Source organism: Cornus florida, unplaced genomic scaffold (assembly GCF_030987335.1).
Source record: "Cornus florida cultivar Cherokee Brave unplaced genomic scaffold, ASM3098733v1 CherokeeBrave_3.0.0_Hap2_Chr03, whole genome shotgun sequence".
NCBI classification, from domain to species: domain Eukaryota; kingdom Viridiplantae; phylum Streptophyta; class Magnoliopsida; order Cornales; family Cornaceae; genus Cornus; species Cornus florida.
The window spans coordinates 38,889,379-38,961,467 of NW_026775573.1; the positions used below are offsets into that span (position 1 = coordinate 38,889,379).

The 72,089-nt window shown below is 36.1% G+C and overlaps 3 pseudogenes; 2 read left to right on the plus strand and 1 right to left on the minus strand.

Moving 5' to 3' along the window:
- Positions 1–2,065: 2,065 nt before the first annotated feature.
- On the plus strand, positions 2,066–9,844 carry LOC132300315 (serine/arginine-rich splicing factor SC35-like; annotated as a pseudogene).
- A 1,384-nt stretch (positions 9,845–11,228) lies between these two features.
- Positions 11,229–16,272, plus strand: LOC132298748 (putative disease resistance protein At1g50180; annotated as a pseudogene).
- A 7,202-nt stretch (positions 16,273–23,474) lies between these two features.
- On the minus strand, positions 23,475–23,573 carry LOC132301991 (small nucleolar RNA R71; annotated as a pseudogene).
- Between the last annotated feature and the right edge of the window lie 48,516 nt (positions 23,574–72,089).

A 72,089-nucleotide genomic window follows, 5' to 3' on the forward strand; every position in this document is an offset into this window, starting at 1 on the left:
GAATGATGGGTTAGGCTCGGTTTGAGTAGTTAGGATTGGGCTTGAGTTTAGAATTTTATATGGTGGGTTGGGCGTAAGTTAGACCTCAAACCTGCCCTACCTTTCACCACTGCCATAGCTACCACCTTCCACCACCACCATTGTTGCCTTTCACCGCCACCGCCACCACTTTTCACCACCTTTCACCAGCACCACTGCCATCGCCTTTCGCCACAAACACTGTTTTCAACCACCGTTGCTACCACAGTCACCGTCACCGTCTTACACCGCCGCCACCATCGCAGTCGCCTTTCATCACCATCGCCACCACCTTCCACCACCACCACCACCGTCATCACCTTCCACCGCCATCTACCACCACAGTCATTGCCTTCCACCACCTTCTACCACTATCACTGCCATCGCCTTTCACTACCACCACCGCCCTCCACCACCTTCTACCACCATCACTGCCATCGCCTTTCACTACCACCACCGCCTTTCACCACCACCACCGTCTTTCACCACCTTCCATCACCGCCTTCTACCACCACCACCGCTTCCACCACCATCACCGCCATCACCTTTCACCACCTTCCATCGCCACCCCAACTATCGCCTTCCACCACCGCCACCCCACTTCCTTCTACCACCACCACAATCACATCCATTGGCACCACCTACACCATTAACACTTTTGCCACCGCCTTTCACCACTGCTGCCTTTCACCAACACCGCCACCTTTCACCATTGCCATCGCCGCCGCCTTCCACCACCACCACCTACGCCACTATCGTTTTCCACCTCCACCACTACCATCTTTATTTTTAAAAAATTATAGAAGAATGTCATTTTGTTAATTTAATTTATTTTTTACTAACAGGGATATTTTGGAGAACTCAACTTGAAATTTATTCCATTCTAAATTTAAAATTGGTCCAACCAAACACTAGAATGGTTATTATCATTCTATTTCTACACATTTCATATTTATAACTAAACAATAGAATGAGAATGATCATTCTATTCCATTCTCATTCACATTCTCTTTCTCATTCCATTCCTACTTGCATTCTATTCTATTACTGCATACCTAACGTAGCATTAATTTTTCATTTTTAACTTCGTTGTTGCATAACTTGAAATGAATACATAATTTTTATAAGTTTATATAATGATGGTATATTACTTAAAAAAATATATAAAACCCTAATTCCTTTCTTTTTAACCAAACAAAAAAGAAGTGTTAGCACATCAATCATTTCTACTATCCAATATGTTCAATAAAACAAAAAAGTGATATTTTCCTTTTCCTAGAGATGCCTCGTCCGTCCATTCCTCACTCTCTTCCATCCCTCTAACCAAACTAAACATAAGTACATCAACAAATAATTAATTATACGTTGTTGTTGTTTTATTTATTTATTTAATTTTTTGGGCTAGGATTTATAACATCAACACCACCGTTTTGATTAAATTAAGTTCTATACCTCTGTATAATATAAAAACAAATAATATCTCATTACACAATTTATTTATTTATTAAATTGAAATTGTTTAGAGAGATAACAAAATCTAATTATTAGAATTTTTTTTTAATCCTAATAATTAGATTTTTTTTTTAATCCTTGTAACAACTAACGTGCTGATGGCGTTGACGAAAACGACGGCAGTGATGGTGTCGGGTGGAAGTGACGACGGTGCCAAGAAGAGGTGACGACAGCCGTGTGAGGAAAGAGGGGAAGATAACTTGATTTTACATTTGGCTGTTAGGTTAATAAATTATTTAGAGAAAAATGTGGGACAACATACTTTTTTGATTTGATATATATTTTTAATTAAAAATGTATTAAATCAGATAAGGGTACAAAAAATATTTTACAAAATTAGGGGAGGTGAAAGTAATAAACCTCAAATACTGCATCCGAGTGATATTTGCCAAAACCTCAAGAAAATAAGTGTAATTTACCATAAAGTTTAACAGCTAAAAAAAATAAAGAAACATGGACACTTCCAAGAAAGTTCCATGGCAGAGTCACAAAGCCTAACCCTTAAATCTGATCTAGGGAGAGAAGAGATACAAGGATGCCTCATTTTGGGAGGTCCGGTCCACCAGATATTAAAGACACCCATTGTCTGCTCGTCCTCAACATCACATTCCGTAAACCCTCTTATTCCATTCTAATCATTTATCGCTCTCATAATGTTTTCTCTCATTTGATGTCACTGTTTTTTTTTTTTTTTTGTTTAAATAGGCACGAGTGCAGACGATCTTTTCCCGCTTTTCGACAAGTACGGCAAGGTCGTGGACATTTTCATTCCCAGAGATCGAAGATATGGCAATGTTTATTGTTTGGTGCAGTTGTGGGGGCCTTGAAGAAAATAAAATAATTTTTTTTTTTGAAACAAATAATTAATATAAGAACTTCATATCGACTGAAAATGTTTCTGTTTATTACATTTATAGTAAAAATATATCTGTATATATTTCAGTAACACAGTTATACAAAACAAATTCAAATTTCTGCGTGTGAATTGGTGAACTAGTTCGGTCACCCCTACCTCTTAAAGGTCGCTGGATCCTCTTAGAAATAGTTCTTCCCTTGGGTACTCATTTCTAAAGCTTGTGTGCCTCTAAGAACGAAAGGAAACCACTAAAAGCTATTCTAAGGTCATTAGCTTTATTGCCTTTAGCTCGTTCCCTAGGATCCGAATGGCCTTAGAATCGCTTCTAGTGCTTTCCTTTCGTTCTGAGATCTCTCTTACCATGAATCAAATAAATAAGAGAATTTGCGCGTTTTACAATATGGTCTTTACTTTAGAAATCCAACAGGTTTATATTCATAATTTTCATGTATCATTTATAATAAAAGAAAGTTGACAAAGGATACTTTATTTAGAGTTTTTCTTCACACCTTCTTAGAGATTGTGATCATGCATTAAAGAGGGAATAGTTGGTGCAACATAGGAAAAGAGGACTAAAAGTGATCAAAGAGAGGTAAATTTGGGGGCAAAAGATTAGAGTTTTAAATTCTATATCATACAAAAAAATTAAAAGATCGAGGGGGACAGAGTGTGGGGACACTTACAAAATTTAAAATTTTTATATATACGAAATGAAAATATAAAAAAATTGGAGGGTAAGAATGAAAATATGAAAAATTTGAGGGGAATATACACTTAGCGCTGTCTCTGGTTTGGTGGTTGAGAAAATCAAATGGAAAGGAAAGAATTGGAATTGGATCTTTATTTGTTTATTTACGTTTCTTGGTTCCATAAGAAAGATCGACTTGCCAAGCTGAATATCTATTGGTTTTAATTAAGCAGAGTTTTGTTTTTGTTATTTAGAGTCTCCATCCATTAAATCATCAATTTATTTGTAGTCTTATTGTTTTATTTGCTTTCTACTTCATTATTCATATTTAATTTCTTTTTTCTTGTTTCAGGACGGGTGAGTCACGTGGGTTTGCCTTTGTTCGTTACAAGTATGCAGATGAAGCACATAAGGCTGTGGAAAGGCTTGATGGTATGCCTCTCTTCGTCTACAAATACACATATTTATTAGGCAATACTACTGTGTATGTATTATGCTGAACACACTTGCTTCTGTTTTTGCTTAGAAAATTTTCATGTAAAGGATACCATTTTGATTCTAGTAAAATTTTTGTTAAGAAAATGAATTTTTCGTCACGAGTATGAATTTTTTTTTCATGCGAGGCTAACCAAAAAGAACCATTCAGGTTAAGTAGGTTATTCTCTAGGTCACCTGACCTGCTGAACATGCTTATTGCTCCCTCTCTTAATTTGCGGTTTTGTGAATTGAAAGTGAATTCGCTATGAAACCATGAATTTATATTTCCTAATTTGCGGATCCATACTCTTGGGAGTGCGGATCCAAACTCGTCCCAAGTTGAAGCCTTTAAATATTGTTCTTGAAGCCCCGAATCAACTCCACTATGCCTATTGTTTGATCCGTCCATAAGCATAAACACGTGGTGGTAGGGGTTCCATTGCAAATCTTGAGAGTCAGATCAATTCCCATAAGCGCGCTGTTTAGAACTATAAAACATTTTGAATGATTGGTTGTATTGAAGACGACTTGAACATGTTGACAGGAGAATACTATGGTATTGTTAACCATTGACTCACCGAACCACCCGTGGTTGTTTAATAGACATCTCCTGTTTTTTATTTTTTCCTACTCAACCTTTACTTTATACCTCAACAAAACACCACTTGCTTGTTTTACACATTTTCCTATTAACTAAATACTCCCTCCGTTCCAAAAAAAAAATGTCACTTTTTGGAAATCTAACTTTTTAAGAAGATGGTATTGGTAGTGAATGAATTACCAAATCTATCCATAGTGGGTCCTGATGTGATGGTTTACTTTTTATAAGTTCAATGCAAGAAGGTTAAATTGGTAATGTTACAAAAATAGTACTTTGACTTTTCAATCAGGACATTTATTTTGGGATAGCAAAAAATGGAAAGGTGGAAATTTTTTTTTTTGGGACGGAGGGAGTAATAATCATTTTTTGATAAGTTATAACTGATAATAATCATATTATGTCTATACACATTTAAACTCATTTATAGGTAAATATATCTAAACTTGTGCGCTTAAAATTCTCCAGCGCTGAATAGATATAAATTTATTTATATGCAAATATTTTGTAAACTTGCACCTCGAAAATGCTACTGGCCTGAATAAATTTTAAGTTTTTCACTCTTGCTCTAGCTCCATATGACTTAAGCTATTCATGTAGATTTTGAAATCTTATTTATGGATATGTGCAACATCATTTTTCAGGGAGAGTTGTTGATGGCAGAGAAATCATGGTTCAGTTTGCTAAGTATGGGCCAAATGCAGAGCGGATGTAAGTTTAAAATCCTCTTCTATCAGGATGGCATTTTATCAATTGATTTTGGAGTACTGACTGCTGACCACAACCTCCTCCCACCTCTGCACTGCTGGTTATTTATATAATTATTTTTGTAGTAATATACCTACGTTGAAAATATTAGATCTTTTTTGAATTCTATTATTTTGTTATTATTGCTATCGCTACTGTTCTGTTGTACGTCAAATGTTAGCGGTTCTCTATGATTATATTTTGTTAATTTTCTGTTACTTTCTAATACACACATTTCAGTCACAAAGGAAGGATAATTGAATCCATTCAAAAGATTAGAAGCTGGTCAAGAAGCTGCAGCCCTCGGCGAAGGTAAGGGTAATTTTCCCCCTTTCAGTTGCTATTCAAACTTTTAGCATGCTCTGATGTGCAGTTGTAGGACTTTTCTCCAGTATCATGTGACATTTTGAAGACCTTTATTTGCCTTTGATATCACTAAATAGAAGTATGCATGTTATTCAAACTTTTAGCATGCTCTGATATGCAGTTGTTGGACTTTTCCCCAGTATCATGTGACATTTTGATGACCTTTATTTGCCTTTGTAACACTAAATAGAAGTATTCTTTATTAATGATGTCTTGAATGCCAATATACTTGGTAAGAAGTCAAGGAGAGAAGCATCGAATGGAAGTAAGAAATGAGTATAACTGAAACAAGTTATTATTATTGTTATTTTTCCTCTACCACTTTTTCTTTTAGCTCATTGTTTTACTTTGTCATCATGGTGGATGTGTAAATTAAGGCCTAGTTTGGGGGAGCTTTCTCATATCAAAAGTCCTTCGTTGTAAAGGCCTTAATAAAAGGAATTTTGTTGGAAGGAATTCATGCGAGAGAGACTTTTGGTGAGCACATTTCTTAATTTACTTTTAACTTTTAGATAATTTTTTTCTTGACAATAATATTCCTTATCCTTAACAATTATTGCAAGCCTCCAACAAAAAGTGCGAAGGCAGTAGTGGTGGAAGGTGGCAGTGGTGGAAGGCGATGGCAGTGGTGGAAGGTCGTAGAAAGTGATTGCGATGGTGGTGGAATGTGGTAGTTGAGGGTGGTGGTGGCAGTGGTGGAATGTGGCGGTTGAGGGTGGCAGTGGCGGTGGCGGCAGTGATGGAAGGTGGTGGTGTTGGAAGTTGGCGGTGGTGGAAGGTGGTAGTGGAGTGCGGTGGTGGCATTGGTGGAAAGTGGTGGTGGCGGAGGTGGTGGAAGGTGGCAGTTGTGGTGGATGGTGGTGGTGGCAGTGGAAGGTGGCGATAACAATGGTGGTGGTGGTGGTGATGGAAGGTCGCTGTGGCGGTGGAGGGCAGTGGTGGAAAGTGGCAGTGGCGGCAAGGGTGGTGATGGAAGTGGTAGTGGTAGCGGAGGGTGGTGGTGATGGGGATGAATATGGTGGCGGTGGCAAAAAAGTGGAGGCGGAGACGGCGACGGTGGTGGTGGAAGGTGATGGTGACGGCGGTGGAAGGTGGTGGTGGTGAAAGGCGGCGGTGGCAGCAATGGAAAGTGGCGGCGGCGTTGGTGGAACAAAGGACCAAGAGAGAATATAATACTATCTTGTCAAAAAGTACATGGGCAAAATAGTAAAATAATAAATTTATCTTCAAAAAATTAGCTTCTTAAAAGGAGGTTTCAAAAGCAACATTTTCTTACTTCTCTAACATGGGCGTTCTGACCCTTGGCTTTTCGAGAAAGTCCTTTACACATGCGTAACCAAACGTCACATTTTTTTTTCAAATAGACTTTTCAACCTTGGAAGGACTTTTTGAGGCTTCAGGAAGCTCCCCTAAACGGAGCCTAAACTTTTGTGTTATTTCCCTATCTTTTTACTTCTTTTATCTATATAAGTGAATTTATAGTAAATCTGAATATATCACTTGGATTGTTGTAGAATTGTCTGAATCATTACTTAGTAAACAAAAAATAATTACAAATATTTTCTGTTTGAGCTTTGCCATTTTAAGAATTACGAATTGTAATTTTCTGATTTATTACTTACTAAGCAAAAAATAATTACAAATATTTTTTCTTTGAGCTTTGCCATTTTAAGAATTCCAAAAACTCTTGAAACATGCTGATCTCCTTCAGTGTTTAGGTATATATAAAAGGGAACTCACTCGTATATGTGCTGAATCATCGGATATATATATTAAAAGGAAGACCTCAATTCCCAATCTTTCCTTGGTAAGGATGTCATTTTCTATAGGATGAGATCAAACTGTTGACCATGATTTTTTTGGCAGCCTAAAAAGCCTTGTAGGAAGTTTTAAAGGTGAAAAATCAATTAAGGATGTCTGCATTCAAATGGAAACTGTATTTCTTAGTTGCAATGATTCTGTTTTCGGTGATCAAGTCTCTTTGCTGGCATGGCGAATCAGCGGAAGTTGATTTAGAGTAAGTTGAATGGTTGTGTTGAAAATGATTTTAAATAACATGTTTTCTTGGGTAGCCGGTCTTTAGTCTTTTTCTGGTGGTTCTTTAAGAGGCGCGATCATTCTAGTAAGCCCCTCCGTGGAGGCATATTGAGATCAATTTTAATAATACCAGCCTGGTCTTATGGGTGTAAATATATGTCTGTGAAGCCATACCCAAGGATTCACTTGGTGCTCAACAACCAATTCCTCAACTCTGTCAATGGTTATTAGAGTTGTTGTTGTTCTTGGTATCCTGATATTCATCTTCAAAATATTTGTTGTGCCATTTCCGTATAATCTGATTAACTAGTTAAATGGTGACGGATGTTCATAATTTTTTTGTTCACACACATTTCTTTTTTCAACGTGTGACTTTATTACTTAATGTTCTTTGTTTGCATTCACTGTTTAGAAGTATGGTATTGCTGGTATGTCTTTTTTGGATGCAGTTATGCATGACAAGGTTTTTTAAACAATTATCAGGTACCGTGATGATTATTGTAGAGACAGGGATTATAGGAGGAGAAGTCGCAGAAGGAGTTGGGATCGGTATGATTGTGACAAGTACCACAGGAGGGACAGAGGGGGATCGCCGTCGCATCAGGAGCCGCAGTGGAAGTCGTGACTGTGATAGAGGCCATGGTAGGGGACGTTATGATGATGAACGGCTGAGTAGGAGTCGATCAATTGAAAGGTTTTAAGCTTAAGCTATGCTAATTTTGGATTTTTAAGTTTAGTATTTTCTTCCACTGTGCCTATTCTCTCATATGACATCATCTAGGAACAGTGCTTCCCCTCCTCTGCGTAGTCTCAGCCTGCGAAGGAGTTTGTCTCCCCGAAGGACGCCTTCTCCCAGGGATGAAAGTCCAGATAGGCGGAGCCGTGACAAGCGATCTCCAACTCGAAGTGTTTCACCGTGAAGTCGGCATTCTGATTCTCAAAGCCCTGCACCGCATTATTCAGACGTTGATGTGAGTACTTGATCTGGATATTTTCATTTTTTTTCTTTTTCTTGTGGGAATTGTTTTTGTACCTTGTATCTTTGTAATTTTGACTTTTGTAGAAGGGACTGCGGCAGTATGTTTAACATGCGGTGGAGACAACTATGAAGTGTATCTCTTGTGGCCTTCTTGGTAGTGTCAAGCAGCCTTGATTGTCATGCATGTCCTAATTGGAGTTCTAAATACTAGTTGGGTAGGATTGAACTTCTAGATGTTTAATTCAGTAAAAAACTTAATGCGCAGTTGATTTAGATGGGTCAGTCGGTATAGTGTGATGAACTTTCTTTTGTTGAAAACTATACATCTTGTAGACAGTGTAGTTTCTAGGTTGGTATGCGCACTTGATTTATCGTTCATAGACATGTTGACCTAAGTTCCATACTATGGATTGGTTTTTATTTTCTTATTCTTTTATTTTCATTTTTGTTTTTGTTTTTTTCTATTTTCTTCCTATCCCCTTCATTTCTTTTTAGCGTGCATTCTCATTTTTTCTTACTGTATTCACTCTGCAGTAGTACTAACTTATATAAAACAAATACTGGGTTTTTATAGTTATGTTCGGGAAAAGATTGTTTGAGGTTGATGGCCAGAGTGATGATGTTGTGGCTGTTGACGCTGTTTACGATTTGTAGATTAGTGATCCTCATTTCGATGCTGACTGTGAATAGCAGTATGCTGGTTGCAGGGAACAATACTTAAAAGAAATTTCTCCCTGAAAGAAATTTTGATTGGTAAGGTCTACGTAGTTAAGCTCTTTCTTTTGAAAAACATTAATGTAGTTTCTGATGTTGATCTGGTTATCCTTAATGGTATTTGATATTTGGTACTTTAAATATTGGCCTTGAAATAGCATTGAGTTGCTAATATGGTGTAGATGGTGGACAGACATGAACGAGTTTCCACCTGTAGCTGATTGAGGCAATGAGATTGACATAGTCGTCTTGAAATTGCAGCGAGTTGATAATATGGTCTAGATGGTTGGCAGACATGAACGAGTTTACACCCGTAGCTGATTTGAGGCAATGAGATTGACTTGTCTTTAGCTACATAGATGGTGATGCTAATTATGAAATCTGATATGCTTGGCTTGACTTTGCAACCACGAGTACGGGACAGGATAACAACTTTCTAGTTGCTTTTTTTGCATGGGTACTTTATTAGGCTTCACAATATCTGACATCAACCTGCTACCTTGTTGACGCCCATAGCATCTTTTACTGAGATGATATAGCAAATGGGTTTTTGTGACCGTAGCTGTGAAGTGATAGTTGATGTCCTTTCGGTTGTTTAGAATGTGGCACCATTCATGTAGCTCTGAAGTGGTACTGAAGCCGCATTTGGACTTTGCGGTGCTGTTGCTGCCTATCTTGCTGGGTCTGGATGAGTAATATGATAACCAAAATTCCATAAGTGGGTGCCTAGTCGGGTTGCTGGTTATCTGGGTCTTGTATATCTTTCAAACTTCCTGATTTGTTCATGTTAACCCTTAGACTGCTATTTGATTCGGTGTGCAACTTTCACCTTTCCTTGAATAATGTAATATTTAATAATGTAATATTTAAATAGAGATCCCGTTTATTTGCAAAAAGGAAATAAAGCTAACAATAAATGACTATGATGTCAAGCCCAAAAATGTTTTAGTTTCATATTGTCTGTTACACTGTTTGCGTGCTGGTATTGGTATTTGACTTGTTCATAATACTGGAATTGAATAATAGTATGATTTCATTGTTTTAACTTGCAATAGTTTAGTAGAAGCAAAAAAATTGTATGATTTTCAGTTTGGTGAGCTGATTTTAGATTTATGCTTTTCTCTTTGTAATTTGAGAGTTTGATCTCTGAGGTGCTCTTTTTGGGTTGACTCGGTCTGTATGACAGCCAGTATTTGCCATGGCTTCTAGAATGATGTAGGTTGTTTGTGTTATATTTTTATTTTTATTTTTTTGGGTCGAGTTGATTCATATGTGAAGATAGCCTTGGAAGCTCTATACTCTTAGTGATTACAAACACACATTTATTTGTGAATAAATGGAATTATATATACATACATATATATATACATACATACACATATATATATGTATATTTCCTTACATTGTTGTTTATTCCTGCAGTTCGTTGCCCATGTGGGTTTAGTTTTACTACAAGTGTTTAATTATTTCAAGTCTACTGTTAATATGGAAAATTTTGCCAAGTGCTGACTATGTAGACATGCTCTTTTATCTATTTTTGTTTTTATACGTGGTCGTTATTCTTGAATTTGATTATTATTTCTTGAGTAGGGTTATTCTTGAATTTGATTATTATTTCTTGAGTTGGATTCTTGTTCTTGAATTTGATTATTATTTCTTGAGCTGCTCTTGAATTAATAAGTTCAATTTCATTTTAAATAAAACTGTAAGTAGTTTGAAGTTACATGGCTGGTGGTGCTATTTGTTGGTTTTTACAAATGTTTAAATCTTTATATGGTCTCACTCAATGTCAAATAATAGATCTCTACTTGGTACCTTTTTTGTACCTATACAGATTGTTGTGCAGTGTCATTGCTTTTAGTTTCCACTTGTTTATGTTAAGAGGGTGGGTGAGCCTTCTCAATTTTACATGAATATATAATTTTTGTGGGAACTTTGTTAGGGAACAGATTTTTCTTTGCTTTTAGCATGATTGATGATGAAACAGATTGGATACTTAGGTGTCCGATTGCAACAGGTGATCGTTACAAACAGACACTGAAAGTGACTTTTGAAAGCATGCTTGCAAGAACTACCAGATTCTGCCCGGTGACTTTTGAAACATTGACCTAGGGTTTTGCGAGTTAAGATCCAAATTTACCCAGACAAAGGTGGACTGGTTACTTGTTATTCTATTTGACAACTTTTTCTTGTTGGGTTCTCCATGCTTCATTAATTTGGAACTTCATTAATCAGTTTAAGTTATGATGATCTGGGGTCCAAGACAAAGGTGGTGGCAGGGTTAGCTGTCTAAAGTGGTCATAGGTTATGTGGTGGCAGAGAACTTATTACATGATCTTGGGACTTTTGGTCTTGACCAATTGCTAATTGACAAGTTAAGAAAAAAAAGAAAAATTTGAAAAATAAAGCTGACGCATGGGCTTGCATGTACTGGTCCTAGATCATGTAATGATTACTTTACTCGGGGTGTGCAATTTGTTGGGTAAGTAGTACTTTGTGGAGACTCTTTTATTTTTTATTTTACCTTAGAGCAGTTATCTCGGTCCCACATTAAACGTACCATTCAAGTCAGACATTCAAGTCAGGAGTGGGGTTCGAAAACGAGATTTCAAGAACTTACTGACATGTAGTGCATCAATACCATAAATTTTTTTCTTTCTTTTTATTTTTTATTAAAGCTAGGAATAATTGTAATTACAGAGACGAAAGAACCAGCTCTTGTAACTGAATTGTAAGACTAAGGGGACATTGATTCGGTCCTCTGTTTGATCTTAGATTGTAAATTGTAATTATCACACAGGAGAAAAAGTAAACCTTTTAATAGTTACGCGTGGTCTGATTATGGAAAGACTTGGTAAAATTCAAAGCAAAAAAGGACCAGTAACATATTAAACGAACTTGTTTGGTCAATTGACTAATATAAGTTGAAAAAGTCAGTAGGTTCTTACTGGAGTTATAAACTTTGGATATTATAAAATATTTAAACTTTGGAAATTATAAAATATTTACAAGTTAGCTTGCTTGCAGGAGTAGTGCTATGACTTTGTATATGATCAGGTCGCATTTTGCAACTTGGGGAGCTGATATAAATATATGGGGGGTGATAAGTTCAACTTTATTGCTCATCCTTGAAGAAAAATTATGGCTGAGTTTATTGTTTCCTTTGTTTTGGAGAGGCTTTCGAACTTGGCAATTGAAGAAGTAAAATTGTTGCATGGAGTGAGCTTCCAAGTTGGGCAGATCAACGTCGAGCTAAGGAGGATGCAGTGCTTTCTAAAAGATGCAGATGCAAGGCGAGCCGAGGGTGAAAGTGTCCGGAACTGGGTTATAGAAGTCAGAGAAATTGCTTATGAAGTGGAAGATGTCATAGAATTCTTTGTTATAAGAGTGGCATCGAGGAGGAGAAGAGAAGGCCTGTACAACATCCTTTATTAAGGTTGGGTTGGTGATACAGGCTATTAAAACTCGGATTTCTGAGCTCACCACAAGTTTACAAACTTATGGTGTAAGAGATCATCCAAATGAAGGGGAAGGCTCATCACCAAATACTTTCCCATATCGAAGGCAAGGTCGTCCATTAAGGTGGTCATATTCCCATGCTGTTGAAGGGGATTTTGTAGGTTTGGAGGAAGATGTGGAGAAATTGGTGGCTCTTTTGGTGAATGAAGAGGACTGCCAAACTGTTTCAATCTGTGGTATGGGTGGTTTGGGAAAGACTACCCTTGCTCAAAAGGTTTACAACCACCGGAATGTCAAGCATCGTTTCGATGGTTTTGCTTGGGCTTGCATATCTCAACAATGGCTAGCGAAAGATGTTCTGCAAAAGATACTAGTTAAGCTGATCCCGGAGAAGAGGGAGCAGATTGTGCAAGTGATGGGGGAGGAAGAACTGGTGAGGATGCTTCTTCAAGTTCAGCAGTACAAGAAATGCTTTGTAGTTCTTGATGACATTTGGTCAGAGACTGTTTGGGACTTCCTGAAGCATGCCATTCCAAGTAGAAAAACGGGCAGCAAAATATTGATCACAACACGTAATAAAGAAGTGGCTTTGCACGTTGACCCACATGGTTTCATCCATGAACCACGACATTTGAATGAAGATGAAGGATGGGAATTGCTTCAGAAGAAGGCACTCACAAGTGGAGTTGGTGCAGGTAATTTATTAACCTCCAGTCCACATTAATTTGCAGTTATTAACTTATTACAATATCTGTAATTTTAGTTTTTCATTCTTATCTTTTATATGAGGTTTGAATCCATATGAGGTATGAATCCCCATCCTCAGTCAGTTGAGGTCTCTCTTTGCTTACCAGCTCATATATTAGATAAAATTAAGTTTGACACTCCCTCAGATTGGGCCTAATTACAAATCGATGTTAAATTCGTAAACGCCTGTAGAAACCCCTTTTGTTATCTGATGGTTAGGATTGTCAACTGAAACCCCCCTGTGAAGTGCATACTAAATCAAAGTCCATTTTACGAGATAAATGCTACCATTTAGAGCTATATCTGTGTAGAAATTGTACAAAGCGCACACTAACATACATTCCAACACATTGTATGCAAATGGTCAGTGTCATATTCTTACTAGTAACATAAATTACAGAGTGAAAGCATAAATTCCACAGTGAAAGCATAAATTACACATTTATTAGGCTTCCAGTTTAACATTTCTTCCCATTTTTGTTTTTCAATTCTGTAATTTCTTGGACATTATACATTTATAAATTTGATTAGTTTCAAGTTTTTTTCTGATTAGTTTCAAGTGTTTTTCTCATAAGAGGAGGTTAGGATCTGACGAAAAAATGTTGAGGGATTGGGTAGTTGTTTTTGTTGGTCTTGTATATGGAAAATCTTGTTCTCTATTTGAGATGGATGTCTTATCAATTTAGTTTACACCTCTTGAACGAAAATCTTTAAAAGATATGTGAACTTGGTTTGAGTAAATGAAACACCTCCATTTTTATAGGCTTCTCATCTCCTGAAGATTTTTTTTGAAACCAACAACAAATATCTCAAATATTTACAAGACTATACCTTATTCTGCTTAACCTCATACTGCTCCACTAATTACATGACATTTTTCACACTTCTTCACCCGCGGTCACAGTTCTAGCATATTCCAAGCACACTTGAAACCTAAATCTTGCCATGCATTCGTACGACTCTCTAGTAGGGACTTCTATAGTGTCTGTGTGGCATAACCTTCTTTGAAATGTGGCGGGGCGTGATTGTGTGAAAACGGGTAGATGATAAATATTCAAACCCAACAGACTTAGATGATCAATGACTCAGTTTTATTTTTCTCTTTTTGTTCTTCTGCAGGTCATAAAGCTGAAAAAAATATGGAAAAACTAGAAAGGGAAATGGTTAGACATTGTAGGGGTCTACCATTAGCCGTGGTTGTGCTTGGAGGAATTTTGGTAACAAAACACACATTTAGGGAGTGGGATATGGTGCATCGGAATATTGATTCATATATAAGGAGAGGCAAAGGCATCCAACAACATGGGGGAGTATCACATGTGTTAGCATCGAGTTATAATGACTTGCCATATCAATTGAAACCATGTTTTCTTTATTTAGGCGGCTTCCCTAAGGATTCGAAAATAGAAGCAGATAAATTGTACCAGTTGTGGATGGCTGAGGGCATGGTATCATTGGATGATCAACGAGCACATCATGAAGAAACAATGATGGAGGTTGCAGAGCGTTATTTAGGTGAACTGGCCCAGAGGTACATGGTTCAGGTGCAAGTTGATGTGTTAACTGGAAGGTTTAAGTCTTGCTGGCTTCATGACTTGATGCGTGACTTAAGCTTGTCAAAGGTAAAAGAAGAAAATTTCCTCAAAGTCATTGATTTTCGGCATGAAAATGAGAAGCTTGTGGATTCTTCTTATCCTTTGTCAAGTTGTAAATTACGCAGACTTGCTGTCCACTTTGACAAAGGTCTTGATAAGTGTGTTTTCCCTAAAAGCAAAACAGATCATCCCCTTCGTTCCATGCTATTCTTTGCTCCAAACCAGCATCTTGGCGTACCTATGCCAGGATTGATGAAATCCCATTTGAAAGACTTCAAAGTGTTGAGAGTTCTACATCTTGACCGGTTTGTGTGTTCTAAAAACTTAGCCAAAGCAATAGGAAAGCTAATCCACCTCAGGTATTTGAGCTTAAAAAATTCTGGGTTGAGGGAGTTGCCCTCATCTATAGTCAACTTGGGTTGCTTACAAACACTAGATGTACGGCCTCATGCTCTATTTAGTGCAAGTCCAACAATACCAAATGTCCTATGGAAGATGAAAAGCTTGAGACATCTGTATCTTCGTGATACCATTGATGGAAGAAAGCAACTGAGATTGGATGGCCTGAGCAACCTGGAGATACTGGAAACTTTCCATACAAGTCTGTTTGATGTTAAAGACCTCCTCAACTTAATCAATCTTTTCAAACTAAGAGCATATATCAAGGTGGAATTTGAGGACCTCGTGGCCATCATCAACTACCTAAGCATCACCGCGAACAAACTCCGGTACTCATCAATTGACATTGATTACTGTTTTTCTTCTGAAGAAGAGCTAACTCTCTTGGAACAACTTTTAGAGTGTCATCATCTTAATACATTGCATATAAAAGGGGTTATAGGTAAGTTACCAGAACCCCACCATTTCTCTCCCAGCCTCACAGCATTAAATTTGAGCAGATCTGAACTCAGGGAGGACCCGATGGCAACACTCGAGAAGCTACCAAACTTAAGAAGCCTCAGCTTGGGGTTGGCCTTTGTGGGAGTGGAAATGGTTTGCTCCAACATGAGTTTCCCTCAACTCAAATTTTTGCAACTCAGAATGTTACCCAACTTGGAGGAGTGGAGGGTGGATGAAGGAGCTATGTACAATCTTACTTCTTTAGAAGTAGTTCATTGCAGGAAATTGAAGATGATTCCGGGTGGACTGAGATTCATCAGCACCCTTCAGGAATTTAAGATTAGAAACATGCCAGAAGCATTTCAAACAAGATTATAAGTGGTAGATGGGAAAGAAGGAGCAGATATATACAAAATTCGACACGTGCCTTCGGTTATATTTTCTCGTGGATGAATTGAAGCAGCAACAATTAGGTATTCTGTTATGAAGGAAACTATTTTTATTGATCTGTTGTGAGAATACTAGAAATCTCGTGTGTTTTTCAAACTATTTTAGATCTGCAATGGAGAAACCAAGGGTTTGCTTGGTTTTTCATTAAGAAAACTATACAAAAACTGTACTTGATTCTATTTTCTGAAATCTCTGTTGTAAATCTGTAAGTTTTCTGAAGTTATATGGTTTCTACAATGTGTTTGTTTTTACTTTTTACAAAAGTTTAAAGCTTTATATAGTCGCTTATTCTCAAATAATATATCTGCAACGAGCGGCAGATCTATTACAACTACAATTACACAAGCTTTATTATAAGCTATATTTCTTCAAATAAATAATTGCAATTACACAGAAGAAAGAAGAAAGTATCAGCTCTTGTAAAACTGAATTGTAAAACCCATTTTTCCAAAAGGGCAATGGATGTTCAGAACAGTGACTGACTCAATCCGGCCTCCGTTTTGGAGGATATATTATTATTCTTTTAAAAAATAATAATGAAAATAGTCACACCAAAATATTTCTTAAAAAAAAGAAAAAAAGAAAAAGAAAAGAAAACTAAAGCCAAACTAAATGGAGAAGTCAATTAGTAAGCAAAATAACATGCATTCAGAATAATTTACATTTTGACACTGGTCTTGCATGCATTTGGTGAGATTCGAGTTAAAAGCTAGAAGCTTGGGTTGTTTTCCTGAGGCAGGGATGTCTAAAATATTATGTTTTGACTTCTATTTGAGTTTTCCCTACTTGATTCCTTGCTATGTTTGCTTAAAATGATGATTATTAAACATTGAAGCAAAGTATAAATTTTTAGTGAAATTATAATGACTTGAACTCGTGAATCCGAATCGCTAACAGGGTCCATATTCGAATCAGAGGTCAACTAAGGACAGTACCGTCTTTTCCTATGTTAATACATATTATACCTATCATTCTAGGGTTTATAAAAAATTAAATAATAATAATAATTAAATAAGATCATAATTACAAAGTATGTCAAAGCAGTCCACTAACCCATTAAGATTTGTGGAGGGGCGTCGTCTGCCACTTCCTTCTCGTGACCTGAAAAATATTAAATATAAGAGGTGAACAAATTGCTTAGTAGGTGGTGCCTAAGACACTCCTCTTGTGACCCCGTGAATCCAAACAAGGAATAGGAAAAAAGAACTAGGATCATGCCATTTTTGGGGGAAAAAAAAATATAACCACAATATCAACAACAATAATCCAAGTCATAAATGAACCATGCCATATTATGGAATGTAATATTATGTAATGTCGCTCTCCATTTCCAAAAAAAACCTTTTTCGTCATCATTTTCAAACCGTTAATGCAACCCGTCCTATGGCAGCTCCATGGCGGCACGAGAGAATGATTGGCTAACTGTCCCTGACCACAAGGCAACTCTAGGGTGTCATTTGGGGCCCAGTTAACTCAACCACGCTAGGACAATCTCCCTAATTTCCTCTAGGTCACATTAACGCCACGGACCCATAAGCAACTCCTAGGCGACCGGATTTTTTTTTCACAAACCTTTCATCAAAAACCTTTTTCTCAAAACCATTTTTTTTTTTTCTTTCTTTCCATTTCAAATCAAAATTTTCCCTTTTCATGCCCAATGTCATGCATGAATGCATCATACCTTTCCATGTCATAATTCTTCACATATTCACATTTAAACCATATATCATACTTAAGAGAAATTTGTGTAATACATGTACCATGATTTCACATTTTAATTACGGTAATTAAAATATACAAAGCATGGAACAAAATCACTTAAAACATGTTTTTTTTTTTTTTTTTTTTTTTTTTTTTTTTTTTTTTTTTCACAATACAATAATCAATAACATGTCACATACATTTAATAACACATCGGGTCATGTATATACACATAAAATTCAAGCATATAAATTTAACTTTAGCATGTCATCTCATACAATTCAAATTGGCAATACACATATGGTCAATTATCACATAATATACAATTATTATATTAAATACACAAGACTCATATAAGTATAAACAATTTTCATGAAATTAAAACATGCTATAACCAAATTTTAAGAAGGAAATTCACAAAAAATTAAAGAATGTGAATATTAGAGACCCTTACCTCAATAATTGCAAAACCCCCCCATTTGCCCAATCCAAACCCTAGAATTCGAAATTCTTAGGGTGCACCAAAACCACATTTGCTCCGATCAAATCAAAGATCTCGACACGCTCTTCGTTTTGCCACAAACGACTCCCAAAAATACCAAAAATTGGGGGAGAAATCTAAGTTTAAAGATTGAAACCAAAAGAAAAAAAAATACTCTAAAAATAGTAGGAGAGAGAGAGACTTACGGGAGAGAGAGAATTTGTGAGGCCAATGGTGGCCTTTTGCCACTTAAAGTGGTGGTGGTCCCACCACCAAAACTAATTTATTTTTCTTTTATTTTATTTTCCTTTTTACACCACACAATTATATATACACATTTAATAATTCACAACCACATAAATATAATAAATAAGATGCATGAGGTGCAAATGGACTCAACTAAAAATCCCTGTACGCAACAATTCCGGCAGGCAAAATAAGAAAAGACGAGAATGTCCTTGCATGAACGAAAAATTCCAGAAAAATGGAAAATGGCGAAATTCAGAAATATTATAATTTACCCTCCTTAAAAGATTTCGTCTTAAAAATCTACCCTCCTTAAAGAAGGAAACCCACAGCCACACACCTTCCAAGAACACCTCACCAAACCCCGAGACTAAGAACTCAACAACCTTATTGCCTTTGACACCCAATGCTAATAGGCAATCACACACTGTCGTTAGAAAAACCCAATGCTCACTACCCTGTGAGGGTACTCATTACTCACAATATCATAACACCAGACCACTTGGTACGCCCTACCCTATACCCGACTCAAAATGGACTTCGGTTCACTCTGCATTGCTACACAAGACTTCGGAGCTCGAAAGAAGAACGGTCACAAGACCCCTAAACATGACAATATCCTATCTCAGCCTATCTTTTAAAAGACACATAAAATCTCAGACAAGGAACCCCATCCATCACATAATCAAGCTCAAACTCAAATCTACACGTCCCTATCGGACCAAGCACTCGTTATCTACCGCATAACTACATCACCACACCATATGACAATCATTATACTAAACAACTTCAAGACGACAAAAAAACAGATTACTCAACGACTACATAACCATGAGTCATCAAAACAATAAAACGTACTATCCTGTATTCTGGACACAAATCTCCAAAACAAGATCCTTAATAATCAATGATTCTACCACAAACCCTTTTATTGAACACTTGGTCCTAACACACCCCGTCACCCGAGACAAACCATCGAAATCCACACTGTCACACTAACATAACTTAAAATGCTATGCTCTCACTATCCCTGACTAACCAAAACAATCATGGACCTTTGACCAGACATTGTGCTAAAGATGGATTGACTCGGGAGAAATGGTTGGCCAAGCCATTCTCATCATTGATTCGATCTCAACACAGACGTCGTTCCTGTTCTCAGGTCTAAACCTCATACACAACCCCATACAGTCCACAAAATAACCATGAGATCCACTATCTAATTAATCCGTCACTCTACATAACCTTAACAACTATACAGTCACATACCAGCTCTAAAAATCCCAATCACACAAACCTTAACAAGCTGGAAACAAATACGGCACCAAATGTCACAATCATCAACCAACATAAAAGATCTCTAATCTCCTCATAACACCCATACTAGGTAAACAACTCCATGTCATCACTCGGTTATATTCTTACCTCTTCAAAACACTCAATACGACCGTCTTATGCCTGAAACCTCAAAACCAAAGTCAATCATTCCTATTATTCTTTAATGGAACCCTATAATCACTTTCTAGCTGCATAACACCCAAACAATACCAACACTTGTCCTCAAGATACTGGTCAAATCAGACATCTATAGAAACACCCGAGTACATGATTCACATCACATTACCTAACTATCTTTAAACTTACAATTCACGGCACATCCCTAGCAATCACCGGTTGTACCAGACACCGGAAACATAATTCCTATTCAGCAACTCGTGCCGTCAAAACCATTCTCAAAACAAACACTACAAAAACAAAAGACTACACCTCCCTCCATGGGAGTGAGTCGACCCATTCAACCAAACCTTTGCCAATGAACCCTAACAGCATAATAACCCACATACATGTTCGTCTATCCACGGATGCACACAACTCCCAGATGGAGGACAAGACATACGACAAACGACGTCCTCACCAGGACCAGAATAAACGGAAAGGGTATTGAACCTCGCTCTCACAAAAGACTAACAACTCGCACCCGAATGAACCAGACACCCTATCACACGCTACTCACCAATCGTCCAACCATGGACACTCAATCTCACCTGAGATGAAATAAACTCCCTACACACAAGGAGAAGAACTAACTGAAAACACATACGTGACAAGGATCTCGATTCCAGGCGACCTCGCTGATAAGTGCTTAAATGTTGCACATTTCAGCACCTAAGCTAAGGTATTTCAGTCTTTGCATCTATCTTAATTTTATGTTTTAGTCCTAATTTATGTTTATGTGTATTTCAGGTCAATAAAGTTAAAATGAGCTAAGAACGGTCCAATTAAGCCTTTTTGGAGTTAAGCAAAGATTTTCAGACAATGGCATAAAGTGGTCAATTTCGGGCCTTTGATGATGTTCCCAAAGATGGAGAATCAAACCAAATAGCCCAGGGCAAAAATGGAGCTGAATAAGGCTTAAAGGAATTTGTCAAATCTGGGGGGATCGATCCCCAGGGTGGGGGATCGATCCCCCAGGACTTGGCAACATTGCATATTTTTATTTTAATGTTTGGGCTTATTTTGTAACCTAGTGGGCTTTAATAGGTTTATTACTTAAGCCCAGTGAGGCCCATTGTTTTTAGGGTTAGTATTTATTAGTTTAGTGATTTATTATTTAAGAATTAAGTTTTATTATTTTTTTCTGTACCGTGATATTATGTTCTCTCTGGGAAAAAGGAAAAGGGGGGGTTTGAAGAACATTTCTTGCAGAGACTTTGTCTACAATTGAAGGAAGAAGAAGAGGGAGCCAAAAGATGGAGATGGAGCTTGTTGACACCATGATCATCTTCTCCATGAGCTAATTCTTCACTTAGGGCTTGGATGAGCCCTAAGTTCATGTAACCTAAACCTTTGTTTTTCTTTTCTTGGGGAATTATTAAGTTGTAATTAAATATTTGGCCTTGTGATTTATTTATATATACATGCTTGATTTGACAAATTAGGGCTTGTATTGATTAATTCTTCCATTGAAATCTCCAAGTTGATTGTATGTCTATATATGATTAATTAGGGATTTTATTCTTCATTAGATGTTTGAAAATTAATTCTTCCATTAATTCTATATGAAAATTGCATGTCTATGTGTGATTGATTTAGAATTATACTCTACACTAGATACTTCTTTTAGTTGTGTTTAGTGATGGCCATAGCATGAGACTTAGTTGATACAATTGTAAATTAACTTGATGGATAAAGGCTTAATCTTGATGGGTTGTTTTACAAATTAGCTTATTGTCATTAGGTAATTGTAGTAAAGTAGGCAATTTGTGCTTGATTATGTTAATCCATACTTCTAATTACAATTAGTATTATCCTCTTAATTGATGTGTGCTTTTATCCAATACATTTGTGAATGTGTATGGTGGGTTATGACGTAGTCTTGAATGGGTTCTACACTTTAGTTTAATTGTCATTAGGTAAACAATTCATTCTTGATGTTGATAATCTATGCTTACAATTGTGATTTGTGATGATAATGTGACCACATCTATAATTACACTAATAAATTCCCCATTAATTGAAAGCATATGGTTAATTGCATGGGCTTAGTGGTGAATCCTAACCCTAAGACTCTCTTCCTATCTCTTTAATTCTTAGTTTAATGTCATTTCTATTTTCATGCTTTTAATTGAATTTTAGTTTAATCACTCCACCAAAATATTTTTCTCTCACACTATTTCTCTTCTCTCTTTTACAATCTAATTAGCATTAAAATCAAGTTTAGTCCCAACACGTGTTCAATCCCTTGGGTTCGATCCCTTCTCACTTCATACTACATAGTATAAGTGTCTAGCGGTTTACAAATGTAAACTATGATGCCCGCTTGATACCATTTCCAAAACCAAAGTGTTGTGCATTATTTTGTGCACACGCTCGGGTCGCATCATAATTTTGGCGTCGTTGCCGGGGATTGACGGTTTAGTTAGAATTAAATTAGGCATTAGGGCTAATTTAATTGTTTTCTTAAAATTACTATTTTCTTACTAATCCCCCTTGTTCAATTAGGTACTTGAAAAGAAAAGGAGCAAGCACTGGATTTTAGCACCTTTGTAACATTGTTGCTAGGGACTTTTGTAAGCTTCCTTGAATTTCTTTTATTATAATTGTTCAATTCTCTGTATGCTTGCGAGATAGCCCTTGTCGAGGCTATCACATTGTTTAAATTCTTGTCCAAGCATAAGCCCAAAAGGAGGCTACTACTTTCTTGATAGAAAGCATCGGCCCGTGTGGAGGCAATTTAATTTTGTGCATTGATATAACATGGGAGTATGGGAACATCGTATGTGGAGGTGGTGAATTGTTGTTGATTTTTGTTGTGGTTTGTTGTGAAGTTGTTGTGGTCTAATCTTGAATCATCCATTCGGTGTTAGGAGGTAGTTCTAGGAGAATTCTTCCAATTCTTGATTATCCCACACTTAATGGAAAACCAATTTTAATATCTAGGGAATATGGATAATCTAGGTGAGTATTACCCTCTTAATGGGCATCCACCCTTGAGAATTCCCCATCCTAATGTGTTGCCACAACCCAATCAAGTGCAACAACCTCCAATAATGCCAATCCATCTTCAAGATCATTTAGTGAATCCCCCCAATCATCAATTATCTCTTCGGGATCACTACACTCCCAATGTATACAATGCATCAACATGCATCCGGTTGCCAAACTTTCGGGCAACCCATTATGAAATTAAGCCCGCAACCATCCAAATGTGCCCCATTTTCTATGGGGTAAACAATGAAGAACCATATAAACATTTGGATGAGTTTTTGGAAGTTTGTTCAACCGTGAAAATCACGGACCTTCCGGAAGAAGTCTTAAAAATGAAGCTTTTCCCTTTCACTCTTCGGGAAAAGGCTAAATATTGGTTCAATAACTTGAGGGCAAATTCAATCACATCTTGGGCTCAACTACAATATGAATTCCTAAAAAAATTTTACCCCGCAAGTAGAACCGATGCTATGAGAGCTTCTATCCGTGAATTTTCCCAAAATGAGGGAGAACCTTTACATGAAGCATGGGAGCGTTTGAACGATTTGCTACGGAAGTGTCCACATCACGACATTCCAAAGTGGCAGTTAGTTCGCTACTTCTATGAAAGCTTATCCGATACCCAAAAAGATATGGTTGATGCTTCATGTGGAGGAGCCTATTTGGACAAAAATGAAGATGATGTGTGGCATCTTTTTGATCGCATGAGCGAAAATTCAATGCATCGTTCTTCATCGTCCCGATTGGGCCAAAACTTGAATGAAGGAGGGAAGAAAACCTCCAGTCTTTCTCAAGTGGAAAGTTCCATGGAAATTGCCGCCGAAGTCAAAAATCTTACTCAAAGGTTTGATAAATTTCTTTTGAGCCAAAACCCGGCAATTCAATCATCCAACTCTTTCCATTCTCAAAATGTGATGTGCATGACTTGCTCTAGTTATACTCACAATACTTTCAATTGTCCTCTTGGACAAGTTTTTCCGAGTGAGTATCAAGAACAAGTCAATGCTGTTTTCATTCATCCGGGAAGTAATCCAAATTCTAACTCCTACAATTCTGGATGGAGTGATCCTAACTTTTCTTGGAGAAATCAAGGAAGATGTATCATTCCTCCTATTCATAAAAATTCCCAAGAAAAGTATGTGCCTCCCCACCTCCGAAATGCAAATTCTCAAGCATACCACTCTCCATCTTATCCTCTTCCAAATGTGAATCAATTCTCTAATTCTCATTCTTCAAATCATCAATCTTATTCTCATCCACCTCAAGAGCCTCCTAGGAATCCCACTTCTGAGGATAAGGTTTTAGAAGCTTTGGGTGATCTTCAAAAGGAAAATCAAGTGTTTCATTCACATTCTCAATCAATTGCAAAACTTAAAGCCCAAATTGGGCAAATGGCTAAATCAATAAAAGAGAAAGGGCCTATTCAACCTAAGATTAACCGAAAGGCATACTCCATTTCCACCTTGAGGAGTGGGAGAAAAATTGATAATAAAGTTGAGAGACCTAATGAAATAAGTGTTCCAATGCAACCAAGTGTTAGCTCGTTTACAATTCCCAATTCCATTCCTACTTCACTAGAGTCAAATGGTCACATTAAGGAGCCAATTCCATCATCATCATCTTCCTCCCATGTAGAGAAGCCTTATGAGCCAAAAGCTCCATTTCCTCAAGCTTTAAATTCTACTCCATTTTCGAGGCAAGAAGGAAAAATCCATGACATGATGGAAGTTTTTGAACAAGTTAAAATCAACCTTCCTCTTCTTGATGCTATTCGCCAAATTCCACCATATGCCAAGTTCTTGAAGGACTTGTGTACTCAAAAGAAGAAGAACAAGGGACCAAGCCCAAAGAAAGTACTTCTCACGGAGCAAGTAAGCTCTATCATTAAGCTTAGCACCTCACCTAAGTTCAAAGACCCTGGCGCTCCAACCATCTCTTGTACCATAGGGAACCATGAGGTAAAAAGGGCACTTCTTGACTTAGGGGCTAGTGTTAACGTTATTCCCTACTCCGTGTATCTTCAATTAGGTTTGGAAAATCTTAAGCCAACTTCGGTAGTTATTCAACTCGCCGATAGGTCTACAAAACAACCAAGGGGAATTGTTGAGGACATCCTCATCAAAGTCGACAAATTCTATTTCCCGGTTGATTTTGTTGTGCTTGACACTGAGCCGGTTCCCAATCCTACCACTTACATTCCCATCATTTTAGGAAGACCATTTCTTGCCACCGCTAATGCGACAATCAATTGTAAGTCCGGCATTATGGACATCTCTTTTGGCAATATGATGGTTAAGCTTAATGTGTTTAACACGAGCCAACATCCTATCAATGAAGGCGAGTGTTTCATGGTGAATATCTTGGATGAAATTGTTGAAGAAGTCATTCCTTCCATTCCTTCTGAAGATCCTCTTGAGGCATGCCTCTCTCACTTCAACATGGACGCATTTGACATTGAAAGCTCCATATATGAAGTGAATTCTCTAATGGATTCCATAGCCATCTTAGACTTCCCGCCATGGAAAAACTCAAAAGAACCTCTCCATTCAATCGCAAGTACTCTTTCTTATCAAGAAGAGGAAGAAGTGGTAAGTACGCCAATGGCCAATCCAATTTATGAGGACATTCCTTATAATATTGAGCATGAAGTCATTGAGGCGACCTTAGTGAAGGAGGAGAAAGTGATCAATGTGGAAGTTGACAAAAATGATGAAGAGATTGAGTTTCTTAATAATCTAACCGAGCCTTTGAAAGACATTACCTTGCCAAGTGCAAGGCCGCTCATTATGGACTTTATTTTCAAAACCGTGAATGAGAGGAAACAAATTGCATCTTTCACCATTTCTTTCCAAATCATTCTTTTGGGAGATGTATTCATTGTTGCGAGAGAAGATCCATTGGGGAAAATAGATAAACGGATCAATGAGGATGTCTCATATCCAGTTTTTGATTCTTTCGACTAGTGAGTTGCCCCAACGTCTTGCTAGAGACGTTAAACACTAGTTGTTCGTAGAATTTTCAAAAAAAAAAAAAAAAAAAATGCATTTTATTATTATTATTTTGTTTTCTTTTCCTTTTGTACATTTATGTATTTTTAAATTCAAAAAGAAAAAAAAATTTTTGTTCTGATGGGTAGGATAAGTTAGTATTTGATTTTATTTTATTTTTAGTAGTATTATTTTAATTTTAATTTATATATATATTTAATTTTAGTATATATATTTTTCTTTTTAGTTTTACTTAAAAAAAAAAAAAATTTAAGTTGGTAAGTGATTTTATTTTAATTTTATTTATTATTATTTTTATTTTTATCTATTTTTCATTTTAGTGTATATATTCTTTTTAGTTATTATTTTTATTTTTATTTTTTATTTTTAGTGTATATATTAAAAAATAAATAAATTAAAGAAAAAAAAAAAAGAAAGAGCAAAAGATGGATCACCATCTTGACAGAAAGCAACAAAAAAATGTCCTTAGTAGATTGATCCCCCAATCACGTGTATCGATCCCGTCGCCACTTTCTCATTCCACAGTGAAGGGCCAATTTTGTGTCTAAAATTATCGATCCCCTTAATTGATGGATCGAGCCCGTTAGCTTGCCTTCCCATCTCTCTCTCGTCTGCATTCACTGCCAACCCTCAAATCTCTTAACCCAAGTTCTTCGACCATCCTCTCTATTCAATCCTCTCTGTTCTATCCTCTCTTGCGCCGTATTGAAGAGGTCGTTCAACGGCGTCGCTGTTGGGTGGTGGGTTATTTCCCGGTGATTTTACTTCGCCGTTCTCTGTCGCATCTGGGCCAGCGATCGCCGCTGGGTTTTTCTCCGAGATCGCGGCTGTACAACTTTCCAGCGTCAGCTGGGTCTTTCCGGCGGGTGTGTTAATCGCTGTATTTCTCCGACGAGGTTGGGTAGCCGAGATTACATCGCCGCGGCTGGTTTTTCTTTTCCGACGCGTTTAGCTTGGTTCTCTGGCGTCTGCGGCTGTTGGGTCGCCGAGATTACATCGTCGCGGCTGGTTCGTTCGCCGGCTTGTTCGCTTCACCGGCAGTTTAGGCGTTAGGTTGTGGATTTCGCCGACTGTGGGTTGCGTTTGAGGTTGTTGGGTAGAGATTTCGCCGGCTTGTTCGCTGTGCCGGCGACGCGGCTGTTCGTCTTTCCGGCGTCCCATCTGTTCGTTTTCCAGCGATTCGCGGCTGGGTTCGTCAACGATTCGCGGCTGTTCGTTCTCCGGCATTGCGGCTGTGTCTCTCTGGCAATTTCGGCTGGATCTCTCCGGCGCTTTCGACTGGGATCTTCGCCGGCGAGTTTGCAGGTTCCTTCCAGCCGTGCTTCATTCTCCGGCGAGCACGTGTTGTCAATAAAAAAAAAAAAAAAAAAGAAAAAGAAAAGATAAGACAAGAAAAGAAAAAAAAATTAAATAATAATAAAAAATGAAAAAAAAAAAAAAAAATAATAATAATAATAAAAAATAAAAAATAAAAAATAAAAAATAAAAAATAAAAAATAAAAAAAGTGTTAAATTGATGATTAAAAATAAATAAATAAAAACAAAAAAAAAAATGGACTTCATTATTTAAAAAAAAAAAAAATGTGCATTCAAGAAAAAAAAAAAAAAAAAAAAAAATTTTAAAAAAATTTAATTAAATTGTTGACTCAAACTAAATAAATAATAATAAAAAAAACCAATTCTATAGATTTTGAAATAATGTTTTTATTTATTTATTTATTTCTTTTAAAATGTCCAAAAAAAAAAAAAAAAGAATTTCAAAATTTTTCAAAGTCGCATTCCGTCTTACTAAAGACGTTAAATTTAGTCCATGTTATTTATTTATTTATTCATTTATTATTTCTTGTATACTTATTCTTTTTCACAAATAAAAATAAAAATAAAAATAAATATGTTACTAGTATACCCTTATGCTTGGTTATACATGTTCATCTTTTATCCAAGGTTTCATCTCATATGTCTTTGCATCCTGTTCTATATTGTTTTTGATTGTATGTATTGCTCATCCTATATGATATTTGATGTGAGTTTGCTAGTATGGTTCTACGGCTATGTTTTTGCATCCAAGTTTGGGGGAGACATCTTTCCTACTGAATCATTGCTGGACTTCATAATCTTTGCCATCACGGTATACTCTTTCCATCATTTTTCATTGTTCTCTTTGCACATTGAGGACAATGTACAGTTTAAGTTTGGGGGTAAGGTTATCATGCTTCATTCTATTTTAAGTCGAGTTTTAAATGCATAATGCAATTTGAGATGTATTTGGCAATGATTTTGAACTTTTGAAGCATAGTACTTTTAAAAAACAAGTTGTTAAAGTCTAATACTTCTTGTATGCTCTAGGATGCCATTTAGGGGTAAATTTTTAATTTTTGATATCATGTTTGGTCTTGTGGTACACATCATCTTGTTGGTTGAAAATGCTTTGAGAGTTGATTCTAGAATTCTACACTTGCACTTACGCACACTAGCATTCAATTTGTGGGGTACATGCTTAGTTGATTATTGTCTTGGTTTATCCCAATTGAGCTAGTATGCTTTGGAAGCTTTCATTCTTGATAAAATGACCTTGCAAAGAAAAAAAAATAAAAGCACTCACCAAAGGTGAGGAACAAAAAAAAAAAAAAAAAAAAAAAAAAAAAACTGCATTCTTTCAACATGTCAACTGATTAAAAAGGAAGATAAGGAAAGAATGTAAGATGTATGATTAGTTTGAGTTCGTAGCCTAGTCATTCCGAGTCATTACGCCCTTAGGAGTGTCTTTACACTTAACGCCCTAAGACCATCTGGTTTGGGAGTCGTTGGCTCAACGCTTATTACATGGGGTGATTAGAAAGCTTAAGGAACTTGGACATTGCACATGGTCATACATATATATATATAAAATTGATGAAATCAAATAAAAAAAAAAAAAATGTTTGATTGAATAACAAGGTTCATTCAATGTCTTGATATTTGGTACTATATCTGTATGCTAGTTTGAGGGTAAGGCTATGCCATTACTTTGATTTGCTAAGATAGCAACACATTTTGATGCCGGTTCACTAAAAAAGGATGATAGAATTGATTCAATTTGCATGATTAACTTGCTTGATGTGTGGAGGACCATTGTTGCTTACATGATGTTGAAATATTGAGAATAGCTTAGAAATGGCAGAAATTTGCATACTTGAAGTAGTCTACTTTAAACACTTATTTGATATATGTCGTTGCTTCTCAAGTAAGAAAGAACTGTTGATGTTTGTGGGTATCATTTCTGCAAACCCTCACGAGACTTCACTCGTCCACTAGGGGTAACCTAGAGGTTTTAAAAGGCTTGTTGCATATGCTAAATGCAACCGTGATCCCTATGAAAGTGGTGTTATCTTTATTTGCTTTATTAGTTCATAATTGTATATATGTTTGTTTCATTTCCATGCTGTAGTTTATTACTAGGGACTAGCAATATCTAAGTTTGGGGGCGTGATAAGTGCTTAAATGTTGCACGTTTCAGCACCTAAGCTAAGGTATTTCAGTCTTTGCATCTATCTTAATTTTATGTTTTAGTCCTAATTTATGTTTATGTGTATTTCAGGGCAATAAAGTTAAAATGAGCTAAGAACGGTCCAATTAAGCCTTTTTGGAGTTAAGCAAAGATTTTCAGACAATGGCATAAAGCGGTCAATTTCGGGCCTTTGATGATGTTCCCAAAGATGGAGAATCAAACCAAATAGCCCGGGGCAAAAATGGAGCTGAATAAGGCTTAAAGGAATTTGTCAACTCTGGGGGGATCGATCCCCAGGGTGGGGGATCGATCCCCCAGGACTTGGCAACATTGCATATTTTTATTTTAATGTTTGGGCTTATTTTGTAACCTAGTGGGCTTTAATAGGTTTATTACTTAGCCCAGTGAGGCCCATTGTTTTTAGGGTTAGTATTTATTAGTTTAGTGATTTATTATTTAAGAATTAAGTTTTATTATTTTTTTCTGTACCGTGATATTATGTTCTCTCTGGGAAAAAGGAAAAGGGGGGGTTTGAAGAACATTTCTTGCAGAGACTTTGTCTACAATTGAAGGAAGAAGAAGAGGGAGCCAAAAGATGGAGATGGAGCTTGTTGACACCATGATCATCTTCTCCATGAGCTAATTCTTCACTTAGGGCTTGGATGAGCCCTAAGTTCATGTAACCTAAACCTTTGTTTTTCTTTTCTTGGGGAATTATTAAGTTGTAATTAAATATTTGGCCTTGTGATTTATTTATATATACATGCTTGATTTGACAAATTAGGGCTTGTATTGATTAATTCTTCCATTGAAATCTCCAAGTTGATTGTATGTCTATATATGATTAATTAGGGATTTTATTCTTCATTAGATGTTTGAAAATTAATTCTTCCATTAATTCTATATGAAAATTGCATGTCTATGTGTGATTGATTTAGAATTATACTCTACACTAGATACTTCTTTTAGTTGTGTTTAGTGATGGCCATAGCATGAGACTTAGTTGATACAATTGTAAATTAATTTGATGGATAAAGGCTTAATCTTGATGGGTTGTTCTACAAATTGGCTTATTGTCATTAGGTAATTGTAGTAAAGTAGGCAATTTGTGCTTGATTATGTTAATCCATACTTCTAATTACAATTAGTATTATCCTCTTAATTGATGTGTGCTTTTATCCAATACATTTGTGAATGTGTATGGTGGGTTATGACGTAGTCTTGAATGGGTTTTACACTTTAGTTTAATTGTCATTAGGTAAACAATTCATTCTTGATGTTGATAATCTATGCTTACAATTGTGATTTGTGATGATAATGTGACCACATCTATAATTACACTAATAAATTCCCCATTAATTGAAAGCATATGGTTAATTGCATGGGCTTAGTGGTGAATCCTAACCCTAAGACTCTCTTCCTATCTCTTTAATTCTTAGTTTAATGTCATTTCTATTTTCATGCTTTTAATTGAATTTTAGTTTAATCACTCCACCAAAATATTTTTCTCTCACACTCTTTCTCTTCTCTCTTTTACAATCTAATTAGCATTAAAATCAAGTTTAGTCCCAACACGTGTTCAATCCCTTGGGTTCGATCCCTTCTCACTTCATACTACATAGTATAAGTGTCTAGCGGTTTACAAATGTAAACTATGATGCCCGCTTGATACCATTTCCAAAACCAAAGTGTTGTGCATTATTTTGTGCACACGCTCGGGTCGCATCACTCGCCACTAATGGACCGTCACACTTTATCAACACAGAAACCTCGCATATGATACACCGCGATACCCCTGCTAACCAAAACCAATTAGGTAAGAGCACCGACACTCACGGCACACTAACACTAGAAACAATCACAGCCCTTCGGACATCGTGTCCCGTTCTACCTAGAATCAGTCACCCCCAACTGACAACCTCTACGCCATAAATCGACACTTTACCATCCACTTCATCTTTACCTACCCAAGCGATACTGCCTTGATCACCGTGCGCACAAGACTAATGACCTTGGTAACAACAACCCAATGACTCTTCAGAAGGAAAAGATGTCTACATGGTAACACCGCTCTCACTAGCTCTAAAGACTAAGCCGACCACAATCACCTCAATTGGCGCACAATCTCATCGCCTACCTGACAATCATACAATAACACTTACAATCCTAAACCACATTCGGATAATGCCTTAAATTGTTTCGTTACTTATCACTAAACATCAAACCATAACACTTTCATTGCCATTCATCCAAATCAACAGTTCAAACCTATCATCCCATCGGACCATCAAACCACTATCAAGCAATTCTTCTTCCAACATCCTTAAGATACACCATCATAATAATAGAATAAGCACCACTCTCGATACTCCCCACAACGACTACTATTTACCGCTAGAAAAGAACATCCATATGGCAATGCCATGTCGACAAATCCTCAAAACAAAAAAATGAGCATAAAAACTAGAATGTTCAACACCCAACTGTCACCTCAAAACCATTAATGATGCAATCAATCATTAATGCTTAACTAGCTACTCAAACCACCCTTTTTATGCAATCTACGCATTTAAACAAGAAACTTCATACGCCAGGTGCAACGTCACTACTTCTCCTTTTCACCGTTCCTCAGAACACCCCCGGCCTCGGCAAAAGTCAAATGGGGCTACTAAGTAGGCCTACGGAATCACCCTCGTCCCAATCATTTCAATCAACAGTCTATCACTTGAATCTTCAAATAACCAGCACAATTTCCTCATACTTTAGGCACAATTTGAAATACAACTCCAGCCCACAACTTCCAAATTATAGAACACAATCTATTTGGTACACAATACCTATCATCCATCCCCCCATCTGTAAATGACCAAGCATACCATTGGCCACATACTATTTACCTTATCGTGCCACCCTGCACTACACAGCTACAATTGATCACTATACACCACCTCAATACTCTTTCAATAATGGTGCCAACCCAAAAACTCGCTCATCAACCTAGCAATGTAATTGACTCACCAAGAGTCAATTACTCGCAACACACTTCCTTGAACTGTACCAGAACACCCACAATACACACCTACAACCCATAGACTACATTTGTAACTTAAACAACCTCTGTCACAGCTACTACGACCGGTTCGAAAAGAACCTCCGCACCTAACCGTGACCCAAGTCACAACCATTAACTCCCTAAGGTCATACCTTTCTCCCGCAAAACCCTCACTCGCACACCTGACCTCCACGGTTACAAGAACCCATACACCAATGCATGAAACTCACATACAACATAGTCACCGTGCCGTGAAATACGAACCCATTCTAAAGTCGGGCTCCAAACACCGCACAAATACAATAAGAAAATAAATGATTATATAGCTTAATCCACGAGCTAAAAGACTAAGCCACTTGTTCAATAAGAACTAGCACCCAACAACCCTGGAGTAACCGAGCTCCTCGCCTACTCAGGTCAAAACTCACACAACCATCCTATGCTTGACCGTATATACACATAAGAATATATGTATATACATAAGGCATACTTATATATATATATATATATATACACACAATAACCAAAGTATAACCTTTGACATGACCGTGTCCTATCACATAAGTTTTAAACAATAAGTCCATTAAATTATTATGTGAAATTAAATATCCCTTCCATCCTTATCATCATTTCATATATTACACATTTGCACAATCCGTACTCACAGATTGCCCTTAACATACTCCTCATACTTATCATCATATCAAAATCAACATAGTTTCAATCATTATCATGATAATAGTATACATTATTTTAAACACATAAACATATGATCACATAAGCAAATAAGCAAGTAAGCATGCTTTTCAAAACTGTAAACACAAAAGCAATTAAACAAATAATATGCTTCTCAAATAACATTGAACACTTTAACAGTCAATACTTCCAAATCAACTCAAGTCCCACTTAGGTCAACCCTACCTGTCGTCCTTAGGTTTTCCAACCTAAAGCTCTGATACCAAGTTTGTCACGACCCGAACATGTGGATCCGAATCGCTAACTGGGTCTTTACTCGAACCCGAGGTCAACTAAGGACACTATTGTCCTTTCCTATGTCAATACATATTATACGTATCATTCCAGGGTTTATAAAAGATTAAAGAATAATAATAATTAAATAAGATCGAACTACAAAGTATATAAAAGCAGTCCACTAACCCATCAAGACCTGTGGAGGGGGGTCGTCCTCCACTTCCTTCCCGTGACCTGAAAAATGTTAAATATAAAGGGTGAACAAATTGCTCAGTAGGTGGTGCCTAAGACACACCTCTTGTGACCCCGTAAATCCAAAGAAGGAACAGGAAAAAGAACCGGGATCATGCCATTTTCGGGAAAAAAAATATAACCACAACATCAACAACAATAATCCAAGTCATAAATGAACAATGCCATACTATGGAATGCAATATCATGTAATGTTGCTCCCCATTTAAAAAAAAAACCTTTTCCGTCATCATTTCCAAACCGTTAATGCAAACCGTCCCATGGCAGCTCCATGGCGGCACGAGAGAAGGATTGGCTAACTGTTCCTGACCATAAGGCAACTCTAAGGCGTCATTTGGGGCTTAGTTAACTCAACCACGCTAGGATAGTCTCCCTAGTTCCCTCTAGGTCACATTAACGCCACGGCTCTATAGGCAACTCCTAGGCGACCGGTTTTTTTTCGCAAACCTTTCGTCAAAAACCTTTTTCCCAAAACCATTTTTTTTTTCTTTCTTTCCATTTCAAATCAAAATTTTTCCCTTTTCATGCCCAATGTCATGCATGAATGCAATATGCCTTTCCATGTCATAATTCTTCACATATTTACATTTAAACCACGCATCATACTTAAGAGAAATTTGTGTAATACATGTACCATGCTTTCACATTTTAATTATGGTACTTTAAATACACAAGGCATGGAACAAAATCATTTAAAACATGTTTTTTTTTTTTTTTTTTCGCAACACAATAATCAACAACATGTCACATACACTTAATAACACATAGGGTCATGTATATACACATAAAATATAAGCATATAAATTTAACTTTAGCATGTCATCTCATACAATTCAAATAGGCAATAAGCATATGGTCAATTATCACATGATCACTTAAAAAAATCCATGGGTCCATCACTGCATGTGTCCCTACGGAGACTTAAAATGTCACTTCATGTGTCCCTACGAAACTTAAAAGTTAATCTAATATATTAACATAAATTAGTTAGAAGTTTAATAATTAAATTTAACTATTTTATTGAAATGAAGTATACAGAAATCATACAAGAATACAATTTACAAACCTCAAGAGTAGGGGTGACAAAATAGACCCAAACTCAATAACCAGCCCAAACTTGTCTAATAATTAATGACTATTGGGTGACTAGTTTGGTTGAGTGGGTCACCAATGGATCAATCTCCTCTGCATTCTCTCTCTTCCCATGTCTCGCTCCTTCGTTTCTCTCTCTCCTCTCTTTTTCTCTGTTCCCGTTTCTCTCTATTCTTTCCGTTCCCGCTTCTCTCTCTCCTCTCCATTTCTATCGCTCATCTCTTCTTTTGCTGTGGTAACTCTTTCTCCACCACATTATCACTGTTCCTTGTGTCGGGAAACGTACAAGTTTTAAAACTTTTTGAGGGATTTTGATTCATAAATCTTGATTCATCACATAGAGACAAGTTTTATGCAAAAATAAAATATGATGTATCATTCAATTAATAGATTCAATACTTACATCAAAGGTCTGAGTAAACCTTTAATTCTTTTCTCTAAAGTGAATGTTCTCACTTATTGTAGATCCCTTACCAAGATACATTCTCCTTGGATCTCCATCTTCTTGGTAATTGTTTTGCCTTTAGGAATCACTCATAAGTCTCCATGAATGACCTTGGAAAAACTAGGCTTGTGGGAGCCTCCATTAGATGAGAACATAAACCCTAATTTTTTAGAGAGAGAAAATATATTCCTTTTTCCTTCTCATAAAAATCATCCCTAAAATATACATAGACCATGTATATATATAGGCAACATAAAGATAAGGAAAAGGAAACAATAAATCCTTCTCAATCTCTAATTCACATGTCTCAAATCTAATATGATTCCAATATCAAGTTGGGTTATTAATGAGAATCATTTGGGCTTATTATTTTATTGGCTACAATGAATTAATAATTGGCTCGGTTCATGAACCCAATTCAATTAATTCATAAATTAATTTCTACTCCACTAAAAGAAATTAATTGAACTCCAATTAAATAATAAATAACCTCTAAGTCAATATTGCACTTTGACCCCTCTATGCATAATTAGTTATCAGATAAATAAAGCTATTAATCCAACTACTTAATTAATATATTTATTTTGGTACCATTGATTATTTCTAGCTCGATCACAATAAAACATTTGTTTGACAAAAAATAATAATTTAAATAAATAAATATATAATAAATCATTTTGTCTAAAAACATACGAAGGCCTTCGAATTTACTTTGTGATCAACCATAATCAATATAAAATAAATACAAGTAGCAATGATGCAAATATTAAAAACATAACCCTCTAACTATTAATTACATAACTACCCAAAGTGTCGATCTAAGGATCCCGAAGAATCCGCTAAACAAATCAAAGTAATTATTAATTAATAAAAGAGTCTATACTTTTCTCATGCTTAAGAGCCAAATGCCATGACGGTGATAGGGAGCAATTGCATACGACGGCTCTCGCAATATATCTCAACCTAACGCGGATCCAGTTCAAATCTTCATTAATTATGAGTCCATCCATAATTACCGACTATGAACAATTTATGATTACTATTTATATTCATGTATTGATCGCCATCACATACATATATAAATATCTCTTGTAATCAAGTGGACACTATCAATTCTATAATGAATCGAAACATAATACATTGAATTCACCAATTGTATAAAGTATAAATATTTCAAAAACGTCAGGAACTTATGTCACTATAATCTAAATGGGAATTTGCTATGCCAGGGCATATAAATCCCAACAGCTCCCACTTGCCCTCATAGCCAATTCGGATTGCATCTAACTCCAATGTTATCCAGGTGACGATCAACACTTTTGATCATAACACCTTTGTTAACGGATCAACAAAGTTGTGTTCCAATGCAATGTTCTAGCCACAAGTACATTTTCTTGCCAGACAATATCATGTACAACATGATACTTCCTCTCAGTTTATCTTGTTCCTCTATGGAACCTTGGGTCATTGGTTTGGACTACTTCTGCACTATTGTCACAATATAGCTCGATAAGCAGGTTAGTATGCTCCACAACCTCTAAATCAGTGAGATTAAACCAAAAAGGCTTCCATTGCCGCCTTTAAGGTTGCAATGTACTCCACCTGCAGGTTTAAATCAGTAGTTGAAATCTGCTTAACAATCTACTAACTGATTTTCCTTCCATTGAGTGAACATACACTAAGTCATGAACCTCATAGTATCTACTTCTAATTGAAAATCAGAACTAGCATACTTGACTAGGACCGTATCATCACATCCATAAATGAGTATGATATCATTGATTCTCCTTAGGTACTTAATGATATTTTTCACAACAGACCAGTTATCAAGTCCAGGATTGGACTGATATCATCTGACTATCCCTACAATGTAGCGAATGTCCTGTTTGGTATAGACCATGGCATATATGAGACTCCCATATGCCAAAGCATATAGTTCCAGTCTCATTTGCTCAATCTCCTCTGCTAGTCTTGGAAAACTATTTACTAAAGAGAGCAATCCATATCAATAAAGCAAGAACTCATTCTTTGAGTTATGCATACCAAACTTGGTCAAAACTTTATCAATGTAGGATTATTAAGATAAGCCTATTTTCCTTTTAACCTGATCTTGCAAAAGCTTGATCCTAGGAATATAGTTTACATTTTGAAAATCCTTCATTTAAAAATAATTGAACAACTACCTCTTTATTGATGACAAAACTTCCACATCATTCTAAATGAGTAGGATGTCATCAATATATATAGAATCAGAAAAATAATGACATTCCCTTGTACACTCATGATTTATTCACTAAGAAATCTTCTGAAATCTTTTTGTAGATTAACTTACCTTCCATAGGTATCACCCTACTAGAAAGTTCTACAAGATCGCAGAATTTATTAGAATACATAGATTCCAACTCTGATTTCATAGTAACTCGCCAAAACAATCTGTATCCATATCGGTTCACGCTTCCGTGTAGCTTACTGGGTCCAACTCATGTTTAACAGGGATGTCCATAACGGTCTTACCTAAAAACATGATTCTGTCGGATTGGATGATAATCCTCCCACTACACAATGTACCGATGCAGGAATCTGTGTACTAGATGATGCTGACGCATCAATAGGGAATTCATCTATAATTCTTAATCTCTATAATAAGTGTGTTCATATGTGGTACATCTAGTACTCATACCATATTCTCTAACATTATGCTACTAGGTATGTAATTCATAATATGATCCTCCTATAGATAAACAGTGAGTGTAAACAATCAACTTTTATCATTGAGATCATAAAATAATCCATCCTTGTGTCTTTAGAGTAGCTATCAAATTTATCACGCGTATAATCTATTTCCAACTTACTTGTCCATATCAAACGCACATGTACAAGACTACCCCATATGTGCATGTGATTCAAATTAAGATTTAGTCAAAAACACAGCTCAAAAGATATCCTTGAGACAGACTAAGATGGAATGCAATTCATAATGTGCATTGATATCGTCACAGCTAAACTCTAAAATGAAAAAGATAATGTAGCATAACAGATCATAGATCAAACCATGTTAAGCGGAATTCTGTTATTCCTATTTGACACCTAAATCCATTTATCGTCAATTGCGGAAAACCTGGTACACCGCACCCTCATTGACCATATAGTCTTTGCACTATCCCAAGAAATACTCATATCCACAATCAGATCGAAGTGTTTTGATACGTTTACCTAATCTGTACTCCACGTCAGTCTTGACACTTTCGGAATATACCAAAAATTTAAGACTTGTGTCGCACCAGATAAATTTATCCAAAACGTGAATAATCTTGCTTGGATGTTCATAAGACCACATGTGTCTGTGTGTACCGACTCCAATTGTCCTTTATGTTTATTTCATTTGGCTGATTATGCCCTTAGAGTTATCTATCCTTCAAAACAGGATTCACAAGTTTGGTTTAGGCTCCTTTGCCTCACTAGGTAATAAACTTTCTTTGATCAATCTTTGAATCTCATTTTGATTGATTACAACCCAAAAATAGACACTAAAAATACAATGAGTCAAGAATAACAAATTTTCTCTTAACATTCAATCTAGAAGATTCAACATTAGTTTTTACATCCTGCAAATCTTAAGAGCTTGTGATTATAATATATTAACCATCTTTCAATGCACCAAAAGCAATCGCATATTTATTTAATTTTATAAAACCAGTTTTACAAAACAACAATCCAGTTTTTTATAAATCACAAATGAAACAAGAATTAGATAGCGTCTAACTTCTGTGCATAAAGATAGTTCTCTAATACTAATATCTTCATACTCTCTAATTTCAGATGTAATACTCCCACTGACTTAGCTACAACCTCGATATCAGGTCAAAAGATAAATATATATCCATATCATCGAGGCTTCTGGATTCCTGAAATCCTTGCAACGAATTGCAAACATGTTTAGTGGCTCCAGAATCTATCCATTAGGAATTAATAGATACAACCACATAACATGGCTCAATGATTAAATATATATTTTCCTATGCCACGTCATTGCTTAGACAGTTCGTCCTTTAGTGTCTTAGTTAGTGGTAAAAGAAACAATTTCCTTCACCCTCAACATACACTGCCTTATTCCCTTTAACCTTTTGGATACCCATGTTTTGTACTAGCCTAGTCCTATAATCATCCTTCTTCTTTATTTTACCCGTCCACTTGAGCCTAGAAGAAGATGGTATAGACTAGGTTAGATTGATAAGAACGTCCATACTCTTGATTATCCCTTCATCTGTTACCAATTCTATAAGAATATCAGTGAGTGCGAACTCAAACTGATTCCTTATTTAGTTTACTCTGAAAGAGCCGAACCAGTTTTGGTAACAAGGCAATAATCATGTCAATATGAAACTTACCATTTAAGTCAGCCCTATTGACCTCCAGTTCAATTTTTAAGTAATAAACAATCATTTTTCAAAATCCGATATCAAACTGGAGTTCCTCGGGCTATCTTGATGGTATTTAAATTTGACACAGTACTCAAGCATATGCTCTATCTAATCTCACCAAAACATCTCATTGACATTTAACATGATGCTTGAAGAAAATAAAATAATGCAAATGTTAGCTTTAAAGCATATTCGAGATAAACTCTAGAATATTGCACCAAGTCATATCATTTGCCTTATCTAATTTATTAAAATCATTAATGTCAAATTCGGTATCTCAAAGTAAAAGGATTAGGTATAGGAGTAATAAATACATTTTGTAACCTTACGTTGTGAATAAAATATCTAAGTTCCTTTTCCAGTCATTATAAATGAGGTCCACATACATTGAATATGTTAGCAAGCAGATAAACTAGATTAGACATAATTAATATGAATATAAATGCATTCATACAATATGCAAGGCGAATTATTAACACTATCATGCATATTTAAAATTAAAATGATTTTGTTAACCACACAATATAATAAATCTCAAATAGAATAAGAGATCATTATCATTATTGGTGAACAATACATTTTAATTAATGCGGGTCCCTCAACGTCGCAGCATAATAAATCAACCAATCAATATGTCAATAACTTATCCTGTTGGAGGAGTTCATTATTACTATTGTTGAGATTCATTTACTATTAGGCGAGCACTTCCATTAAAATAGTATGTGGGTCCCTTAACCACTGCATGAAAAATCGGATAACCAATATGTCAATAACTTATTCGGTTGGCGAAGTTCATTATTGCTATTGGCGAGCAAATCCCATCATCTCCATATCTCTTAAGACAATGCCTTGTTTATCTATATGAAATGATTCCCGATTATGTTTAGCCTTTCTAAAATCACCTAGTGTAGACCACTCCGTAGGGGAGCTAACACTATTGATTTTAGATTGAGTGTATAACGTTATTAATGCTCTAATGAAAAATAAAATATTAAATATCTTATCATTATAATCTAGACTCTTTAAATCATGCGTAGGGCCTTATTTTTAAAGATCTAATTACAATGAACATTTAATATTTTAATTTTCATGAGACAACCATTCTTGTAATATTAAGACTCTTCAAATCATGCGTGGGGCCTTATTTTTGAAGATCTAATTACAATGGTTTTAATAACGAAGGCCATGGGGCAATGTATAAAAATCCCCGCTCCCACTCAATTTTTAATCATACATAATTAGGGTTTTAAATTTATTCATTTACATGATATGATGCATGAAAAACGTCTTGATTTTAATTCAATTAAATTTAGAAAATAATTGGACTTTTAAATGATTCACTAATATTTAATTGGAGGCACACTTTAAAAATAATTTTCAAAAATAATTTTTCGTTTCCCAATAAGTGCCCTCTAATTAATTAGTAATCAAATCCAATTAATTTTCATAACTTAATTAATATAAATCAAACCATTTAAATAAATATCATGGATCCAATGCATGAATAATAATAATAAACAATTAATTATTCCATACATCAGATAAATAAATAAATAACAGACAGAAGCAATTTAAATGGCCATTGGATTCAGCTTTTAACATTTAAAAACTCTAATAACTGCACGAGAGTCTTCTATCAGCTTGTGAACACCTGCAGGGAGCTGGTACACGCTTGCGGAGGCAAAACAGCACTTGGAATACGCTTGGAGGGCCCCACACGCGCTCACACGCGCCTGGGCCATGCACCAGGTGAAGGCACGCGCTCCCAAGCGCCCCCACACGCTGGGACGCCCCTGGGGCGCATGGGACGCACCCCCACGTGCCTCCACGCGCGTGGGGACAAATTGCCTTGGCTAACGCGTGAGATCCACGCGCCAACCTATGTCCACCTCCTGGCGCGTGTTCCACACGCGCCAGGTGCACCTATTTGCGCCGCATGGGATAAATTCCCTTTTAATTCTGATCCTGGTGCATGGTATGTGGGTGCACCGCACCACACTAGATTGGCCAGCCTACTCCGGTGATTTTGATAAAAATATGATCTCTAGTAATGAATCAAACCATGCTCTGATACCACTGTCGGGAAACGTGCAAGTTTTAAAACTTTTTGAGGTATTTTGATTCATAGATCTTGATTCATCACATAGAGACAAGTTTTATGCAAAAATAAAATATGATGTATCATTCAATTAATAAATTGAATACTTACATCAAAGGTCTGAGTAAACCTTTAATTCTTTCCTCTAAAGTGAAAGTTCTCACTTATTGTAGATCACTTAGCAAGATACATTCTCCTTGGATCTCCATCTTCTTGGTAATTGTTTTGCCTTTAAGAATCACTCATAAGTCTCCATGAATGACCTTGGAAAAACTAGGCTTGTGGGAGCCTCCATTAGATGAGAACATAAACCCTAATTTTCTAGAGAGAAAAAATATATTCCTTTTTCTTTCTCATAAAAATCATCCATAAAATATACATAGACCATGTATATATATAGGCAACATAAAAATAAGGAAAAGGAAACAATAAATCCTTCTCAATCTCTAATTCACATGTCTAATATGATTCTAATATCAAGTTGGACTATGAGTGAGAATCCTTTAGGCTTATTATTTTATTGGCTACAATTAATTAATAATTGGCCTGGTCTATGGACCCAATTCAATTAATTCATAAATTAATTTCTACTTCACTAAAAGAAATTAACTGAACTCCAATTAAATAATAAATAACCTCTAAGTCAATATTGCACTTTGACCCCTCTATGCATAATTAGTTATCGGATAAATAAAGCTATCAATCCGACTACTTAATTAATATATTTATTTTGGTATCATTGATTATTTCTGGCTCGATCACAATAAAACATTTGTTTAACAAAAAATAATAATTTAAATAAATAAATATATAATAAATCATTTTGTCTAAAAACATACGAAGACCTTCGAATTTACTTTGTGATCAACCATAATCAATACAAAATAAATACAAGTAGCAATGATGCAAATATTGAAAACATAACCCTCTAACTATTAATTACATAACTACCCAAAGTGTCGGTCTAAGGATCCCGAAGAATCCGCCGAACAAATCAAAGTAATTATTAATTAATAAAAGAGTCTATAATTTTCTCATGCTTAAGAGCCAAATGCCATGACGGTGATAGGAAGCAATTGCATACAACGGCTCTCGCAATATATCTCAACCTAACGCGGATCCAGTTCAAGTCTGAATTAATTATGAGTCCATCCATAATTACCGACTATGAACCATTTATGATTACTATTTATATTCATGTATTGATCGCCATCACATACATATATAAATATCTCTTGTAATCAAGTGGACACTATCAATTCTATAATGAATCGAAACATAATACATTGAATTCACCAATTGTATAAAGCATAAATATTTCAGAAACGTCAGCAACTTATGTCACTATAATCCAAATAGGAATTTGCTATGCCAGGGCATATAAATCCCAACACCTTGAACTTCTGTTTTGCAGGATTAAAAAAAAAAAACTGAAAATTTAATCGTACTCATTCAAAAAATAAATGATTATCCACTAGTCAAAATTTCTACCACAAATTAGTCAAAGCTCATTTATATATATATAATTTTTAATAAGTGACTTTTCAAATATATATATATATATATATATATATATATATATATATATTCCCCTTTTCTCACAAAAAGTGTCAAGTTGTCAATCTAAGAAGAATTTGTAAAATCTTTTCCCTTTTCTAATTAGGAAAATAATAGGCTCACCGAATGGTTTCCCCGAATCAGCCCGGAATTAATCTGACCTGGCTAAAGCCACGTCAGATTGTTTAAAACACTAAATCTTTAATCAGATGCTAAAAGTTCGCCAACCCTGTAAAAAATGACCGGCTTCTCAATTACCCGGGAAACTAAAAAAAAATCCCAAATTGAAGAAAGAGATCCCACTTAGTTTTGCTAAAAAAGAAAAAAAATCCAATAATCTTGTTTTGTGCTAAAAGAGAAGAAAAACCCTATAATCTTGGTCACCTCTCCCCACAAGATTAAAGGTATGTTTTTACATTTTTGCAATCTATTTTTTAACTTATATATATTGCCTTCTTTTCTTTTCTTTTTTTTTCTTTTTTTGGTTTGGTTAAAGATTTTGAAAGAGAATTGTGTTCCATTATAAAATCAAAGAAAACCAATTATAGTTTTCAGAGGCTCCTCTTTGTTTCATCTATTCTGTCGTTCTACAAAGCAATCCTTGTTACATCTATTCAACATAGCAATATATGAAGATAAATAATATTACATCATTAGAGCTGTGATTTTGTCTAGCCATAATCTACTTTTATATCCATGAATGTTTTATATTCTCCCTCTTAAAGTAATATTGATGGGCTATTGTTTTGAGAAATTATTTTATATATATATATATATATATATATATATATATATATATATATTTTCAGTAATTTCAAGTTTTATTTATGAAGTTTTGTAACTGATATTGGTTAATAATAAAAAAATGAAATTATTCTTCATTGGAAGACTTTAAGGCATTGAACATTGTTAATTTAAATGTGTTCTCAAGTTATCGAAAACCATGTTGATGTATTTTACTGTTGCAGAGCACTACTATTTTACATTGTTGGGGTTACTTGTATGATCAGTTGCATTTTATATTTTCATGAGAATGGAGAAATGGAGAAGGATTCTCACATGGAAATGCCATTAAACCAAGATAAAAATGTCCCCTGCAATCTCGAAGGTAATAACAATGATACAGTGAATGAATTTGTAAATTTAACATGGCTTTCCTCTTTCTCTTGAAGAAGCTACAAAGCCTTGATCGGCCAGGTGAACTTCAAAAGTGCTTACTTTTCAGTGAAGTGAATTGCTTAGGCAAGCTCCTTCATTGGAAAACCTTCAGAGTCTAATAGGAAGAAGCACGGGTTGATTTCGACCAATCCATCAACAATCTTTCTTCGGCTTCGATGCATTGTGAAGTGTAGGCGTGGTGAATAGCCTTAGTCGCGAGTGTCTGACCACTCTCTCCCTAGCTAACAGATAGTTCAGCCAAGAGTTGGAAAATCAATTAGTTAAGGATGAAGTAGAAAACCCCAAGGAGGGATGTTTTTTGAGTCTGAGGAAGAACTTCATAATTACTATAATAAGTATGCGAAGCATCAAGATTTTGGTGTAGCCAAAATAAGTGCAAAAAGTAGAAGTGATGAAAAGGCAAGTTACTTTTCACTAGCGTGTGCTCGAAATGGTAAGACAAAATCAAAGGCAAAAGATTCTTTCCATCCAAGGCCTTCAACTAAGACAAACTGCAAGGCCAAAATCAATGTTATAGCTAAGGATGATGGAAAGTTCATTATTAGTGGTGTTTATCTGAACCATAGTCATGCCTTAAGTCCGGGAAAGGTTCGACACTATAGATGTAACAAAGTACTAAATTCTCATGCGAAAAAAAAAAGATGGAATTGAATGATTTAGCAGGTATAACACTAAGAAAAAAATTTCATTCACTTGTTGCTGAAGGTGGTGGATATGAGAAATTATCATTTGGTGAAAGGGAGTGTAGAAACTACATTGCAAAAGCAATACAACTAAGACTTGGCATTGGAGATACTGAAGCCCTTGGTAATTATTTTTGTGGCATACAAAATAGGAATCCAAATTTCTTTTACATGATTGATATGGATGAGGAAGGTCGCTTAAAGAATGTTTTTTGGACTGATGCTAGATATAAGGCAGCATATGAGTCTTTTAGAGATGTTATCACTTTTCACACTACTTATTTGATAAATAAGTATGACATGCCTTTTGCTCCATTTGTTGGGGTGAATCATCATGGGCAATCAGTTTTGTTTGGTTGTGGTTTGCTATCTAATGAGAATACTGAAACTTATATTTGGTTGTTTAAGTCGTGGTTGACATACATGTTAGGCCATACTCCAAAAGCTATTATCATATACCAATGCAAAGCCATACAAGCAGCAGTTGCAAAGGTGTTTCTAAAATCTTCTCATCGATTGTGCCTTTGGCATATAATGCAAAAGATTCCTGTGAAGTTGGGTGGACTTGCCCAATGTAAAGAAATTAAGAGAATCTTAAAAGGTGTTGTATATGAATCCGTGAATTATGACGAGTTTAAAAGAAGTTGGATGGAATTGATTAAAAATTACAAGCTTGAGAATAACAATTGGTTGAAATCATTATATAATGATTGACATCGTTGGGTTCCAGTTTATTTGAAATGCATTTTTTGGGCTGGAATATCAATTACCCAACGGAGTGAAAACATGAATGCTTTCATTGATGGATATGTCCACTCAAAGACCTCCTTGAAGCAATTTGTTGAACAGTATGATAGTGCCTTGAAAAGTAAGGTTGAAAAAGAAAACAAAGCAGATTTTGCATCTTTCAGTTCTACCATTCCAACAGTAATTGAGTTCTCTATTGAAAAACAATTTCAAAATGTTTACACCCATGATATTTTCAAGCATGTCCATGATGAATTTAGGGGATTGATGTATTGTAATACATCTTTTATTAAGAGAGAAGAGTCAATTTCTACATTTGAAGTCAGAGAACATAAATTTGAAAAATGTGACATATCTTGGAAAGAGGTAACTTATGAGGTTTTTTACAACGCAGGTGAATATGAAGTGTGATGCTTGTGCTATTTGTTTGAGTTTCGAGGGATTCTATGTAGGCATGCAATATCTGTGATGATACAAGAAAATGTAAATGAGGTTCCATCTCATAATATATTAGACCGTTGGCGGAAAGACATCAAGCGTGGGTATACTTTTGTGAAAAATATATATGATGATTGCAGTAATAGTAAACAAAGGCAACGGAATAATAATTTAAGCCCACTATTATATGAAGTGCAAGAGCTTGGAGTAGAGTCGGATGAGAAATGTGAGTTTTTAATGAATCTATTAAAAGAGACAAAGAAAAATCTCCTTAGCTTTAACACGTGTTGCCAGATAGTCAAACAAGTGTTGTAGGTCAACCTGCAATGGAGTGTAGTAATAAGCTTCACGAACCATCACGTTCTCAGAAGAAATTACTCACTCCTATAAAAGCAAAAATGAAAAGTCGCCCACCTTCCAACAGGAAACAATCACTTGTTAACAAAATGGCTAAAAAGGGAAAGAAGGTACGCTTTTATGTTATTTTTCTTTACTATTACCTTTACACTCCAACATATGGGCAAGAAATCAAGCTTCTTTTTTGCTAGCTTGCTATATCTCATAGCATAGTACCAATTGCAATTATATTATTATTGACTCCATTTATCAAACCATTCCATAATTCAAAATTCACAAAACACAATTCATAGAACTATAGTTTAAATATATAGCAAAGAGTATTTTGTTTGAGGTTTTAGATGTCATGGGGGTATGCCTTCAGGACATTCTTTAACTTGTTTTATTTTTCAGAGTTTGTTCCATTTTTCCCTTGTAAGGGAGTGTGATTTTTTCACTGTCTTTTGGTGAGGGTATGCCCTCATTTTATCATGTACCATAATGTTTATATTTTTATAAAATCCTTCATTCAGGAATATATATATATATATATATCAAATCATTGAAACAATCAACCATTTTAATAGTAAGTCAACACATGCAGAACTATTGATTTTAACAAAGTAGATATTAAATAAGAACTTAAGAACTCAAAATATACACACACATTTAACTACCCATGTTCAAAACTATAATAATCTATACTCTGTTATGCATTCCGATTTGGGACGGGAAGAGAGGGAAACAAATAATACAAAGTTTACAAGAGTCAAAAATATATAATTAGAGATTCTCACATATAATTAAGGCTTAGATCTGTAGGCCGCTAGGGTTTTGAAATTGTAAAACCAATAGGGCTTATCTTCAGAGTTCAGTGCTTCAGAAAGATAGGGCTTACCTTCATAGTCTCGTGCTTTAGAAAGATAAGTCTTCGAAGAAGGAAAGTTGTCGTCGTTGAGATCATAACATAGAGTTCATCCTCGTGTCGAAGATGGAGTTCATGATCTTCAAAAAAAAAAAAAAAAATTGCTTTAATAAAAAAATATATAGTTTTTTACGACGTGAGCCATGTTTTAAACAACCAGACGTGGCTTTAGCCCAGTCAGATTCAGGGCTTATTCAGGGGAAACCAATCAGTTTCCCTATCACTGCTCTTCTAATCAACACTTTTTAAAAGGGTAGTTTTTAATATTTTTTTTATTATAGTGGTAGGGAATGAATTTTCAAATATACCTACTTCATATGGTGGGTTCACATGCTTTTATAACTTCAAGGCAATGAGGGTAAATTAGAAATATTAAAAAAATAGTACATTAATTTTTGAATTGGGATAATTATTTTGGGACAATCTAAAATGAAAAGGTGGCCACTTTTTGTGGGATGGATGAAGTATGTAATAAGCATTTTCATTTATATGTTAAACTATTCTAAAAACAACCCCCCCCCTTTTGATAATATGTGTCTAAAAATATTCTGGCCATCGGGTTAGGTGTGGGTTGTCTCGCTCATTTAACACCCAACCCGTTTATAACCCGCCATAATAAATTACTGACTCGTTACTAACCCACTCATTCAAAACCAACTCAAAACTGCCGAATTGCCACTCTTACTCAATAGTCCAGACATAACATATAGAATGCACGAAACATAAATAAATAATATATAAAAAAGAGAGATGAAAACAATTGGCCGCACAAGGCAAGACACGAAATATAATGGGGTACATAAACGGGAGAAAATAAATCAATTCAAAAATGTTAAAAAAAAAAAAAAAAATGTCTTGACATTTACTCCCTCCCTTAAAAAAAAAAAAATCCTCTTTTTTAGAATCTAACTTTTGAAGAGGATGACTTACTTTTCATAGTGAGTTCATATGGATATGATAGTTTATTTTTTACAAGTGCAATACAGGAAGGTTAAATTGGTAATATTAAAAAAAAAAAAAATTGTATTTTAACTTATCAATTGCGACAACGCTATTTCACCCGACTTAAAAAAAACTGACTTAGTACCAACTATTCTTGTTGTCCAAGTGTCATGTTGTAACTAGTGGAGCCCTTTACAGAAACAAACACGCCTCTCTACTCTTCGCCCACCCCCTAACTCCTTGCAAATCACAGACACCACTCAGGCCGTGGAACTCCGTCGTGCCTTCTTTGTCCTCCCAGGTCATGTCTGCCAGAACACCACTCACACTCCTCACTTTCCTCAGCTCTGGCCTAACGTTGATTACTTGATCATTGGACACCTAAATCTGGCCGAAACGACCAAGCTTCTCCGACAACAGCCTTTCTCCGATTCCCTTCGATTGGAAAGGCACTTGTGAGAGAGCACGTGGATTTTCTTTCTTGGTTGTGTAATTAGAAAATCATTGGGTTTCACGGGCCCGAGGATAATTCGAGCTAGAGGGAGCACGTGCCGGTTTTGGACGTGTAAAGTTGATTGCTAAGCCCCAAATAGTTGCCGTGTTTGGAACCAGGGATAGCTAATCAATCTCAGCTCGATAAAATCGGTTAGCAGTTTTCGATGTGTTGTGTTGGGCCGGGACTATGGTTGAGAAGGCATTGCATTTCATGACATATTGGCATTCTTGATAATGATTGATTATGTAATGATAATATTTTAATATGAATGGTGTGAATTATGGTTTTGATAATCTCTCCATGTATGATCCCGACTCCCCCCCCCCCCCCATTCTTTATTTGTCGACTCAAGGGAGTCCAAAGCCGATACTTTAGGCATTTCCTACTAAGCTATTAAGCTCACCCCTTAACTTAACATTTTCAGGAGACCGGAGGAGATTTGGCGTAAGACTTGCATTCACGGACTTAGACAATGCTAGGATTTTCATTATATTATAATGTTATATTTACGGCCATAACTGCCTCATTTTTATATTTAAACTCTTTGAAATTGTGTAAAAATGATTTGTATGATTTGATCGACAAAGATGTATAAAAGGATTGTTTTAATGGATGTAAACAAATTAATCTTACATATTTTGATATTTATAAACTTATATTTTTATGATCTTTAAGTTTGTGATGCATATGCATGGGTTAGAAAGTGATCTATTCGATCACATTGATTCTGGGCATGATCTAAACGATCGTATGGGGTCATCTAAACGTTTAGATCAAATCTAGGAGTCATCTGTGCATACAGATGGTCCCTCAGCTTGACTACCTTACTGGAATGACCATCTGATAAGGCCATCTGTGCACATAGATGGCCCACTATTCACTATTTGGCCACAAACTCCTATATAATTAAATAATTACCCCCAGACTTCAATTAAAGTATAGAATGGCCATAGAAAATGATAATTTTACCCGTGAAGGGTTTAGAAGCTATAATTTGTATAGTAAATGACCATTTTACCCTTTTGGGTTATAAATCCCTAAATGACCACGATAAATGACTATTTTACCCTTTTGCGTTCTAAAGTATTATTTGACCATGTCAAATGATCGTTTTACCCTTATGGGCTCTAGACTTACTTTAATGAATTGGAATGGCCTTGTTACCCCTAGACTTTATCTTAATCATTGGATGGCCTTAGTATATAACCGTTTTACCCTTGATGGGTCTTAAAGTACTAATGTAAGGTGAAATGACCATGGTACCCTTTTATGTCCTCGGGTTTGGGTAAAGACCCAGTTAGTCATTTGGATCCTCAGATTTGGGTCGTTACAACTAAGAAATGAAATAGATATGCAAACCCAGTTTCTTTTTTTCATCTTTTTCTTTCTTGGGGTGAAAACCATAGTTGAAGATAATAGAGAAAGATAAAATTTTAATTCCCTACAACAAAGCCTTTTAATGGAAAATATATTTTATAAAGAAAAGGAATTTTAAGCAAAAAGATGTACATATGAGTAACTTGTACACAGAGAAGAGATATATAGAAAAAGGAGCAAAGGAAACAAAGAGGAAAGGGTAATTTTGTCTGAAAAAACATATTGCATTTAATATGCCACATGAGACTTGGTACTGCGATTAACAAATTGCCTCGTGAAAGTCTGTTTTTATCGGTATGATAAAGTCGTTAAAAATATCATTTCCCTTTTGGAACAACTAAAAATGGATAGGTGGAACTTTTTTTTTTTTTTTTTTTTTTGATGATAGGAGTATAAAATAGAGATAATTGAGTGCAAAGATGACGAGTTAGAAGTTGATCAAGAGAAAGAGAGAGGGAGAGAGAAAGAGAGATAAAGATCAGTCTTAATATGAGTGTATCAAATCTCCAAGACTGCCTTACCTTTCATAAATTCATTGGAATATGTGCCTTATAAGGTTCAAAACTACATAATAAACATGTGAACTAAAATTATGGTAATAAAACACCATTATATGTATGAAAAACTCAAATTTTACAAGAGTGAAAATATAAGTATGGACACTATTCATTTGAAGTTTGGTGGGGTTAGGACTATGGACTTAGAATGTGTGATTTTTAATGAAAAATTCAATCTCGTCAAAGTCCAATCAGTCAATTTTTATTCGATAGATCCAACTATTCTCGGTAGTTGATTTCTGTAAAATCGACTTGTCTTGACAACAACAGATTTTCAAGTTTTTAAATCAGTTTTCGATTCATTTTGCACAAAACTTCTTGAGACATCAAATAGGTTTTTTTAAAAAACTTTTCCTTATTTTACTTGGACTCCCTTGTCTATATAAACTCTCTATTCATCAGGTTTTTAGAGGGCACACAAATACAAATTATTTTTCTCCATTAGAGTTTTTGAGAGAAAAATCACCATTTATGTTTGTTTTTCTTTATTTGAGAGCACACACTTGTACGCGAGACTGATATAGAGTGATGTTCTCCATCTAATCGATGGCATACAGAGCTTTTTACAGTTTATCTTGGTTAATCAGAATAGTAGGATTTTTGGTTTCCTAACAACTTAGTGATTGCGAGGAAAACATGAATTCAATCACTATGAAAGGGGCAGAGTGTTCATAAAGCAACCGTGTTCTTCCAAAAACCCTTCTACAAAGATTAATAAGTGAGTTTGAAGTCTACAGCAATTGGACGAGCAGTCGCAAAAGTAAGTCTGAGGCGTTCAACGATAACATAGTGGAGTTGGTGTAACACTGAGACAGAGTTGGTGTAACTTTATTTTGAGATAGTAGGTTGTTTCACTTGAAACAATCAAAGCTTGGTGGTTGGTGTGTGCCGTATTGATGCACCAAATTGTTTGCAAAGAGAAGTTGAACTAAGAGTGTGAGTGTGCAATGTGGCCAAGTTTTAAATTTGTAAAAGTCACTACTATCTCTAACTAAAAATATAGCTAAGGTGAGTAAGGATCGTCCCAATGGAGTCTGGGTGCCTTTGCAATGGAAACAATATATAGGGTTAGTAGGTCGAGTGATCAAAGATTGGTTGGATTTATTGATTAAGCTATTATGCAAATGGAGTTAAAGTAAACAAAATTCAATGATTAATAAAGTAGAGAAAGATATAGAGGGGAGGACTTGGGGTTCTAGAGTTCACCACTAAGTTTGACTTCACTAGACACTAGCAATTGTATATTAATGGAAAAATTGACTTATAACTTGTGTGTATGTGTGGGTGACATTAATTGAAACTAGGCATGGATGGCAAATAAGCATAGATTGTCAAGCCAAATCAAATGGAAAGCACAACCTATCAAATGAGATCAAAATCCATTCAATGAAACCACAATTTATGCACACACAACTATCTAGAAACATACACCTAATGCATTCATAAGTATAGAACACCAATGAACAAGAGTAGATTGTCCACCTATCTATGAATTTAAAGCAACTACACTACATCTATACTAAAGACATGAAATTTAACTAAGTAAGCTAAAGTTGTGGTACAATCCATCAAGAAACAAGTGTGAACCATCAAATAAATTGCAAGAGTGTTCAATTAAGCTTTATGTTTTGACCATTTCTAGATTAACTTCATTTATACACATAGACATGTATAAATTTTACTAAATCTAGAAAAAAGCACATGAGTTATCCATTCTAACATACATAGACATATGGTTAGAAGTAGATAATCAATTGAAAGCATTAATCCATACACATCAAGTAGAAACCACAAGATATATATATATAAATCCAAGATCAAAACATTGTTACAAATAAATCCCCAAAAATATACAATGAACTAAGTCTAGGAAGCAAACTTAGGGGCTACTCTAGCCCCAAGTAGATGTCTAGCCATTCATTGAAGTAGTCATCCAACCCTCAAGGGCTATCTTCATGGTAGGAATGACCTCTTTCTTGATGGAAACCCTAGAAGAATGGAAGAACTCCCAAAATGTGTAAAAGCTCTCTAATCTCTAGCCTCCTCTCCAAGATAAGAAATATGTTGAATGTTACAAGTTATGATGTAAAAATGGCTCAAAATCCTTATATAGGTAGGTCAAGTGTCACATCCAATGGTCTGGGCTCGTACACCAAGGTCCCTCCAATGATTGCACCACGAGCCAACTTTTAATGAGCTGGAATCTATTTTTTTCGGACTTGAGAAAGTTCGATCGTTCGAACTATGTTGAGATCAATCAAACATGGCTGAGATCCATCAAATGCTACAAAGATCGATCATCCTTAGGGGCGCCTTTTTGAATAAAGACAAATCTCTGAGATATTTTTGGGAAGAAGACAAAAGTGGTAGTTGGGTGGTAAGTGTGGATAAGATCGAATCATTTCGATCGATCTGGAAAATGTTGGATCGATCAAAATTGTTGGATTCTTTTGGATAAAGACAAGGGCTTGGATCCATCTTGAATTGTTTAGATCGATGAACTTTCGATCGATCGAAGAAATGCTGAAATCGATCGAACATGCTGAATTTCCACACTTTGCTTCATTTAGCTTCCACTTTCCTCCTTTCTTCCATTCAGCTTGAGTTAACTTCTTTAATGCTCTTATTTGGCAGAATTGACTTATTTTTGGGATAAGCACCTGAAAAGGGTAATAACACGATATTAGTCTAAAACGGGAAAGTAAGATAGATAAAGGTCCTAGAATACCTTAGCTTAAGGGGTTTAAACGCGCACTTTTCAGCGCTCATCACACCCCCAAACTTAAATATTACTAGTCCCTAGCAATGAACTACTAAGTAAAGGAATGAAATGAACAACTATACAACTATGAACTAGAAAGCAATAAATGGATAACGCCACTTTCGTAAGGAACACGATTGCATTTAGCACATGCAACATGCCTTTTAAACCCCTAGGTTACCCCTAGTGGACGAGTGAAGTCTCGTGAGGGTTTCCAGAAATGATACCCACAAACATTGAGCTCATTCTTTCAAAAGAGGCACCAATATTGCAAACAAGCATTGGGAGAAAACTATTTCAAGTATGCAATTTTTCAACCATTTCCAAGCAATCTCACAAAATCTCAACATCAAGCAAACAAGTATGGTCCTTAACACATCAAGAAAATGATCATGTAAATCAAAACAACTCTAGAATCCTTTTTGAGTGGACCGGCATCAAATATGTTGTTATCTAAGCCAACTAAAGAAATGATCACATCCTTACCCTCAAACTAGCACACAAATCTAGTACCGATCATCAAGACAAAAAGTGGACCTTTTATTAAAGCTTTATTGTTTTAGGTGCGCTTATTCTTTTCACTCGATTTTTTTTTCTAATCCTAAGGATCAAAGATGGAAAAATAGTGCAATGTGTTGATCTATTAAGCTTTCTAGCAATCCATGAGGTCAAGCGTTAGGTCAATGACTCCCAAACCGGATGGCTTTAGGGTACTAGGTGTTCAAACACCCCTAAGGACTTACAAGCTTAAATCAACTAGGTTACAAATCAAGATAACCTCCATCTAATCATTTCCCACTTCTCACCTTTAGGGAGAAGTCCTCACTTTTTTATTTGCTTTGCAACTTTTTATTATTATTTATAAGCAAGTTCAATTATTAACCTAGAATTTGGGCCCTCCACCTTTCGGCGCGAGAAATTCAGTGTTTGATGAGGCTAGAATCCCTGCTACTCAATGAAAAGGGTTTGTTATCCACCTTTATCAAAATGAAAGCTTTCAATGCACTACTAGCCCAATTGGGATATAACCAATTCAATAATCAACAAAGCATGTATCCCACAAATGAATGCTAGTATGCGCTTGTGCTAGTGTAGAATACTAGAGTGAATCTCAAAACAATCACAAAATCAGGATGATATAGACCACAAGTGCAAGCAAGATATCAATCTTTCAAAAAAAATTACTCCTAAATGACATCCACAAGGCATACAAGGAGTATTGGACTCTCAAGTTAAACAATTTTTAAATTCTAAGCAATATAGTCCTCAAAAGATCAAAATCATAACTAGTCATGGACCAATCATAGAAATCCCTCAAATACATAAGTCATGCTCACAATTTTGAATTGAAAGCAAATATTGTAAAGAACACATTACCCCCAAACTTAAATGGCACAGTGTCCTCAATGTGCAAAGAGAACAAAGGAAAGAATATTCCATTGCGGCTATGGCAAAGAATGGCCTGGACAGAAGTATCCAAAGTGGGTGGTATAACCCCCCCTCCCCCCAAACTTGGGATGAACTGTGGTCCTGAAAAGATGGCACTGGGAGAAAAGCTGATCAGATAACAAAGGGGACAATAATGATGCACAGAGGACATGCAAGTGTAAATGGGATAATAAATGAACTAATGAGAGAGGAAAAAGGTGGTTCTGAAAATTTCAGGCAGCACTCTCTCACTGAAGTCACTGGGATGCACCTGATAATGGATTCAGTCACAAACAGATATATCAATAGTTGAATATTACATCCAAAAGATCATGCATAAAATAGGAAAATAAAAACAGTATATGGTACAGCACAGTAATAGGGCCGATAGAATGACCGAAAAAATAATATAATTGTATCAAAAGAGCAGGAATGTATCACAGATATATAACATGATAAAAGAAATGAATAAAGATCAGGTAGATGAGGTAGTGTAATACCCCAAATTTTAAAAGGATAGTCTTGGTACTTTCATTATTATTTTATTGTATTTTTGTGTGACTAGTTGGCTTATTTGTTAATTGTTTAATTATTTTAGTAGGATATTTGATTTAATTGTTTAATTATGTGTTTAAATTGCATTTATTTGGTTTAATTGTTTTTAATTGATTTATGGTTTTTAGGCAATTGAATTGTTTAATTGGATTAATTTAGTAATTATTAATTGTAATGTAAAATAAGTTAAAATAAGTTAAATGAGTTTTAAATTACGTTAATAAGTTCTTTAGGGTTTCTGTTAGAAGTCCCGTAGGTGGAAGCAGACAAAGGTTATAACGAGGGTTTTATCCTATGGGTCGACTAGGGTTTAACTTAGATTAAGGTTTCTGTCTTGGATTACCATTAGAATTAGGTTATAGTTGTGCCTATATATACACGGTTATAGTCTGTAGCAAGGGTTGGAAAAACCCTATTCACGTATTAAAACTACTGAGAGAAACAGAGTGAGGTTTTGAGAGAACAGAGTACGTTCGGTGGGGGTTTCGACTGTGGCTTAAAGGTCGGACGTAGGAGAAGGGAAGAGCAGAAGTAATAGAAGGTTAGACAGTATTTCAATGTTGCTAGAAACGTGGACACGACGCCGGGATTTCATAACTGAAATCACAGGCAAGTTCTTTTCTTCCTCTTTCCCGTTGGCCTGTGTTTTGTGCCCCTAGATATGCTCTAGGGTTTTAATGGATCAATAACTGAATCGTGCATGTTTCTTTTTATATGTCAAATTACATATGTATGCTTTGAATTAGTTCTGTGATGGTTTCTGCAAGTTGTGTTACAGTATTTGGTTTCTTAAGCATGTTTTAATCGGTAAGTGTTAAAGGAGTTTAGTAATGCAAATTGGTCTGAATAATGAACTTGGATGCTATTGGACATACTTAGGACTTCTGGGTTCAGTTTTTAAAACAATCAGATAGGTTGGAAGCAGTCGGAGATGAAGCAGAAAGCCGCAGAAGTTGTAGACGGGCAAATGGCTCTTAGAGAAGGAGAAAGCCGGCTCCATGGAGGAGGGAGCCGGCTCCCCCTAAGTGTAGAGCCGGCTCTAGGAGGTATAGAGCCGGCTCTACCCATCTAAAGGTGGCTCCAAGAAGTTTTGGAGCCTGCTCTTTTGTTTTTGGAGCCTGCTTTACAAGTTTAAGAGCAGGCTCTCTCACGGAGAATGTTTTCTGAACTTTCTGGGCGTTGTTTGGATGGTTTTAATGCTTCTTAAACTGTGTTTTTTAAGTTAAATTTTAAGAGTTATTAAAACCTCTGATTGCATGGTTTATGCCCCTACACTAAAGGATGGAACAGTATAAAAGTATACAATTTAGCATACTGTTAACGAATGGAAAGAACTGGACTGTTTAATGTAATTTTAACAATTTATCGGAAGATAGCATGAATATAAATCTTGTTTTAAATGCATGATAGGGTCATCTATTTATTGGTTTTGATCTATGCATGCTCTCATTGCTAATTGTTGAAATATTAAATCTCTTTCTACAATTACACGGATTGTCGCTTAGATTTTAATTGCTGTAATATTAGACATTCTTCTACAATTATTGGGATATTGGTTTTGGACTGTACATTACTAAACTAGTATTTCTGTGTTGTAATTTACATGGATATTATAACGACCCTGGATTTTTCAACCTAGTATGTCCTGTAATGACCCGAAGCGGATCCAAAATGCGGAAGCAAATTGAAACCAAGTCCTTAGAGATTTACATCATCCCTAAGATACAAGAATGGCCCTTCAAGGAATTTCGAGACTCAGCGGAAGCAAAATGAAGACAATGGTATCAAAACCCTATCAAAAGAAGAATCAAGGGTAAAATGGTCATTTTACCCTAAGATGAAGCAATTTGAATCCCAACAAGTCAAATGAGATAAAAAACATCCAAAAACATCCTTTGGAAACTTCCCATGAAGTCTCCAGGCCAAAGGAAATGAAATCCCAGAACAACCGTATCCCAGTTCGAACTAAATCCGACACCCTCTCACTAAAACAAGGATATCATGAGCTACGAAAAGAATATGAAACTGAAATTCATACCATTGGAAAGCTTATTTCGACACGGTTAGTTTAGACTTAAGAATGGACCAATTCGGAGTTAAAGCGAAGAAGTTACATCTGTTTGAAGTTGGAAGTCCAAAACTGAAAACCCTGGAAGACTTGAACCGGTTCAACATTCTTGAACCTGTTCAACATTGGCAATATGCCCAAGCTGAACCAAAATGACACCTTGAACCGGTTCACTTGAACAGAACACCCAAAATGCAGCAGAAACAATGTTTTAGCAAAAAAATGAGTTTGCGACACAGTTTTCGAGGTCAAGATGACATTTTTTGGAAAAATGTCGTGAAGAAACTCCCCCTAAAATCACATTTTTTATGTGACGAAGTCAAGAACAGAATTTATTTCCTAAAGAAAATTCCCAAAATACCCTTAAGCTGAATTTTTCAACAAAAAGGTGAAATGAGTCCATAGGAGGCTCAAAACACAAACGAAAGGTTTCATGAAAATGATTATTCACACAAACATAAATAGTGATTTTGAGCGCGCGGGAATGGTCCACAGCTCCCGGAAATGGCCGAGTCAAAATTCGAACCCCCGACGACCAAAAAGGCGAAAATGAACTTAAAATGGAAACTTTGAAAACCAAAATCAACAAATGACTTCAAATGACAGTTTGGCCCTTGGCCACACTTCGTACATGATTAATGAGACCCTATGAAAGAATAAAAAATGGAATTCCCACACCCGATGCAAACATGGTGAAACTATTACTTGGCATTTTTCAATATTTTCATAATATTTCATGAAATCATAAGTCTCATAGGATACAAAATAAATGGCAGGCCTCTGGCCTCATCTTATACATGTTGAATAAATTGTAAGGAGTGCACTCATGTACACACTACATATATGGAATCAAATATACACATTTTGAGAGTTTAAGGTTACAAATGGCATTCCAAGCCAACCTTCACAAAGATGGAAACCTCCAAGTCTACAAACCATCCAAGCATAATGAGAGTCTCAACTTTAATTCCTGTACCTGAAAAATGTGCCCACAACGTGGGTGAGTAACATAAAGCTACTCGTAGGAGATGAGCATACATCGACCTAACTTTTTACAATTTTATCACCTTAAGGTGAAACATGTTAAAGGGGCTCATACCACCTAACGTCTATGTCAAAGTGTGATCCAGGGAGCATCATAAGCTACCTAAGATCATTTCTAGCACAAATCATATCATTCGTGCAATTCAAGTAACATGGGAGCATGCTATACAAAGCAACAAGATATAGATTCTCAAGGTCACTAACTTGAAATCAAAAATGCTAAAACAATTATAGTGGATCATGCCACCTAAAGTCTATGTTCCAAATGAATCTATAGGATCATTCCAAAATCACATTTGAATAACAAAGCACAAATCACAATATCTACGCAATTAACCAACATAGAAGCATGTTACACAAGTATCAAGATATAGATTCTCGAGGTTACCATCTTGAAATCTAAAATGCAATAACAAATAAATATAACAATTTAGTACAATTAGAATTTCAAATACCACACATCAAGACATAGATTCTCTAAGTTATCAACTTGAAATCTAAAAGTGTGAAAACAACTAAATATAACAATTTAGTATGGATGTACTTAAAAACATCAATCGCCAATAGCCAAAACCACAAGTCACAATTAAACATAATTGTCAACTTGGAATTGAATGCGAAATCAAATAGTGGAAGACTTGGACATCACGTCTCGGATTTCCGCCGAGAACTAAATAATTATTCCGGGCATTAACCCGCTGGGAAGACCACCCTAGTGCGCATTATCTCAATTGGGGAGAACTCATACCTCCCGCACTAGAGCCAAACTCTAACCATGTCACTTGTAACAATGTCCGAAGATTCCAAAATAATCAAATAAGTTCACAACTTATACGTAATTTATATAATGCACGAAAACCACCTTCAATGCACAAGTAGGTTAAAACCACACAATCCATGCCTTAGGGTTTCAATTCTAAAATGGCATATATAATTTCAATTACAAAGTGTGCAATTCATTACACACGGCATCAATATATTCCATAAAGAAAACATGTTCTCATGAATATAAATATAACAACAAAGTTGTCCAATGCTCAAAACACAACAAAGTGAATACATAACAAGTTCAAGCCCATGATTTGAATATAGAAACAACTTCTAAAATACCAATAGATCCATGGAGCCATTAGATAGAACTAAATTAAACAAGATAATCAAATTCTCTAGATTTTAAATAAAATTCGAATAATCTCAAATTAATATATGTTAAACAACATATCATGCTCATTACATATATCAAATCAAAAGTGTCAAATGAGCAAGATAGCATCACATAGAATTTAATTAAATTAAATTAATCAAATCTCTAGATTTCAAAACAAATTCAAATAATCCCTAATTAATATATATCAAGCACCAAATCATGGTCATACCATATCTCAAGTCTAAAATGGAATACAAGTAAAATACAATTTACTAGAATTTAAATCAAATTAAATCCATTTAATCTCTAGATTTGAAAATTCATCTAAATCATCCCAAATTAATATATATCAAAGATCAACTCATGGCCATGCCATTTACCAAGTCTAAAATGAGTTATATGCAAGATATGATAAATCACTAATTTCTCAAATTAACAAAAGACATGCATACAACTTATAAAAGCATCAATAGCATGCAAGAAACAAAAATATAACCATATAACATCCCCTACCTCACTAGAGAAGAGTCTCTTTAGAATCCAAGGCAAATCAACACAAAATGGCAAACTCTTCTAGGGTTATGTAGAGGAGGATGAGGGGAACAAAAAGTGTTCCAAGCTTCAAGGTCTAAGGTGAGTGGAAGGCCATCAATAATCAAAGTCAAGGCCTAAGGTTTCAAGCTCCATCCATGGAAGGTAGGGTTTTCTTTACAAGGGAGGGAAGAGATAGAAATTAAGTGTGAAAGAATGTGAGTGAAGGAAATAGAAATCCTCCACTCACTATGTGGTCTTACACCAAGGTCAACACACACAAGTTTTGGTCAATTGCACAAAACCCCTCTTAACAACATAATTCCAAAGTAGCCCAAAAATTAATTACAAGACTTAATTTGGAGCATACACTTGTCACTCATCCAAGGCTTCATCCTAGGCTTAATCTCAAGCCTACACTTGTCAACCAACCAAGCCAACAAGTGCACCAATCCTAAGCCAACAAGTGGTTGAATCTCCACCCTCCACATGTCATCATCCAAGGCATCAAAGTGTTTCCACACAAATGTCAACAAGTGGACCAATGAGAGTGTGACATTTGTCACACTTTTCAAAAATTGCAAAAAGGTCCTTTTTGAAATTATCTTCCAAATTAAATTACAAAATGGTCCCTAAGACGAAAAATAATTACTTTACAGTAATTACACAAATGACCCCAAAAGAAAGAGAAATTACAAAGAAGTATGCATCCATCCCCCTAAGGAAGAAAGACCACAACTAGAATGTTTTTCTACAAAAGTAAAAATACACATACCATGGAATTTAAATATCGTGGATGCATGCAAAACCGGAATCAAATCCGAACACGAAAAATGAGGTTATTCCAACAAAGTGACAACTGAGAAAAAGACGAAAAGTGAATAGTGTCACAAAAGTGAAAACGTGAAAATGACTCGGTCCTCAAAGGAAGTCGTCAAACCAAAGGAAAGAGTATTAGAAACCATTCCTGAGCACTTAAGATGACACTAAGTGTCGAGAAGCCGAACCCAAAAAAGAAAGATTAACGAAAAAAAAATATATATCCGTAAAAAAATCAGAGGAAAGGAACGGAAGGAAAATGACCTGGTCATTACAGATATGGAGGATTATATGCACCGGTATGAGACGGTGGCATACTATGGATGGTTTAGCTCAAAACGCTACGACCTGACCTATCGGATAAAAAGAATGGATTGTAAAATGTTGAATCCTAAATTGTGTTTAAGTCAGATCAACTGACTAAGTTGAATGACTTCCTGGATTAGTTGGGTGTAGTTAAGTCATGTCAACTGAATAAGTTGAGTGGCTAACTGGACTGTGTTTAGTATGTCAGCTCGATGAATAATTGAATGACATACTCTAGATTTGGACGCACTTTAGATATATGGTTATGGTACCATGAGATGAGCTTGAGTCTCAGGCTCATTGGTTAGGTGCATATATGCAGTGGATGCGTAGCTGGCTATGATAGGTTGAGGTGTACCCTGTTAAGTCTAGGTACTCATGCCCACCTTTGGGTGCGTTTTCGCATGTTGCCTTCTATTCAGGTTGAGATCCCTATGGTAGTCCAGTGAGTGTCCCTTAATGTGGATATTTATATACTTATGGACTAGATAGCTATTGTGAGGTATCTAGGGTGTATCTGCGTATCGGGTCACTGTATGGATCGCAGTTAGATTAGAACATGTTCGTTGGCCTGACCCACTCTTTTATTCTTTTTAGGTACAGGACGGTTCCAGCCTTAGAGCTTGATCGTGTTGGTCGAGGATAGTTTCTCATTCATCTGCTTACGTAGGAATTCTCTTTATGATCTAGTTTAGTTTTATTTTTAGTTCAGTTGACATTTTTATTTAGGGGTCCACTAGATGGATTCCCAAGTTGTACTCTTGGTGGTTTTGGATTTGGAGTTTTATTATTCAGTATTAATTAGAGGATTTTATATTTCATAACTCTTTCAGCTTTCTTATTTAAATCTTTTTATTCTGTGTTCGTTTTAAAATACTTTAATTGTTTGATATTTTCCTCAGGTTTGGGTTTGGGCCTAATCAACCCATGTCTCGGATCCGAGGGGTATCACAAGTAGGGCGAGTGGGGCGTGATCCCCTGATATCTCTGGATATGCCCTACAGTGCAGCTAAGACATCGGAGCGGAGAGATGCCATATCTGACCGAAGAGAGACAACGGCGTCCTCCAAGGCTTGGATATGCTCTCCAAAGCCGGGTGTCGGTGCTGGAGCCTCAGGTACCACTGGATCAGGAAAATGATGTGTATCCTGAGCCTGCTCCTGGAAATGCAATAGTGACCCCGCTGGAGAGTGATGTGGTAACTCCTCTGCTGGAGGCTCCTGCTCCAAATCGATCTCCATATGTACGGCAGCCGCTGGTGCGACTGCTGGATCGTCTGCTACTGCTGGGGCTACTACTGCCATCTCCCCCTCCTCATGCTCCTCAGCTGCTAGAACAGCGTCCTCCACCAAACTCTTGATAAGAGCATTGTAGCTCTTATTCCACTCCTTTTTGCCATAATGGCAAGCTCCTGTCTCTGGATACTCATCTGGGTGGAAAGGATAGTGTTGATCTCGGAGGATCTGAGTGATAAGATTGCCAAATGGGAGAAAAGTGGCCCGCCTGGGCTTGGCCTTGCTAATGTAGGTCGAGTACAACCTCATCATGACACTCTAGTAGAGTACCGGCATGGATACCCAGTGGCCTGTGTAGAATGAATATAAAGTAACCAGAAATTCTGAACGCCTCTGGATCTCATGGCCCGCCATAAATACGTTTCAGAATAGTACCGAATCGTAGAACTAAAGGTTATCGGGCAGATAAGTCCGGGTGGCGAAAGTCTCGCCATCTGCATAGTGGCCAGTCAGTGCCACGGCTATGTCTGCGTAAGAAGGCCTCCACTCCAAGATAGGATAATGAACATCAGGAGGGCAGACATGCAGGCATCGAGAAGATTTGGCAAGAATATCAACTGTGATCCGGATAGGGTGGCCATCAATAGTAGTGTGCAGCTCTAACAGGTTACTTGAGGCCGGCTAGAGGTTCTAGTAGAACAACCGAACAAGCCGCGGGTAAACTAGATAGGTGACTGGGGCCAAAATAGCTCAAATGCCCCTCTGGTCAATATCATCGTAGGCGGACCGGGTTAGGAGATACCGGGAGAAGAAAACAATATCAAATACTGACTCGTTCGCCACCTCAAGGCGTGAGTATCTCCTGATAGGTCTGTCGCGGACCTGGCCTGGCTGTGCCGGTGGTGGTGAGGGAGAAGGTATATGCGCAGTCTCAGCTGCAGAAGATGATGCAGAGGCTAAGGACTGAAGTCTAGAGTCGGCTGAAAGGGACTGAGCTGGATCTACCTCTAACTGCTCAGCCTCCTCAGCCTCATCAACCTGCTCTGAAGCTGGCTCCGGAATGGGATCCTGAACATGAGATGGTCCTGCCTGCTCCTCTACTCGCTGCCTTACTCGGCGTGGATAATGCCTACGGGCAACAATCTTTACCCTAGCCATGGCCTACAAAACAGAAAGAAAAACACTTGCAGAATAAGTTAATACCGGCATAAAGAATTAAAGCACAATATATAGAAACATGTATGTCAAATAAGATAGACAACTCAGAATAATAATCATGAATCTATGTAAATGATGACGTAACCAAATAAACAGTGGCCAAATGAAACATGCTAAACAATATAAGTATAAAATGCATCCAATGAGGAAAACACAGGCATTGGGCATAAATAAGATAGCATGGAACATAAAAGATGGTGTGTGAAGTGTATATGCAAATCTGTGAGATTCGATCGATCAGGAAAATATGAGATCGATTCAAATTGGATCGATCTGGACTTAAGTGAGATCGATCTTTACCAAATTGATCTGAGAAAAATAGAGATCGATCGAACTCTGCTAAGAATGCAAATAGTCACAGATCTGTGACGTGGATGGTACAGGGGCACCCAAGTAAGCTTGTGGGGCCCTCTCACACTACAACAACACAATATTGGTCACTTGTTTTGGCACGTGACCCCCAAAATCAATTTGGAATCAAATATATACACAAATATATACATATATATATACATATATACATATGCTTCATCAACTCAAAAATGGCAACAATCAAACATGGGAAGCTCAGATCTAACATGGCAACATCAAAAATATATGAATGAAACTCAAAACCCAAAATTACAACTCAAACTTACCAAAACAGGAGAGAAGTGGATCGGGAGAGAGAGGAATGTGAGATCTAAGACAAAGATGGAAGATTCGAAGCCTTGGAAGTTTGTCGAAGGGTCGCCGGAGGTTGGGAAGAAAAGGTGTTCCAGCGGCGAGAGATGATGGTCTGAGATCGATTTACAAATCGATCAAAATGACCCTAGGCTTTTATTTAAAAAAATGGTCCCGACAAGTTCGATCGATCTAGAAAAATCTCAGATCGATCGAACATAGATCGATCTGAAATCGATCTTGAAAGAACACAGATCGATCTATGCTTCAAAATGGCAAAGTATTTTGAATTTTTTTTTTTTTTTTTTTTTTTTTTTTGAAAACTGAAAATATTTTATGGTTTTTAGAAAATTTAAAATAAAATGGAATTTAAAAAGAAAATATATTTTTTTGGATTTTTGGATAATAAAATTAATAAAAATCTTTTGGAATTTTTGAAAATATTTTTAAGATAAAAATAAAAACAAAAATAAAAATAAAAGGTAAAATAAAAATAAGATAAAATGAAAATATTTTTAGATTTTTGAAAAATTTACTAAAATTAAAAATATTTTTGAAATTTTTGAGAATAAAATGAAATAAAATAAAAATTCAAAATATTTTTGGATTTTTATTAAATTAAAGTTCAAAAGTCAAATCAAAGTCAACAAAGGGGGTACAGATCGATCAATTCAAGACCGATCTGAAAGATACTTCGATCGATTAAACAGGTGAAAACCTGCAGACAAGCTCGAACGATGCACAGAGAGGCCTTTTTCTTGGATCTCAAAAAATTTCTAAGTGTGGAGTGAAGATCGATCCAAGAAAAAGTTGGATCGAGGAACTTTTAGGTCGATCCAAGAAAAAGTTGGATCGAGGAACTTTCAGGTCGATCCAAGAAAATTTTTGATCGATACACAGAGAGCTAATTTATGCAGGAAAATTTCGATCGACGGAACAGAGAAATGATTGGATGCAGGAAGGGATGTTCGATCGATCGAACCTCTTTTTGAGATCGATCAAACAGGAACAAGATGCCAAATTTTAGAATGAAAGTGCATGCATTCTCAATCATAATTCCTATAAATGTGTATAAACCCCAAAACATATCTAGACGACGCAAGAAATGAAAGGCAAAATAGAAATGAGGGAGGAATAGGGTTGTAAACCCTACGAAGAATTTACTAGTCTTTAATGTCTCTAGCAAGACGTTGAGCTCTTTTAGCCCGGATCAAATATCTTGTTATGCAACCCCTCCTTGATGGGGTGAATGGATTTTTGAATCCCACCCAATAAATTGCTCCCTAAGGAACTCATTGGATTTGATTCAAACGACATTGACGGTCCTTGGTCAAAACAACTCTTGGGCTTCCATGCCCTTGGAACACTTGACTTTAATGCAACTTTATGTGCTTTCAAGTTAGTAGATAAACCATGGAAATGTTCAACATTAAGTAAAGACTTAACTTCATCGAATTCATGGTTTACACACTCCTCTACAACACACACTTCTTCATATTGGTCTATTGAATTCGGGGTTGGGTTAAAAATGTTCAACTTCACTTTCATGTGTTCAAATGAGATTTTCATTTTCCCCGTCCTACAATTGATGTTGGCATTTGAAGTTGCCAAGAAAGAACGGCCAAGGATAATGGGAATTTGGCTTTTGGGATTCGGAACTGGTTCCGTGTCAATGATAACGAAATCAACCGGGAAGAAGAACTTATCAATTTTAATCAAAACATCCTTAATGATACCCCTAGGCTTTTTGATTGATCGGTCGACAAGTTATAAAACTACCGACGTTGGTTTTAAGTCTCCTAAGTCTAATTTGACATATATCGAGTATGAAAGAAGGTTAACACTTGCTCTTAAATCTAAGAGAGCCCGATTGATGACATGGTCACCAATGATGCAAGAAGTAGTAGGTGAACCAGGATCTTTGAACTTTAGGAGAGTGTTATGTTACAAAATAGAGCTCACTTGCTCGGTCAAGACCACTTTTCTTGGTGCTTGGCTTTTGTTCTTCCTCTTTTGGGTGCAAAGATCTTTTAAGAACTTGGCATAAGCCGGAGATCCAAAAGTGGGAGATTAATCTTCACTTGCCTAAACATTTCGATGATTTTATTGGTCTTGGTCTTTTGTTTGTCAAGATAAATGGATCATTTCAAGGCATCTGGAAATAGAGCTCTTGGCTCAAAAGCTTTTTCAAAATCTTTCTTTGAAACATCATCAACACAAGAATTTTTCAAGTCCTTTTTCAAATCATGCTTTGATTCATCTTTCAAATCATTTTTCAATGTTTTCTCAACATGATGATCATGCACATGCAATGAAGGAGGAATAAAATGTGAAACAGGACAAGTGTCAACTTTTGGTTGCACCAGTTCACTCTCTTCATTGGACATACCTACTTGGTTGTCCACAATCTTCCCACTTCTCAAGGTTGTCACCGCATTGACATGCTCAATTGTGGGACCTTCCGATGAGGAATGAGTCTCCATAACATCATTGTTGCTTTGATGAGGCATTCAAAGGCATTTTCCCTTTCTCTCTACCATTTAAGGTACTAGCTATTTGCCCTACTTGGGTTTCTAGCTTAGCAATGGATTGAGAATGAGAATGAAGCAATTGAGTGTTCGCCTCTAGAGTGCCTAAAGCAGTCAAAACTTTCTCTTCAAAAGCGGGACTCTTAGAGTTTCCATGAGAATAAGATTAATTTGGGAAATGAGAATTAGAGAATTGGTTTCTATGTGATTGGAATGATGATGACCTAAAACCTTGGGAACCTTGGCTTTGCATTGGAAGTGGAACATACTTTCCTTGAAAACTACCTTGGGGAGGGTTTGAGCCTTCCCCTTGGCTTTTCCAAGAAAAGTTCGGATGGTTCCTCCAACTTGGATTATAATGATTGCCATAAAGATTATTCCCTTGGTTAGCAAAAATGGCATTTGCTTGCTCATGGTTGTCATTTTGCACATGTCCATGGGGACAATTAGAAGTAGAATGTAACACACTAGAACAAGTCATATATGATTCATTAGATGGACGATGATGAACATGATTAGGGGAGGAAGACATTTGATTTGCCGAAGTTTGGTTGATGAAAAATTGATCAAATCTTTGAGATAAGGATTTCATCTCGGCGGCTATATCATTGGATTTGTCAACTTGATACAAGCCAACATTCTTCCTTCCACTTAGATTTCTACCATTTTTAGAAGATAAAGATCTATGGATGGAATTTTCACTCATACTTTCATACAATTGCCACACATCATTTTCATACTTATCAAGATAAGAACCACCCATAGATGCATCAATCATACCCTTGTGATTATTCGGTAAACTTTAAAAGAAATATTGAACTAATTGCCACTTAGGTATGTCATGATGTGGGAACTTCCTAAGCAAGTCATTGAATCTTTCCCATGCCTCATGAAACATTTCCCCATCCCCTTGAGAAAATTCATGAATGGAAGTTCTCATAGTATTGGTCTTTGATACCGGGTAGTACTTCTTTAAAAACTCTTGTTGCATTTCTGCCCAAGAAGTTATCGAAAAAGGCTTAAGATTGTTAAACCAATATTTTGCCTTGTCTTTGAGGGTAAAAGGAAAAAGTTTGAGTCTTAACACTTCTTTTGGCATGTTCGTGTATTTCACGGTGGAACACACTTCAAGAAACTCATCCAAATGTTTATAGGGTTCTTCACTTGGAAGTCCATGATAGTTGGGAAGCATTTGAATGGTTTGTGGTTTGATTTCATATTTATGTGCTCTAAATGGAGGCAATTGAATACACGTGGGTGCAATATATTCATTAGGCACATAATGGTCTCTTAAAGCAAGAGGGGGATTTATAACCGATGGTGATACTCGAACACCGTGGTTAGCTTGAACCATAGGAGGTTGTGGAGTAAAGATTGGTTGAGGCATTCCCAATGGAATTTAGCCTTGTTGTTGTGGTGGAATGAATGGTCTAGGCATGCCTAATGGTACTTCAATGTTGTCATGATACACATTAGGGTGGAGGATGCCTTGTTGGTCTATGTGACCAAGGTCCTCCACATGGTCGTCATTCAAATCCTCCATTGGTGAAATGGAGTGATGAGAACTACATCTTCCCCTAGGATTACGAACAACCGATTCATGATGAAAATTAAGAGGGACAAGAGTATGATTTAATGACCTACAACCATGCAAGCACTAGCAAAACAAATAACAAGAAATAAGCAAGTAACAAACACTTCGCCCCCACAACAAATCAACAAATCTTCACATACAATGATCCCATACTCCCATGCTTGAACAATATGCAAAGTAAAGTAAATTGCCTCCACGCGAGCTCACGATTTATCTAAGAAATGAAAAATAAGCTCCCCGCGGGCCAATGATTTAACTAGAGATTGAGTTAGAAAGATCTCACAAAGGACCCTTAAGCAACTTCAATATAACTGTCAACTTTTCGCTTAACTTTGCACTTTTTTAGATTTTTTAGTCCTTTTTGTGCTTAGCTTAGCTCCTTGCTTTGAATTCTCCTTTACTCAACTTCCTTCACTCAATGCACCTAATCAAATAAGAACAAACACAATAAGTAATTAAAAAGAAAATAAAGTAAAGACACGATCAAAAGAGTACTAATTCTTATTTATTTTCAAAACACGGCGTTGCCAATTAAAATCCCCGGCAACGGCGCCAAAAACTTGGTGTGTGCCATACCGATGCCTAAATTGTTTGCAAAGAGATGTTCAACTAAGAGTATGAGTGTGCAATGTGGCCAAGTTTTTATTTTGTAAAAGCCACTACTATCTCTAACTAAAAATATAGCTAGGGTGAGTAGGGATCATCCCAAGGGATTGTGGGTGCCTTTGCAATATAAACAATATATAGGGTTAGTAGGTCGAGTGATCAAAGATTGGTTGGATTGATTGATTAAGCTATTATGCAAATGGAGTTAAAGTAAACAAAATTCAATGATTAATAAAGTAGAGAAAGATATAGAGGGGAGGACTTGGGGTACTAGAGCTCACCACTAAGCTTGACTTCACTAGACACTAGCAATTGTATATTAATGGGGAAATTGACTTGTAACTTGTGTGTGTGTGTGTGTGTGACATTAATTGAAACTAGGCATGGAAGGCAAATAAGCATAGATTGTCAAGCCAAATCAAATGGAAAGCACAACCTATCAAATGAGATCAAAATCCATTCAATAAAACCACAATTTATGCATACAAAACTATCTAGAAACATACACCTAATGTATTCATAAGTATGGAACACCAAGGAATAAGAGTAAATTGTCCACCTAGCTATGAATTTAAAGCAACTACACTATATCTACACTAAAGACATGAAATTTAACTAAGTAAGCTAAAGTTGTGGTACAATCCATCAAGAAACAAGTGTGAACCATCAAATAAATTACAAGAGTGTTCAATTAAGCTCTATGTTTTGACCATCTCTAGATTAACTTCATCCATACATATAGACATGCATAAATTCTACTAAATCTAGAGAAAAGCACATAAGTCATCCATTCTAGCATACATAGACATATGGTTAGAAGTAGATAATCAATTGAAAGCATTAATCCATACACATCAAGTAGAAACCACAAGATATATATATAAATCCAAGATCAAAACATTGTTACAAATAAATCCCTAAAAATATACAAAGAACTATGTCTAGGAAGCAAACTTAAGGGATACTCTAGCCCCAAGTAGATGTCTAGCCACTTATTGAAGTAGTCATCCAACCCTCAAGGGCTATCTTCATGGTAGAAATGACCTCCTTCTTGATGGAAACCCTAGAAGAATAGAAGAACTCCCAAAATGTGTAAAAGCTCTCTAATCTCTAGCCTCCTCTCCAAGATAAGAAATATGTTGAATGTTACAAGTTATGATGTAAAAAGGGCTCAAAATCCTTATATAGGTAGGTCAAGTGTCACACCCAATGGTCTGGGCTCGTACACCAAGGTCCCTCCAATGATTGCACCATGAGCTAACTTTTAATAAGCTGGAATCTATTTTTTTTCGGACTTGAGGAAGTTCAATTGATCGAACTGTGTTGAGATTGATCGAACATGGCTGAGATCCATTGAATGCTGCAGAGATCGATCATCCTTGGCGGCACCTTTTTGAATAAAGACAAATCTCTGAGATATTTTTGGGAAGAAGACAAAAGTGGTAGGTGGGTGGTAGGTGTGGATAAGATCGAATCATTTCGATCAATCTAGAAAATGTTGGATCGATTGAAATTGTTGGATTCTTTTGGATAAAGACAAGGGCTTGGATCCATCTTGAATTGTTTAGATCGATGAACTTTCAATCGATCGAATAAATGCTGAGATCGATCGAACATGCTAAATTTTCACACTTTGCTTCATTTAGCTTCCACTTTGCTCTTTTCTTCCATTCAACTTGAGTTAACTTCTTTAATGCTCTTATTTGGCTAAATTGACTTATTTTTGGGATAAGCACCTGAAAAGGGCAATAACACAAAATTAGTCTAAAACAGGAAAGTAAGATAGATAAAAATCCTAGAATACCTTAGCTTAAGGGGTTTAAACGCACACTTTTCAGCGCTCATCAGTGGTTTTTTCTTTGGTTTCCAAGTAAAAATTTATAGTGTCATCTTTTAATTCATTGCACTTTATTTATTGTGTTTGTGTGTTTGGTTGTTTTAGTTGGACTAAAAAATAAAGTAATTTGAAAATTGGATATAGAAACAAGTCAAACCTATTCACCCCTTTAATTGTTTGTTGAAGTTTAAATTTTCACTACCACTTTCACTCACACTTTTTTTTTTTTTTTTGCCCTTTATTACGAACAAATTTTGAGAAAAGGACCTGACCATTAAAAACAGGGGCATTAAAAACATAAACTTTGGATGAGATTTTGAATAGATTTCACTAAGACTTTTTTGCGGATCTGACGAGCGCGTTCCTCTCCGCAAGGAGATGAACGTAGTATATTTACTTTCTCAAATCCGTTTCCGGGTGAATGAGAAATTAGCTCCAAAGTAAGGTGTTTGATAAGCCTAAATGGGTTTACAAAATATGGGAAGTGTTTGTCCCACATCAGAAAAATATTAAAACCAAAAGGCACCATGAGGCCTATATAAACCCCCCCTTGGGTTTATTCCAAAGCACTCCAACTTAGAATTCTTTTCACTAATTTTGAATTCTCTCCGTCGTCTCTCTTCTCTAGAAGTGTCTGTGGGTTTGATACCTTGTCTTTGGGTTCGAGCCTTAGTCAGTCACTCTGA